A 72,089-nucleotide genomic window follows, 5' to 3' on the forward strand; every position below is an offset into this window, starting at 1 on the left:
AATTCAAGTATCTTAACCTTCCAATACCTTAAACAACATGGTTTAGTCATGAAACTTACCTTAGATGATGGTTGAACAAGCCTTGAATGGAATTACTCCTTTAGCACCAAAACCCTACTTCATTTCTTTTGGGTTTTCTTGAGAAAGATGAACTTTAGTGTGATTCTTACACTTGATTTCGTGGGTTTCATGTAGTTGATTACTAATTTCCTTTGAATTCTTGTAGTTGAAGAGTAGAGAGTATTCTAGAGGTTTCTAGAGAGAAATATCGTGAAGATGAAATGAATTTAATGAGCTTGGGTCTCCTTTTAATGACTTAAAATCTGATCCGGAATGAACAGTAGTCGAAGTGCACAGTGGTCGTTAACCCAGTTTACGGTCCGTATTCCAGTTTACGGGCCGTATATCGTGGTCGTATTTAAGCATATCAAAACCAGAAAGGTATGCTGAGGATCATGGTGATTTACGATCGCAGTTTACGGGCCGTATTCCAATTTACGGTTCGTATTCCAAGTCGTATTTAACCATTTGATCATTTGGCAGAAAGTTGAAGTTTTGTAAGTTGGAATACGACATGGTGGTTTACGGGCCGTATACTACTTTACGGTCCGTATTTCATTTTACGACCAACTGGGCCAAAGTGCAAATCTGTAACTTTCAAGTCTTCAAAACCTATAATTAGTCATTGTGGAGCATAGCCTATCTCTTGTTCCCATTGCCTTTGAAATCTTACTTAGGGTCGTCAAACGTCATTCCCTTCTCATTAAAACACCCTATGACCGTATCCTTCGCTAGTTTATTCGTTGTACGTTCACGGAGAAATTTCCGAGGTGTAACAGTCCTGTCCCGTCCTTATGATTTCAGTTTTCAGTTAGAGGCTCGTAGATACTTATGTGTGGGTTGTAGGTGTTATGTGACTTCTTCATTGTAGATCTTGTACATCATTTTTGTAGCCTTATGGGCCCATGCTTATACATGTTTTGGGGGATGTTTGGAGATTGTTTCATGATAAGTTTGTGTTGAGAATGATATGTGCCCGGGATGAGTATGATAGTCAGTATAATAAGCGGTGCTCGGTAGTCACCTCCGGGTACCTATCATGGCCCCTGGTTGGGTCGTGACAATTTCGATAAGTAAAAGGATCCTTTTAATTCTTCACCACAAATTCTTGTATTATTTTCTTAAAAAGATATCATATTGATATCCGTAAAAGCCTAGGTTTAGCTAAACTAAAATGGTTTAAGAGCTAGAAAAGATAAATAACAAAACTAAACTTCAAAAGTTACAAAATAATTAAAAAGGTTAAAAGTTATTAAAAATAGATTAAGGAACCGATCACTTAGTAGACACAATTACATCTCTCTCCATTTTACTCTCCTCCGAAATCCCCCCCCCCCCCCCCCCCCTCTCTTTCCTCCACTTAATTAAGAACATTGAATAATCCTTAAAAATTCTTTTTTAATTTTTTTAATTTCAATGATCCTAATATATTAATTCTTGAAAAGCTTTGATACCATAATATACTACAAGCTATTACACCAGAAAAAACTAAGATTCAATGCAAAATCTCAATAAAAACAAAAATTGCTAGAATATGCACGATTAGTAAAACCCATGTTTTATGAACTATAAACTACTTTTTACAAAACAAAGAATAATAATATATAATTTGGTTCGAGAAAAAAATTTCAAGCCATACATTTTACATTTATTCTTCTGTTGAGAAATTGGTGAATTTACTTGTAAATAAAGATAAAATTTAAAGTTTTAAAAATTGAAACTTTAAAATGATATTAACACATGCTAATTCTAATTAAATCATACAAAATATGAAAAACTGTTACTTTTCTTAATTTAAACTTTCCTTTTCTTTTCAAAAGATGCATGTGAGGAAATGACATTTCTTTTCCATTTTTTTTTAAAGTCTAAGTGGAATATTATTTTGATAATTCACGTCATAATAATATTATAACTATGCTATTTGTCCAAGAATGTTAGGATTAGCTAAATTTTAATAAGTAAATCATGTCTCAATGCAACGACGTACCTAATAATTTTGTTCCTTCTCGCTTTTATTTTTCTGAAGGATCAATTTTGATTTTCTTTACTATACAAAATTATGTTAAAAGATCATACCTAATTTATATTTTAAAAATAAAAAGATTATTACGAGATAAGATCGGGATAAATCTAACTATATCCTAAAATTTACAAAGTGAAAATATCATTTACAGAGTTCTCTCTCAATACCAAATGAGCTCTTCAAAGTTACTATTCCCTATGTACAATTTATGTGGCACACTTTTCTTTTTAGTCTTTCCAAAAAAGAATGTGACTTCTCTACATTTAGAAACAATTTAATTTTATGAAATGAATTACATCTAAAATTTGTTTTGGACCACAAATTTCAAAAGTCTCAAACTCCCTGCTCACAAATGTGTTAAACTCCGTGTCTAGTCAAACGGTGCCACATAAATTGGGACAGAGAGAGTACTATTATTTATTTATTTATTTTTATGGATAGTTGGTTCTTTTAGATTACATCATTACTATTCACAACTTTTTAAGCATTTTAAAGGGTCTCAAACTTTATATATTTACCAAATTGAATGTGACAATCCGAGTAATAAAGGAATAAAGTAGGGCTAAATATATGACAAAAAAGTTATGGTACATATTTCACTTACAAAAAGTTGAACAAAGGGGCCATGTACAATATTACCAAAAAAGGTTTGGAAGTATTTTGATTTATTTAGAACATACTTTGGTATATCATGCAATAAATAACAAGTACAAGGGTAGATTTGAAAGATAAAATCCTTTTAGTTAGCAAGCACACAACTAGATGATTGAGATCCAACTAAGGACTACAAAATTTTTGCATTGTCCCTTATTATATAAAGTAAAATGTTTTCCTTTATTTACTTTAGAAACCTTATTTTTTTGAACTGATTTTAGAACAGTTCAAAGAATTCATTTTCAAAATGTTCTCCGGAAAAACTAATAAAAGGTTTCATTGTGTAGTAAGAGAAAGATATTTTTTTTTGGTTAAAAAGAAAGAAAAAATCAGTAAGAGAAAGAGGGACAATTTCGGCACCTACTCACTGCCGCTAACTGTTAGCTCCCATTTGGCCATAGAATTTGAAACATATTTTGAAGATTTATTTTTAAATTTTGACAGATTTTAAAAATAAATCTTCAAATCTTAAATTCTAGCTTAATCCTGTTTTTGGGCCAAGATTTATGTTTTGGCATTTTCAAAACTTTTAAAAACTACCCAAACTTTTAAATTTTATAAAAAACTTCATTTATTTTTGACCCAATTAATTTTATCTACCATGTTCCTACATTAAATTCGTATCTATCATGTTTCCACAATTAAAGCAGTCTCTTCTATAAAGTGAACGAGCTAAACTGTGCCCAAACAGAAGAAGAAGAAACGCTAGGAAAAATTGATCTGCCAACTATAAAAATCCGTTGCAAAGATAAAAATGAATCTTTGTATTGTAATTTGAATTTTAGTAGCTAGTAAGTGTGTTATTAGTAGTTGTTATTAAAATATCATGTTCTGCATAATTTGGAATTAGTAAGTAAATGTGTTTTGTATGGTTAGATATTCTTGATAGTATTTAGAACTTATGGATATAAGTAATGTTTCATGTTTTTCAAAATAAAAAGTGAAATATGTTTTGAAAAATTATGACCAAACACATTTTCAGAACTTGAAAAACTTCACCCAAATCAAGTTTTTCAAAAAATATTTGGGAATCTATGGCCAAACGCTCGGATGTTTTGCGGGGACAAGAAACAAAGATTTTGCACCTGAAATCTCCACTATAACATTATCGTTAACTTTGACTGATGTTTTGAGACTTGCCGTTAGTTTTAGGGGTACGGACTAAACATGTCCACTTTCTGCATATATCAAGGGACTGCTTTTATCAACAGGCATACATCAAGGACCCAAATAGTCTATCCCCTATACATAAAGTACCAATAAGATAATATTGTCCTGGTAATTCACAAACTATAGAAAAACCCTTTCCTTAACCCCTAGCTTGGCCTTTGCAAGGGACACCATGACTGCAAATTATTATACTAGTGAAAATTAGTGAGGATGATTCTTCTTCTTCCTTATCGGAGAATAGTAGTAAATAACTCTAACAACATAGTGATGGGCTCCAAATATTTTCTCCATAGGCCTTCCAATACTTTTCCAACAATACACAAGACAATTCCAGTTATTTTTCAAACCCAAAGACTCCTATTTTCGACATTTGCTTCAAAACCCAATATATCTACAAATAGAGGCCTCTCATACAGGCCCCAACGAATTCCTCCACCAGGTACGTTTTTTCCAATTTTATTCTATTTGTTTGTGGAGGGATTAATTTGTAAATCTCTCATACAGGCAAGTATGCTTTTATTAACTTTGCAATGTTATAGAATCTGTTATTTAGGAGCCATTTGCACAACAGTTTGAAATAAAAGAACACCTAATGTTAAAACAAGTTTGTGGAGAAAGAAATGTGTTTGGATATTTGTAGTTTGTTTCTGCATTGCTGGAACACGAAACCCTTTTCCATACAACCACTTCAAAAAAACTTACTTATATATATATATATATATATATATATATATATATATATATATATATTTGCAAAAAGCTTCCTGGATAAACTTAAATAAACACAAAAGCCTGGTTTGTTATTGTAAATTATTTTTTAAATAATTTCAGTTTCTGGAGTAATGGTGGAAGACCCAACGGAGGAAATTGCGGAGTCAGAACACGTGATGGCACTGAAGCAGAAATTGAGCCAGATTGGAATAGATATTGGTTCTTGTGGACCAGGCCAATACTCCGGTTTGCTTTGTCCAATGGTGAGTGAGTTCCTAAGAGCTCTTTTGCTAGCCTTTTTTTAAACAACATTTTGTATGTGTCTTTATTGTTTAACTAGAAATAAAGTAAGAGAATGTTACTTTGATCAGGGAACTGAGTTGGAAAACTGACCTGCTAGAATTTGTCTTGCCCTGGTCTTCTGGGATGACAAAATATTGAAATCATATTAATTTATATCTTCGCACTCTTATGGTAAATAAGAAGTAAGAACTGAGTTCATTAAGAAATTGCCAAGTCAACATATCGTTTAGAAATGAAAAAAGAAGATGAACAAGGATCAATTTGGGATCCAATTTATGCAAGTTTATAATGATTATACACATCATTAGTTAATTTTACTCATCTTTTGTTTAAATAAAGCCAAATCGCGTTATTCACTTTAATTGTAGAGTTTCATAGAATTAATCAGGGAAACTCTAGGGAAACTCTACGGTATCTGATATCATTGTAGGATCTAACCAAAAACCTGTTAGATATATCCAGACAAGAGGATGAAGTGTTAAATAAACTTAGTCTTCATATCGGAAAATGCACCTTTACAACTATATTTTCTATGACTATGTTGTTGATTGTAATTCAAGCTATGATGACTTGAATTTCTTACAGCAGGTTGACTTTGCAGAAAAAATTGAGATTTCAATGCATGCATGATCACCTTGTTGGAGTGACAAATTTTTCCTGATTTGATTTGGAACTGAAATAGAGTTAGGGAGGTGAATGGTTGGATGTAAAATTGTAAATTATAAATGCTTACAACCCTTTCAATGATTAAAAGTGAATGGAGCTATTGCATTCTTAAGTAGAATGATAAAAGAAATGAAGTTAAAAAAGGAAAAACACTTACTGTACGAACTACGAAATAGAAGAAAAGAGTTTCAAAAAAAAAAAAGAAAATTTCAGTTTCAAAAAAATGATAGTTACAGATGCTCCTTCTGGTAGTTGAATTTTTTCTTAGAAAATTTTGATTCATTTTTGATCAGGGCTGAGAAATAAATTAAACGTGGTACTATGGTTATATGAGTTTAAACTTTTACAAATTGTTTAGTATTATTGCATCTAGAAGGCGCTTAGAATGTCCTATATTGACATTTAGTGCAATGTTTTTGTTTTGTAGTGCAAAGGTGGGGACTCAAATGAAAAGAGCTTATCTCTCTTTATTACTCAGGATGGGTACCTAACTTCTTACTTTGCATCTCGTTTTTGAGGTATACTTTCTTTCCTCTCTAGCAATATATTGCTAAAGCATGTGAGTGATATATAGGCATGCAGCTACATGGACATGCTTTCGGGCTAAATGTGGATGGAGAGGTGGTACGCGGGTATAACATGGTTTCGATAAGCTCATTAATCCTTTTATGTATCATTTACTTTGACAACTTTTAAATTTGTTTTGCCTTTTTTATGCACTTTCAGGCCTTTGCAGATGTGAGGACAGCTTATGCGGATATGAAAAAGATTGGAAAAGTGAATAAGAAGCACAGACAAATAACTGAGGAGAGTTTGGGGCTGGAACCTTTATGTGATGTGGTATGCTGATCTTTCTTTTTGCTGTTATTTACATTACCCGAAGTGAAATTGAATAATATTTGTATGTGCATGTAGTAGTTGTTTGCTTATGACCTGTGAGTCTGCATCATTTTACTAGCTGTTGGCCATGGGTTGTATTGAGATAAAGTTGTGGTCAAACTTTATTCTCGATTACTACAAGTCGTTTATTATTGATTCATGTATCCTACAAAACTTGGTTAGTCTCCAAGATGCTTGATTTTCCCTTCACCACGTTTTGAGTTGTGCATAGCTTTATTGAACGAAATATAGATAAAAAGCTTTTGAGTCTTTAACTCTTGTGAAGTGGTGACTCTCTTTGTTCTTCTTTTTCTCTTTCTTTATTTTCTACCTCTACTGCTCTCTTGCTTCCTCTCTGTTGCTGTTTGCTATTCCTCTTCATCTTTGCTAGCATTGCTGTTAACAGTGAATAATCCTACACTCGACCCTTCTTTTTTATGATGAATGTTTCATTTGAGACAGTACTAATGCCCTGAACCTATTCTCGGTCTAGCCCAACAGAAGTGTGCTACAGTGCACAGAGTTCATTCCGCTGGATTTCTATTTCAATTTAGGGGTTTTCAAGATAAACAGAAAACCAAACCGAGTTGAAAGATTGAATCAAACCCACTTAAAAAACTGACATACGGTTAATTTGGTGCAGTTTGGTGTTAAATCTAAAAGACTGACATTAACCATACAAAGCTGAAACAAGACCGACCAAACTGACTATATTTATAAAAATTTGGGAAAAGGCACAAATATACCCCTCAACTTTGCGATTTAGAGCATATGTATCCCTCGATAAAAAAATGGTGCATATATACTCCTGCCGTTTCACAAATGGCGCAAATATTCCTTTTTCTCTTGCCAAATTTTTTTAAAAATCATTTAGCTTGTTTTTTAGTTAAAAAATGCCACTTGGCTTTAAAAAAATTAAGTCTACCCAGTCTTTAGTAGACTTATTTTTTTAAAGCCAGTAATTTTTTTTCTGGTGGGTCGGGTTTGGTTCGTTTAAAAAAATGGGTAGACATTTTTTATTTATGAAGCCACAAATATTTTTTAAACGAACCAGACAACCCACTAGAAAAAAATTGCCACGTGGCTTTAAGAAAATAGTCTACAAAAAAAAATGGGCAGACTTAATTTTTTTAAAGCCGCGTGACATTTTTTTGATCAAAAAATAAGCTAAATTTTTTTCGTAAAAAATTCCGTCAACGAAAAGGGTATATTTGCACCATTTGTGTAATGGTAGGGGTATATATGCACCACTTTTTTAATGAGGGATATATTTGCTCTAACGGCAAAGTTGAGGGGTATATTTGCACCTTTGCTCTAAAAAATTTAGTTTATACATATAAATATTTGTTATTTTAAAATTTGTGAATATTTTGTATACATTTTCATAGTTTATAATATTTTATGACTTTGGAATGTGGTTTCAGTGTTTCAAATTTAGGCCTGTTTGTATTCTAATCTCACATGGCGCCCCCTGCCACTCCCAATCTAGTTTAAACAAATGCTCGAATTTTGAAGTTCCTTTCTTGAACGCCTGCTTTGGTTTTTTGGACTTTAAAATTATAGTTGATTTTATGAATTTGTTAAAAGGCTTCTACAGTAGTCATGGAGTAAAACCTTGTACAATTTTTATATGGTGAAATATTAACAAAATAAACTCAAAAGACTAAAGTGTATTCTGTTGCTTCATCATTTGGGTCTTAATATTTTTTTCTTTTGGTTGAAATCTGAAGGATGCCCGGTTTGTCCTGTCTGGTATTAGCAGTGTTCTTGTCTGTTTAAGCAAGCTTTGTAGCGTTCTGTAGACTGCCCTTTTGCTATCTTTGTCTCCAGTTGCAAGGCTATCCTCCACTTTGTTGCCCTCCCTGTGATGGTGCTGCATTTCAAACTTTTCCTTGCCCATATTTTCCTTCTGCATATACCTCCAATTTCCGAGGCAGAACTGTTGTATCTTCACTATGTTGAGAAGCAACAGAGTGAAGTACAAGTTTATAACGTAGTAGCATCTAGAATAGAATCCAGAGCAGCTAAGAAAAATAATCTGGGAACCCTACCTTCCTTGATCCATTCGATACATGCAATTGCTTTTCCTATTCTTCCTGTTGGTTTTACAGAACTTCCTTCTTGTATCAATAAATCATCGCCCATCAATACAAACAGTAGAATTTGTGCCTCTGCGATGTTATTGCTACATTTTCCAAAATGGATAGAAAATGTCTTGGAAAATGCCATTGTGAGGTCTCCAATGTAAATTGCAGGTGCTTTATATTGTTGTCTTCTTTGTCCTCAATATATTGCTTCTTGATTATGTTTTATTTGGACGTGAATTAATGAGCTTTTGATTAGTTGATTTTCTTCTTGCTGCTCTTCAGTTACTCACATACTTTTCTGAGCGAATAATATCGAGAGAAACATTGCGGAGAAATGCTGTTATGCAACGAAGATATGGTGATCAGGTCTGACATCCTGTCATTTTCTTACATTTGCTTATCAGTTTCTGTTGGTGGCTACCATAGGCCCATAGGCATGATCACCTTTTGCCTGCATGCTAGCGCCTTTAAGACAAAGATATACCTCTAAATTATATTCAGTTAAGTGTTCTATCAGATGGTGACGACCGTGACGTACTGACCAGATGAGTATATGTGATTCCACTTGGTACTACGGAAATTGATTAAATCCCTGCCCTTGCATTTGGTTTACGATGGAATATCTCAGAATAATACATCCTTGGATGAGACATCTAGAACGATTTATCCTTAGGTAACAGAATATGATGAGATTCAATATTCTGCTTGGTTAATTGGATTAAACATTTGGAAAATTCCTCGACCTGTCATAATTTTATCTTGTGCTTGGTTAACATAATTTAAACCCTCTCGTAATTTCTGTCCAAAATGTCGTGCATTTTGGATTCGTAACTTAGACCATGAATCTCAGTATCACTTGATGTTTAAGAGGGTGTTTTGGATAAGGTTAAAAGCTAGTCAAATTTGAACCGCTTTTAATCACTTTTTGGCTTATTTTGGTGTTTGGTAACCAAGGGCTTTTACAACCAAAACAAGCCAAAAGGCATAGGTTGGGTGCCCTTATTGCTTTTCAGCTTAAAAGTTGACTCAAGTATTTTACTTTGTTACCCCTTAATTTTTTAATAGTTCCTCAGATTACCTCACTTTACATACACTGAACTCTAGGGTGCTTATTTTCTAAATTTGATTAAATTTATGGGAAACCAATATAGCTTTTGTAAACCAGAACTTATCCAAACTTATGTTTCTCTAAAACACTTTCATCTTTCAACTTTAATTTTCTTGAGAGGTTTTAGCATATTTTGAGGCTAACTTTATTTTATTTGAATTCTAGCGCTGTTTAACTATTTCTTTTTCAACAACGTGGTTTAATTCATTTCATTTGTTTACTGTGAAGTGTTTCCATTATATTTCACTTGTGAATCATAGTTTAATAAAGGGTTGTCCAACCATTGTAGTTTCCTAATTTCAGAAAAAACATTTAATCTAACACTAATATTTTGGAAGGGCTGGACAGGAACAGGGGATTTCTCTCTTGGGAAGCGTGTATTTCCTTTTATCATCTCTTCTGGCTACGTTTATCATCTGTTTAACATTCTACTAACATCAGGATCATCTCTTCTAGCTCAGTCTTACTAATCATTTGCTCAAATTCTTTCATTCTTTCTTTTTATTTTTTTTGGCAAAATTCTTTACAATCTTCTGCCAAATCAAGTGTATCTAGCTTCTAATACAATTGCGGCGTAACTTAAGCTTAGTGTACGATGATGAGAAAGTAAATGTGGTAAGATTAAGACAATACAATGGCGAGAAGTTCTTTGCTTTTGGCCAGAGATAAATCAATTGAGATCGTATGAACTTATTGAGAGAAGAAGATACACCTTGTTAATAGAATTTCCTTTGATAAGTTCAACATATTGGGAATCTGCAGATCGTACTTATTTTTTTTTGTCTGAGGTACGTAAGCAAAAGATATTATCCTAAAAGCATTTGTATACAATCTAGATAAATACTGTGGGAGGTGGGGGTGGGGGGTAGGCTGCGGGGTTGTGGGGATGGGGCTACAGGGGTGGGGGTGAAGATGAGGTGTGTTGGAGGGTGGAAGGACACAATTAATGTGGAATGCCACCTGTGGAACTTGTTTTCCCTACTCGGGAAGGTCATTTTCCTCATTTTTAAGGAACTTGTTTTCGTAGAAAAATGTTATCCAAAAATTTTGAACAACTGAACATGGGAAAATTGGAAAATCTTCCATACCGAACACACCCGATGTTTGTGGAGATGCTGCTTAGGTCATTCATGGACGGATCTCATTTTCTTATGCGAAATTTAGTCCCCCGGTAGAGCAGAAAACCACGTGTTGTTAGATGCTGAGGCTGATCAGCATTTGATGGCTTTTAGGAGGGTATGTGATATCAGTGGCTCAGAAGAGTTCTCAAGGAGCTTAGAAGAGTTCTTGAGGAGCTTAGAATACCAACCAAACACACAATACTGTTCAACGACAGAACAATTTGAACTTAAGGAGCACTGAAAACGACACCGAAAATTGCAGATATTCTATCGAAGGGACTCTTACAGCAGAAACTAGAGTTTCTGGTTCGTAGGTATGGTATGATAGAAATCTATGCACCGACTTCAAGGGGAGTGTTGATAGCAGGGTTTGGTTGTTGAAGTCTTAAGTAAATAAATGTTTGAAAAGTTAAGAGTATTCAAGATATTAAATCTGTTTCATCATTATCTGGTTAGTTGCTCATCATTTTCCGGTTAGCTCCCATTATCCAGGAAGGTTGATATCTATTCTCACCCTAACGTAATTCCTAAACTTTAAAGCAAGAGAATAACCTCTTTTCTATGAAATTCACTAAAGACTTCCTCACAAGGATGATTTTCCATTAAGTTCCGCAAAACTTGTTAGATTTTCCAAGGAAAGCTGTGACCAACCACTTTTTCTCATTTAACATTTCCTTTTCCATTAAAACAAAATCCGAAGATTTTTTTTTCTCTTGACTATATCTTCTCTTGACATCTAAAAAAGCAAGAAATATAGGCCTGCCTGCCATCCACACACTAGAATATATAGAGTTTTTCCGAGAAACTGCTATTGGAGGAAGATCTCCTGGGGAATTTTTGAAAAGAGAGCGAAATAAAACACTATTGTTCCTTTCTCTGCTCAAGGGGCTGCAATAACTCCTTGTCAGTTCTTGACTGTTCAAACATTAATGTAAATTTGTTTTCAGATTGTCATTGCATTCACGTATCGGAGGGATGGAGCACTTGTAAGCTGCAAGTATCGGGATATGGCCAAAAAGTTTTGGCAGGTTAGTGTCAATGTTCTTCATTTGCTAATTTTAACATATTTATTTCAGTTAAAGGTAAAGATAATATGGAGTACTTGTTTTCAAATCATTTTAGTTGAGGCTTCAATCTCATGTTTAATATTCATGTGCTTAACAGAGGCGAAATTAAGAACCTTATGTAAATTTCCGTGGTAAGAAAGGGTGCGCGAAACTTCAATCTAGAATTGAAATACCAAGGTTTTTCACCATTATTCTTGATTCACTTTTGCTTTCTGTTTTGGATTTTCTGTTGGGCTTTAATAGTTGAAGAGTGCTTGAAATTTGGTTCAGTACTTGGTATATGGAACTACTCAGTTATCTAAAAAACTGAGTCCTTTAATTGATAATGCGTCAATCTCTGAAGCGGCAGTTTGATACTTACTAAATCATTACCTCTCTCCTTCTCTAAGTATTCCCTTCCTACTCCTTTTTCGTTCCTCTTTCATCTTTTTCCCGTTCCCACAGGATGATGCCACTTTGAACTTTGACCCTGTCTGTGTACTTACTACACCTCAAACTCAGCTAGTTGGTTGGTTATATGGATTCTCAATATTCATTTGACTCCATTTGGTAGAATACTCAATAAAATGTCTTTTAGACAAGGTAAGGGTTTGCTTGACACTACAGGTTTGTGACATTTTCAGTGACATACAAATCTTTAAACACACTAAAAAGTCTCTTCGTTCAGAATATCAATTTGCTTATTTTACATGTTAAGGTAGAATACATATTCTCTTTCTGGGCTTATTAGTCGAAATGGTTTCTTCTATCTGAATAGAGATATCCCATGTCTTTCTTTTTATTTCAGATTTTGCATACTAGTCTGGTGTTGGTGTTGCTTAATTGAGCATACTTGAGTTACTTTTCTCTTTTTAGATATAATGACTTCAATGATCAATTTTCAATCAGATTTCAAACCCAAAATAAGAAGAATCCAAAGCCAATTTCAAACTGATCCTTTTTCTTCTATCAGCTTAACAATGGTTATTGTTGGTCTGTTATGAATGCCCATCCCTATGGGGAAAGCTGGAATAGTGACGATGTCCTCTTCGTGATGTAAGGATTTGCTTCTTGCTTAAATCTCATCTTCCTTTTCTGATCTATCCAATGGTTGATCGTCTTCTATCAAGTTTTAGAAGTACAAACAAGATGAAATAAATCAAAATATAGATTTTTGTTCAAGAATGAAATCTTATTGGAACAACAACAACAAACCCAGTGTAATCCCACAAGTGGGGTCTGGGAGGGTAGAGTGTACGCATAGCTTACCCCTACCTTGCGAAGATAGAGAGACTGTTTCTGATAGACCCTCGGCTCAAAGAACAGTGCAAAAGAGGCAGTAGCAATAAGCAGAAACAATAACAAGACAATGAGATAACCAAGGCTAAAGGAATAACAAGCAATAAAGTAAGCTACCAATAAGAAATACAAGAATAAAAGTTAGTCCTCTGAGAATGGGAAAAAACTACTTTCGACTATATACTAACCTTCTGCCCTAATCCTCGACCTCCTCCACACTCTCCTATCAAGAGTCATGTCCTCGGTGAGCTGAAGTAGAGTCATGTCCTGCCTAACCACCTCACCTCAATACTTCTTCGGCCTACCTTTACCCCTCCTCAAGCCCACTACAACCAACCTCTCACCTGGGCATCTGCACATCTCCTCTTCACATGCCTGAACCATCTTAGTCTTGCTTCCCGCATCTTGTCCTCCACGAGTGCCACTCCCACCTTGTCTCGAATATCTTCATTCCTAGTCTTATCTCTCCTGGTATGCCCACACATTCATCTCAACATCCTCATCTCTGCCACTCTCATCTTCTGGACATGGGAGTTCTTGACTGGCCAACACTCTGCCCCATATAACATAGTCGGTCTAACGACCACTCTGTATAACTTTCCTGTAAGTCTTGGTGGCACATTCTTATCACACAAAACACAAGATGCGAGCCTCTATTTTATCTGCCCCGCCCTAATACGATGTGTGACACCCTCATCAATCTCCCAATTCCCTTGGATTATTGCCCCCAAATACTTGAAGCTCCCTCTCTTAGGGATGACCTGAGTGTCAAGCCTCCCTTCCACGTTCGCCTCAGGGGTCATGTCACTGAATTTGCACTCCAAGTATTCAGTTGTGGTCCTGCTCAACTTGAAACCTTTTGACTCCAGAGTCCGTCTCCAAACCTCCAGCCTCGCGTTAACTTCATCTCGCGTCTCATCAATCAGTACAATATCATCTGCAAATATCATGCACCATGACACCTCCCCTTGAATGTGTCGAGTCAGTAGGTCCATCACCAATGCAAATAAAAACGAGCTAAGAGCGGATACCTGGTGCAACCCCATCACGATTGGGAAGTGTTCCGAGTCCCCTCCCATAGTTCTGACCTGGGTCTTAGCACCATCATACCAGTGTTGTCAAAGGCGCGCTTAAAGCGCTTAGGCCCTGAAGCGTGGCTCAAAACATGTTGAGCGCTTCGCCTCGCTTTATGTGCGCTTCAGTGTCATCATCAAGGCTCTAAGACACACTTTTCCTTGCCAGTGAGCCTCTCTTGAAGAGGTGACACTAGATAATTGATATTTCACTTTATTTTAATGTTTTTACAACTTCTTTTTCCATATATTTGTTATTTATGCTTATTAATATTAGTCTTTGTCTAAACATATATATATATATATTTGTATTTTTGCACCATTGCGCCTTTTTTCATTAAAGCCCGCGCTTTATTTGCGCTTTGCGCTTAAAGCCCCAGTTGTTTGCGCTTTTCGCTTTTGATAACACTGCATCATACATGTCCTTAATCGCCCTAGTGTAAACTACAGGAACACCACTAGTCTCTAAACATCTCTATAGAATCAATCTCTTTTATGGCTTTGTCGTATGCTTTTTCTAGGTCTATGAAAACCATATCCTAGTCCCTCTTCTTCTCCCTATATTGCTCCACTAACCTCCTTACAAAGCGAATGGCTTCTGTGGTTGATCGCTCTAGCATGAACCCGAATTGGTTCTCGGAAATAGACACACCCCTCCTCATTCTCGGTTCCACCACTATCTCCCAAACTTTCATCGTGTGGCTTAGCAACTTGATGCCCTTATAATTGTTACAGTTTTGGATATCACCCTTGTTCTTGTACGATTGAATCATCGTATTGAATCTCCATTCTTTGCGGTCCTAAGGATGACATTAAACAGCCCTGTAAGCCACCCCAAGCTTGCCTACCCGCGTTCTTCCAAAATTCCATCAGGATTTCGTTTGGCCTGGCCGCTCTTCCCCTGTGCATCTTACGCATAGCCCCCTCCACCTCTTCAACCATTACACGCCTACAAAACACAAAATCTCGATGGCTCTCGGAGTGCTCCGGCTCGCCCAACACAATGTTCCTATCCCCCTCTTCATTCGAGAGTTTGTGGAAGTAAGTCTGCGATCTGTGCCTAATACGATCCTCATCCGCCAACATTACACCCTCCTCATCTTTGATGCATTTCACTTGGTCTAAGTCCTGAGCCTTCCTCTCTCTCACTTTGGCTAGCTTGTACAGCTTCTTGTCCCCTCCTTTGTCCCAAGTTCTAAATCTTATTGGAACTGTATTACAATTTCATATTTCATGTAAATTGTTATTTTATGTGCTAAAGTTTTGTTCTGTCTTGTTTTGGATATGTTTTTAGTTGAATTATTGGGATTCTGCATTTATTTTTAACCTCATTATTGTACTATTAATTTGTTGAACCTCATTATTATGTTGCTAATTTGCAGGAAGCTGATACATTAAAAATATTTTATGGTCTAGACGATATAAAAGGAGCAAGTGATATCATCATTGTAACTTCTGATTCACTCATCACTCGACTCGTGAAAACTTTAACCTTTTCATTTCTGATAATATCTATTGCCTACTGCTTTTATGTTAGGTTGAGGGTGAGATGGACAAGCTTGCCATGGAAGAAGCTGGCTTTCGGAACTGTGTGAGCGTTCCTGATGGGGCACCTCCATCTATTTCGGATAAAGACTTGCCACCTGTAGATAAGGTTTCTGTTCTATAGTTTGTCCTAAAAATGAATTCTTAAGTAATTCTTTATCATCAAAACTTTTGTATATTTGGATCTGGTATCTAACTTTTGCTAATATGGGTGTCATGTCTTAGCTCACTTCTCATGCATAATAAAACATATGCTCACTTCTCATAGAATTTGTATTTACCATGTATCCTCATCCACATTCTGCTGCTTTTGCTCCATCCTTTATGAGAGTGCAGAGGCAGCACAGCGGAGAAGAGCTGTGCACCTTATTGGTATAATTAGCTAACATCTTAATATATGCTGGACCTAATGCTCCTTTTTGGATATTTTGTGAATCTAGGACACAAAGTATCAGTATCTTTGGAACTGCAAAGAGTATTTAGAAAAGGTTTGCAGACTCCTATTTGCTTTTATGTTTCCTATGTTTATTATGCATCAATCATGCAACAAGAATTTTTTTGTTCTTTCACCATTTATAGGCATCTCGCATAATACTGGCAACTGATGGTGATCCACCTGGCCAAGCATTAGCTGAAGAACTTGCCCGCCGCTTAGGGAGAGAAAGGTGTAGTATAGTTTTATTCCAGTACGGATGATGGTAGTTTAGATAGTATTATAGCTTAATAAAGAGTCCTCTCAACCTTTTCTCTTTGACTATGTAGGTGCTGGCGAGTCACATGGCCGAAAAAGAGGACTATAGACCGTTTCAAAGATGCAAATGAGGTCCTTCATGCATGAAATTTTCTTACCTATTTGTTTGTAGTTGAAAAAAGAAAGAAATTCATGAATCAGATCTTTTGTCATACTCTGTGAGTCTTCTGATTTGTGATTGATAGTTGTGTAGTTCATCGAGGTCTCTTGGTTGGAATTTGTTCTGTTCAATTTTATGTGTTTTGATATTTGATAGTCTGTAAGTCTACAGTTAATATCAGTCTTGTTAAGCTTGCTGTAGTTTCAAGCACTAGTAAAATTGAGAGTTGTTTCAAATGGTGTTTAGCTTGGTTTTCAAAGTTGTATCTGTTTGCAAATATTGTTAGCATAACTGATTTGTGTTCTCTCAATGAAATATTACCAGCAGTTACTGTCACAGTTATGTAATTCTATAGTCGGTTTATCTCATGCCTACTCAATAACGTCCTTCCTGAGGCAAAATGGAAACCTCCTTTTGTATAAATATGGACAGGAGGTGATCTATGCTTATGATTTAGCATGCGTGGGTCTGTGTTTAAACTTCTAGATGCAAATTGTTTTATCATTATCAAAAGAGGCAAATAGTTTTATCAAAAGATGCAAATAGTTTTATATTGTATACTGGATTCCTTGTAACCTATTTCCAGCCGTTATGTGTTTCCGTTTACCAACTGATAATACTTTTCTAGTTGTCTTTACTCATCTTAGTGCATCAAAGATACTCATTTCACCTGTGCTCACTATTACTCTCTAGTACCTCAAGTTAATCTTTCTGCATTTGGGCATTAATAGGTACTTATGTATCTGGGGCCTGGTGCACTGAGGGAGGTTATTGAAGGTGCAGAGCTGTACCCAATACAAGGATTGTTCAACTTTAAAGATTACTTTACTGAGATTGATGCATATTATCACCAAACAATTGGCTACGAGCTTGGGGTTTCAACTGGATGGAGGTCCTTAAATCAACTATACAATGTGAGTAGGTTCTTATTTGGGAACCGAGTGTATATCTCTAGCCTCGCAGTACTGAAATAGGATAGCGATAAATGTGTATTCATGCCAGGTATGCCAGCTACACTGTAGTGGTTTGTGATTTACCAATTAGATTTGACAGTAAGGTAAAGAAAGTTTAATGGAATTATTTTCTTTTTGGGTATACTTTTGGAGCATATATGATATCCCAGTTAGCATAGATGATCTTTTTTATTGAGATTCTCTACATTTTTTTATACACTTTGTATGAGAGGATTTTTGTATAACTTGTAAGATTATTTACTTAAATCAAGTCCCCAAGGAGGTGGTCTAGCGGTTGAAAAGTTGGAGTAGCAACCTAACCAAAGTTTGAACCCAACATAGGAGACACTAGGTTAGTTCTTCTCATCTGCTTAATCCTTAGTCGGCTGAATTACCTGGTACTCCTGTTGGTCGGAAGTAATAGGTACCTGGTGGAGATTAGTGGAGGTGCACAAGCTAACCTGAACACCAGCGTTATCCAAAGTTACTTAATCAAAAGGCAAAAAGGTAATGTAGGGAACAGAAAAAAAGACGAGGAGGGATTCTGGGGAATGGAAAGGAATGGCACGGTGTTTACTGGCCTTGTGACACTAGTATATTACCTAACAAAGGTACTGAAGTAAAGAACCAAAATGACAAAACTGTCCCTGAGATATGATACATAATCCAATTCTTCAGCATAACATTCTGAATAAGTATATACTTTAGATTGCGACTTATTATTGGCATATCGGCATGATAACAAAACATGAATTTCTGCAGAGTGGCTGATTTTTATTTCTTTCTTCTTGATTCTTTACAGGTTGTGCCTGGAGAGTTGACTATTGTTACAGGAGTCCCGAACTCTGGGAAGAGTGAATGGATTGATGCTCTTTTGTGCAATCTCAATCACAGTGTTGGCTGGAAATTTGCACTTTGCTCTATGGAAAATAGGGTAGGCACTTTTGCAGCTGTTTCTCATCATATCGAACTGGGATAAATGAGAGATTGAATTCATAAACATTAGATGCAGAATTGTTTTTGCCGCCACGGTTTCCTAGATGAGGCTTGTCATAAATGGATCCTAAGAAGCTTCTTAACTGTTACTTCCCTCTAGAAAGATTTATTGGTAGTATAGTGTTGCAGGATGTCATGCAATGGATAACATATTTCTGCATCATCTGGCTCCTCTATTTTACTTCAAAATTGGAGTTCCAAGATATATAACCTGCACAAGCATTAAATTCCTCTAAGTTTTATGGGGTGCTTCTGAAAAAAAAAACAAAAATAACAAGTGATTTGTTTTTGTGCCCTGGTTCTTGGTTGAAGATCGCCTAGATCCCTAAATCATTCTGCTATTTTGATAAGCATAACTAATGTTTTACTCATATTGTACTAGCTAGGTGTTTAGAGAATGATTAAGTCAAACCATTATCAGTCCTACTTGTGTTTACAAGCTTGTTTGGTTTGTATAATTGGCCTGTTTTGGTAAGGTGCTTTAGTGATAGTTTTATCAACACCGTTAATCAACTATTCATGTGTGAGTTTTACAATCACATGTGGATTTATATTACCGGTATGAAGCCTAAGAAAGTTCATCCTCCCCATATGCTGGGTGGCGTTAGATACGAAAGGGTTCCCGCATCTTAATGGATGATGATAGTAAAGAAGCTAGTACAAGAGAATCACATTCAGATAGGTAGTTGAGCATTGACTCGCTCAAAGACAAGTCAATACAACTAGTGCATACTACAAAGAGGACCTGAGTTGATATTGCGTCATTGTGTGTCTACAAGAGATTAAATAGACGAGAAAAGGCTAGTGAATTGGAACATTGAGTTGTCGATAAAGAAGCCAACAGAGTTACTGGATACCTTAGAGAGGGCAGAGTTGATATTCACCCAAGTTGATCAGACATTTGTTATTAAAATATCATGGTCTTATGGCATATGTAAAAATATGAAGAGAGAATTATCTTAGAGCTAGTATTTATGGTTAAAGTTGAAGTAAAACGAATTGGTGATAGGGGCGAGGATTTGACCACTACGGTTCAACATATCTACTAGATGTATATCGTCGAAATATGGATATTAAGTCGTGCAGCACTAGAGAAGATTGTAAATAGTTACATTGGACAAAAGGTACAAGTATCACAAACAGGGATAAACTGAAAGAAGATTGTCCGAGATGGTTTGACCATGTCTTGCATTGATATCCAAAAGCATTGGTTTATAGGTGGTGACATTTGGTGATGGACGGTATTAAAAGGATACGAATCACATGAAAGAAAATTGTCTCAAAAGAATTTCAATCTCTCAAAAAGTTAGCAGATCACCATTGGGTTTTGTCTTATATTAGTGCAGTTGGGTGTTATATGAAAGGGTTCCCGCATCTTAAAAGGACGATGGTAGTAAAAAAAAAAAACTAGTGCAAGAGAGTCAAATTTTGATATTATTCTCGAAAAAGAGTCAAATTTAGATAGGTGGTTGGAGCGTTGACTCAGTGAAAGAGAAGTCAATACAATTAGTGGATACCATAAAGAGCAGGTACTTTAGATATTGTGTCATTGCATGTCTGTCACGCCCCAAACCTTGGTGGAACAGATTGGCACCCGGTGCCTTAACCTTGACTGATGGACCAATTTTACATGTGTTCATAAACGTGACTAATGCGTATTTGTGGAAAAGGAACATTTCATAAAACATTTTATCTTCTAAAAAAAATATAAGTATTCATATAAGCCATGTGAGTCTGCATTTGAAATCACAAAATGAAACGTGATATCTTTCACATTTTGCGGTATCTGAAGTCGGCTCCAGGGAAAGGTTTGCTTTTCTCTAAATATGGTCACCTCCAGATAGAAGCTTTTACAGATGCGGATTGGGTTGGATCTTTAGATGACATAAGATCTTCGTCCGGTTACTGTACACTCGTAGGAGGGAACCTAGTTACTTGGAGAAGTAAGAAGCAAAGTGTAGTAGCAAGATCAAGTGCAGAAGCACAATATAGATTGTGAGCTTCTTTGGCTACAAAGTTACGGGAAGAACTGAGATTGTCTGAAAAGGGAAACTTCCCCTGTACTGCTAAAACAAAGCTGCAATCAGTATAGCTCAGAATCCTGTTCAACATGTCCTAACAAGACATATTTAAATTGATTGATTCCTCATCAAAGAGGAAGTTACTAGTGGCACCTTGAGTTTATGCACCGTTAGAAAAACAGCTAGCGGATGTGCGTAAAAAAGGCCTTAACAACTTGATCAAAACACAAAAGGCCTCAACAAAAGGAATTTTCATACTCTGGTTTGCAAGTTGGGCATGTTCGACATCTTTGCTCCAATTTGAGGGGGAGTGTATATTTATTTTTTTGTTACCTTGTCAAAAAAAACTTAAAAGAAGACTTTATTTTTTCTTTTCCTAGCGTAATTATAGGAATAGAATATTTTCTTTTATTGTAATTGATTGTCTTTCTCTAATCAGTTAGGATTCGCTTGTATAAATACCCCATCTTATGGGATGTAAAGACATACTGATATACAAAGAAGCCTTTTCTTCTTTCTCAAATTCTACAGATCCACTTATGTTAGGTGGGTTGTTTGGAAGGAGTTGTTTTAGCATGTTTAGAGATTTGTATGTCAATGTTGAAAACTTGAAATAAATGTGAGATGTAGAGAATCTTCTGTGTTAGAGAACATTTGATTTGTCTTAAAAAGACAAATTATTGAGGACTGTAATTGTTAGACATCCCACATCTCCTTATATCGTCTTGAGCAATCCTCGCCTCATGAGCTACCTTTTGGGGTTGAGTTAGGCCCAAAATCCATTTTTATCATGGTATCAAAACCATACCCATCCCAATTTCGGTTTACCCACTATTGGGCCTCCATATTGTGGTGTTCACGCTTCAGTTGGCAAGCCTGGATGTGCAAGGAGGTGTTACAAGTCCGACATCAGTTGGGGGATGACAATTTTGTCTCCTTATATGGTCTTGGAAACTCCTCACCTTGAACTAGCTTTTGGGATAGAGTTAGGCCTATAGTCGATTTCTTATAGTAATGAACGAGTTAAGGTGGACTATAATCGATTTTGAGAATTCATATAGCCGAACCCAACCCGCTTGTGATTGTGGCATATGTAGTGTTGTATCGACCATGTTAATTTTTATTGTTTGATTATTATGTGACAAAGTCAAGCTTTGGGCTAATAATGACAGGTATACCAATGAAAGTTAATTAATTTCAAGTAGATTATTCAATAGCCACTTATTAGAATAATCAGATTCGATTTTTACTGTCAAACCAAGTACATCCTACATCCAGAATTCTAGTGAAAAAAGATAAAAATATAGTTAAAACAAATATTTCAACTCGTATAATTTCGTTTTGGACCAATGTTAACTCTTGCGTTATTATGTTGCCACCCCAAATGCCTCAAAGGTGAACTGTAGTTACAACAGTTCCCCAATCATTTTCTTGAGTTTTATCACACAATCTGTTTAGTCTTTCTTCAATGCTAAATGCGAGCTTTAAAATCTGCCAGACATCTGTTTTACAGCTCAGCCTTCACCTTCGACTAAATATTGCCTCATAAAATTAGGGCATTCCACTTTTTTCTATTCTGTCAGAGTAAGGAACAATTTACCCTTCAGCGCCTTTACACTTTGCCCATTTGTGTTTGCTCGTTTTGTTTTGTTTTTCTTACTTTCTATCTGTTTTACTGATCTGTAGGTACGAGAGCATGCTAGGAAACTTTTGGAGAAACACATAAAGAAACCTTTCTTTGATGTGAGGCAAGTAGGAAACATCCTATAATTCTTAAGTCTCTTTGTCATTTTCTTTTTACTATTGCTACATGTAGGCAAGATGCCTAGCAACATACTTTTTGCATTACACTTTTTAAATTACATATTCAGTAGCATTGAGAAGACGGAGATGGTGATAAGTTGCATATTTGTATTCTAAATTGTTTAATAGAATGCAGTATCATTCAGGGTATTGATTTTATAAAATTTTTGAATAGACAAAGAATGTAAGTGCTATGTATGTTTAGAAGCTGTTTGACAACTGTATTCATGTGGAATAGGAGAAAACATAAAACTCTCATGTTGTTTTTATATCTTTTGATTATTTAGTAGTTAAATAAAATGGAAGCAACCAAAGAGAAGATGTGGAAGAGTACCTCATTTTATATCTTTTGTTCATTTAGAAGGGTAAGAAATAAGGGGACTTTTTGAAGGAGCAAGAGTCCAACTACGAGTGACGAGTTCTATCTTGTTGCTTTTGTATTCTTCATGTGAAATGGACTATGTGTATTTGAGGAATAACCTCTTATTTCTAGTTCTCTTTGGTGCATCTGTGACATTCCTGGTTTTACAGATCACTCGGTGTTGTTCGTAAGGAATCATGTTGTAGATTCTGTACTTTTTGGTATATTGCTTGTATTCGGTAGGTTTTCCCATTATTAATAAAACTATTTTCCTTGTCAAAAATAATTTCTTTGTGTAAACTGGATTTATCCATATGTTTCCATAGCTAGCTAGTCTTTTGGAACACGTAATGGATTTTGTAACTTTTAGCGTATATAATCATAATACCATGTTGGTGTAGTAATAATGACTAATGAGTTAATGAATTCTTGAAATAAAAAAATTAGATAGTTAATCATAACTTTCACCATGAGAACTGGTTCATGCAACTGGATTTAGCCCAAATATCATCAGCTGGAAGATAGGGTTTGAAATGATTGCCTCATTGATTTATCCTGATAAAAATGTTATACCTGATCCCATTTCCAAAAAATTGTACCTGATTGCAAAGTTAAATGTTTTAAGGGAAAGAAACACATTATTTCAAACTAAATAAACTCTGAGAACAAAAAGTTCAACTTTAAAATGTTATTGGTTAGAACAACTTGTTTCTGATTGGATTCTTCTGCAAAAGCCTCCAGGACTCTCAGTTGAGTGCATTATACCAAGGCCCCTCAAGCGACATAAGAATGACAATATCAGTGGTGATTGAAAGGGTTAGTGCAATGTAGAACCTATCTACAAAATGGGGATAAGTCCTCTGTAGAAAATAATACTACCATTACAATTTTTTTTACTGTTGCAATGGGCAAAACCTACTATAACCGCGTGCTTGTGTTACTTGCATAAAATGGATCATAACTAGCACTGTTGTGCCGTTAGTATCTGGTTGTGATCTATTACAAGCATTCTCTGTATGGTTAGTCCTAATTTAGTAAAGTTACATTTTGTAATTAATAATGGCCGAGAGGTGCACACAATGTTTATATTTGAGAAGTATTTAGGTGTCGGGTTTATCTCTCCTGTGTGGTTTGCGAACTATTGCACAGGAGCTGGGTTTACCCTGTGCGCACCCGAAGGGTAGCGGCTGCGGGTTCCCATGTCATAAAAAAAAAAGTATTTAGGTGTCATAAACAGATTTGGTCCCCATTCTTGCAAATGTGTGGCACAGGTTTGAAGCCTTCATTCTTGGCAAGCATAGCCTGCAGGATGGACAGACAGCCTCTTTTCTAATTTTCTAGTATATCAACCCACTATACCTTCTGTGTGCGCTGGTCCATGAAGGCGGGATAGTCATATCCTGCTACTGTATTTGTTTATAAAGCTTTCGTTATTCTTCTCTTTCAGTTTTTTCCTTTTAGCAGAACCTGACTTCTGTTGCACAAAAGAAATATCTTAATCATACTTGTGCGTTCATTTATATTTTATTTTTTTGTGAATTTGTATGTTAATTTTTCGACCATTCCCAATGCAGATATGGGGAATCTGTTGAACGGATGAGTGCTCAGGAGTTTGGAGAGGGAAAGCAATGGCTTAGTGATACTTTTTTCCTCATAAGGTGATGGTGGCAGTTTCTTGAAATATGAATCTTGACGCTTGCCTAATGATCTGAGTGACCTCTATTTGGAACTGACATATGTTCTCTAAGTTTACTATCCTTGTTTCAAAGTTTGTTTTTAATGACAAATCCTGGATCAACTGATAGTGGATCCACTTTTAAGGATGCCAATCAGTTAGGATTTAGTTGTTAGGAATTCTTTTTCTTAACATGTTTTGAATAGGTAGTATTCGAGATATTAGGAATCCAGTTTTATCTTTTGTGTCCCACATCAGTTGAGAGAATGGTAATTGTCTCCTTGTTTGGTATTGAGCAATCCTCACCTCGTGAGCTAGCTAGCTATTGAGGCTGAGTTAGGCATAAGGTGCATTTTCTTAACATGGTACAAGAGCTAGACCCATTGCCATTTCTTGTTTTGCCCAATATTAGCGCCCCATCTTATGTTGCCATGCAATAGATATCCAACCTAGGCATGCGACAGGGTATTAGATCCCGTATTGGCTTGAGTGTATGGGCTGTTGTCTCCTTATATGGTCTTGAGGAACCCTTTTAAAAATAATGTTCTTGGCAATTCTTACCTCATGAGTTAAGTCTTTAGGGTTGAGTTAGGTTCAAAATCCATATTTCTTTACGGTGATCAAGCAACAAAATGATGTGAACGAGGGGTTATTGCTTTTAATGGGTGAGGCAGTGCAATTTGGAAGAAGAGCACATTTCAAATAGTGAGGTCCTAAGACTCAAGTGAGAAAGGGTCTCTTCTTTGCATCTAACTTTAAAACTAGAAAAAGAAAGAGAGAGAGAGAGAGTGGAAAATATGGCCTTTTTCTATCTGACTGTTCTCCATGCATCTTCAATAATCTCTTCGTTGTTTTCTTCTTGTTCTCCTGGTGTGCAAGTCATCATGTTGTTGCTACTGTACTTCTCTTCTACTTCTTAAATCTCTCAATGATTCCTTTATTAACTTTTCTTGTCCATTCTTTACGGAGTAGGTAAAAGCGAAAAGCAAAAAAATAAGTCATAGTCTACTGGGGCTGTAAGTGCAAAGAAAAATTTAAGCGTGAGCTTTAACAAACAAAGGCATTTATCAGGAAAAAGTTAGGTGTGCGCGTGGCAAGCAGAAATCACTACAAATACTAACAATAAAAAATATACTTTAATGAAATATATGAATTGAAACTCACGTAAATCAAGTTTAAAAATATTTTAAATCTCTAATTTGGATGAAAAGATGTAAGTTTATGCTTTCTCGAGCTAGCTTTCTTATACTAAAATTATTATTCATAATCACTAAAATTTCGCACCCAAGGGTGTGGCCTAGTTGTCAATGAAGTGGGAGGTTCTCCTCAAGTTCAAATCTCAAGTGCACCCAGTATTTTATGCTTTTTAATCATATCAATGTAGAAATGAGTATGTTGGTAAGGCAGTGTCGGATTCCTCATTTGTAATGTGTAGGATACAAGCAATCTTTTGTTCCGTGCAATAGCCTTTCTCATCTTTTTTTCTTTGCATGGAGAAGGTAACAAAATTGGTTTCTTATGTTTGGGGGTAGGTCTAAAATAGTCCCTAATATACTTCTGACTAGTTTAGGTCTCTCAAGTTTGTCAAAATTGAGCACTTTTAATCTCAGCCAAATATTTAACAAAATCCGGTTAGATTTAACGGGAACAGTGAAGAAAAAGATTTGCCTCTCTACCTTTCAAAGTAGGGGTAAGGGCTGCGTACACTCTACCCTCCCCAGTTGTCGTAGTGAAGAAAAAGATTTAATTAGAAACACCAGGAAAGTCATGTCAAACTCAGAAACTTCAACACCAAAAACTGCACCAAGACACTAGACAAAATAGCAGAAACTGAATCTCAAGAAACTTCACTAGACGCCGAAAATAAACCAAAAGTAGCAGAAACCTTCAAATGTGAGTTCACGGGTAAATCTTTTTTTTTTTTTTTCCAAGTTCCCATTAAATCTAAAAATCAAAAAGTTGGTTAAATATTTGACGGAGACGAACAGTGCTAACTTTTGGCAAGCTTAAAGGACCAAAATTGCTCAGGGATATATTGAAGGGACTATTTTTTTTGAAAAGGTAATTAAACATTTTGTTAACCATTTTACAAAAACCTATTCCTGAAAAGTTTCTATAAGATTTAGAATGTGCTGTTCATCCTTTACATACTGAAGATTACACCAAAAAGCCAACGACCACAAACATTTGTATTTGAGCTTCTGCACAGTATCTGTTATCCCTTTCAACATTTGCCATTCCTTTCTTTCCATATGACCCAACAAACACAAGCAGGTATTGTATTCCAATTCTTCTTTAATGATTTACTGATTCCTTTAAGTCCCAAGCAGTTTAATAGCTGAGTATGGCATAACAGAATGTACCCTAAATAAGGTGAGGAATGAGGACCAGATATGGCCGGTCACTGGAAAATGCAAAAGAGATGGCTGTAGCTTTCCACCTCTCTATTACGGATAAAACACCAACTGTGAATTGTGAGGCAAGCTTCATGAGTGGCCAACCACATAAAATAACTATGACTTTGTTAGGGTGCTTTTGATTTCCACGACTGCTTCCATGACCAATATGTTGTGTTGTCACTCACACTTCTTGATCGCCTTATAGTATGATTTAACAGTTGCTGCTTTGTCCATACGATGCAATTGTCAGCGTTTGCATTTATACACACACACTATAAATCTTTTAACATAAGAACTATTCTGGGAATTTCCCAATCAAAAACAATTCTTCTAAAACTTATGCACCAAGAGCTTCTACTCCAAGATTGTGAGACAAAGCAACCTGCATTATTCATGAGTCCATAAAAATCCTAATACCTAATCTTTAATTGTGAGGTCCTATCCAAGCATCATGCTAAAATCTTGTGTTTCTAATCCTGCCATAGCCAATCTTGACCTTTGTGTAAGCTTGAAAAAGTGGCCAAAAGCTGCTTATACGCTTCCAATAAACCTAAACCATGCGAAGTGCATACAGGATCCACTTTCAAGTTACTAATGCACACCCCCCCCCCCCCCCCCCCCCCCCCACCCCTCTCTGTTTTTTTTTTTTTTTTAATCCATCAAGAGTCAAGACCCTATCCCATTTTACCAAGTGATTAGATTTCTTATCTCACACTCATCGGTAAAAGAAATAAGGACACAAGAAAGGTTGGTATCGAGTCAAGGACACTATTGTCAAAACTGCACTGCCTCCCCGGAGAAAGCTATTGCCTTTCCCGTCTAGCAAGTTTCTTTGGACCTCTCTTCAATTTTTTCCCACGCCTACTTTTACTCGTATCTGGAACCTAAAAGCATACAGGAATTTTTCTCTGATTTGACAGCCAAGTGCCTCTCCAGATGTATCCCCAAATATAGGGACCATTTTTGTCATTTTCTCTGTGTGCATGCATGGTTCTCCTTTATTTGCCTTGACAAATTGTTTCAAGATGACTTCTTATTTCTTTAAGCGATTTAGTGGCTTTGGTGATTCCTTAATTAAGCTACGTGCTGGTTTCTTGCTAGTACAATCAGCTTGCTGCATGCAGTATTATTGCGTCAATATTGTTCAACTTCCTGAAATCTTCATAGATAGGTTTGAGTTAATCACATTGGTTTGATATTCTGAAGAAGCTTTTACTTCTTTCGCCATCTTTTTCTTTTTTACTTCGTATTTGTTGAATCTCGTATTCTGAAGTTTTACTTCTTGAGCCATCTTTATCTTTTTCATTTGTTGAAAAAAGAATCTCTTTTTTTTTTCACTAACCAGAAAAGTAGGACAATTGAACAGGTGTGAGAAAGATGGCCTACCAAATATTGATTGGGTTCTGTCACTTGCAAAAGCTGCAGTTTTAAGACATGGGGTGAACGGACTGGTAATTGATCCATACAATGAGCTTGATCATCAACGTCCTTCAAGCCAGTGAGTGACCTTTATTGCATTTCTCATAGTTGGTGAATCCATATTAACTTGTAATCTCAATATAAATCCAGGACGACAAAATGTGTGGCTCAATTTTAAAATGCATTTGCTGACTGTTCTTGGTATAAAGAATTAATATCTAGTTGAGGATATACTGTGCTGATACCTTGTATAGGGTGAATTCCTATCTTCTCTCTGCATTTCTCCTGCTTTATTCTTTTTCTACTATTCATTTTCTCGTACTGCTGCCATCTGATGCTCCATTTAAAAGCAATCTTTTAGTAGTCCTCCATTCTGCTTAAGGGTCTCGACAGGCAAACATAGTTCCAAGAACTTGAGCAAGGAAAGATGAAATCCCAAAAAATCATGGATCATTGTCTTCTTGTGCTTTAAAATCAGATGATGCGTTCTTTGAATTTTGAAATGCAGGAGAGAATGATATGTCTGCAAGTAGAAGAAGTGTAATCTTTCCTTTCCTATTGTTGAGAGTGTAAATAATGCAGATTCTTATATTTTAAATCTAAAAATATTAATCCCTGTAACTTTGTGATTAGCAGAACTATAGTATGCAGGGTTTTTGTACACTTTATTTCATAAGAATCGAGTTACTTGAAAAAAACCAAGAAAATAATGCGGAAGTGAGAAATAGAAAGACTAAAGACTAGAAACATAAGATAGGCAATATTCGAGATATAAATCTCCAAAATAATTACTAAGGGTGTGTTCGGACTTTGGTATGGAGGAAAACTTTTTCTTTTTTCATGTTCCGTTGGACAAAAATTTTGGAAAATATTTTCTCAAGGTAAGCAAGTTCCTCAAAAATGGGGAAAATGACTTCTCTATTGGAAGTAGGGAAAACACGTTCCACAAGTGGCATTCCACATTGATTGTGTCCCCCCCACCCTCCAACTCACCTATTCTTCATCCCCACCCCCGTAGGCCCCATCCCCCCCACCCCCAAGCTCACCTCCCATAGAATTTGTCTAGATTATATACAAATGCTTTTAAGATAATAACTTTTGCTTATGTACCGAACACAAGAAAATTAGTAAGAACCCACTTATTTTTCTGGAAATATTTTCCAAGATTTTTTTTTTCCATGGAAAACAATTTCCTTCATATCGAACACACCCTAAGAGCCCTAATCAATTGTAGTAGACTGTAAACCTAATTAGCAAATTAGGGCTAATCATGTTTACTAGCAGATTCAATTCAAGAACTTTGATAAAAGTAATCTAGACCCTAAATTGAATAATTAAAGACAACAATTAGTATAAGACTAATTACATTCTTCAATTAATTGAGTAAGAACTACAGATATCAAGCATAAAAATTAATCTTACCTCTTAAAGAATCATTCTTGTAAGGTTGTAAGATAAATCTCAAGTAGTCAATACACAAAGGGGTAAAGAACTCTCAATAGTATTGATAATAATGTTGCCAAAAATAACAAATCCAACCCAATATATAGGGGTATTTTGAGCACCCCTAGCCCACATAACATGAGATTTGAGTTCTACTTTTATCGAAATAATAAATAAGTGAATATTAACGTCAAACTTCCCAAAACCATTTAACAAAAAAGGAAAGAAGTGACTTTGTTTTGCTCCAAAAACACACACCCAATTCAGCATGTTTGGCGCGTGAATTTCAGCCTATTTTATGTTTGATTTTCAGCCCCTTGACTCCATGGGAGCTTGATTTTCAGCCCCCTTGGGGCTCCATGTGGTCCCAATCTTCCTTCTCTTGGGCTTGGACCATGAAATATGGGTAACACTTGGCCCACTCTTCGCCACAATTCTTGGGCTCATTCTCGGGCTCTTCTTCCACGATAAGCATCTTTTTGATTTCTATTGAAGCCCAACAACCCTGGCTTGCAACTCTTTAGCTTGAGACCTTGACGACAGTCTTCTTGGGGCTTTTGTAGCTTCATCCTTGCCCATGGAGCTATCACTATTTAAAACCCAACGCCTTGAGGGAACAATCAAGCTGTGCAATTCATAGAAGACATAAAGGGCAGCCCGGTGCACTAAGCTCCCGCTATGCGCGGGGTCCGGGGAAGGGCCGGACCACAAGGGTCTATTGTACGCAGCCTTACCTTGCATTTCTGCAAGAGGCTGTTTTCACGGCTCGAACCCGTGACCTCCTGGTCACATGGCAGCAACTTTACCAGTTACGCCAAGGCTCCCCTTCAATTCATAGAAGACCTATTCTCCCATTTTTCTTTCTCAACACCTATTACCAAAGTTAAGGCTTATCTAATAGCTTATAGACTTAATCAAGGAAAGTAATAAGGTGCTATAAGAGTTCTTTTTCTTTGCTCCCAGGCACATTCCCCAAGAAATTTTCTCTTTCCTACTTCCTAGGAAGGAGGAACACCCCTTTCCCGGCAGCTTTTCAGTCGGAAATAGCCCTTTCTTTCCTTTGCCTTCCCTGAGCTAACACCTTCTGTGATAGTTTTATTCCTTTTCTTTTTTATCCTACAGTCAGATCAACTTTCTTTGTCCAATGGAGGAAAATAGGATTTATTTCAATGCAGGCTTCAAATCCTTTGACATCACCAGATGGTCAGTTGGTTGTCTCTGGTTTGAATGGATTGAGAGAAGTTGTAACATGATGAGAAGATCAACTATGAGTATGACGGGTATGAGATGGGTATGCTCTATTCTAAAAGAAGGCTCCAAAGATGGCAAAAATGTGATTAGAAGGTGGAAATCCAAGGAGAACTTATCTGAAATCTTTTGTACGAGGAAAGCAAATGAGCATGGAAGATATATGAGCATTCTCTTGCTGCATGGAATGGGGAGATCAATCATTATAATCCCAGAACTGGCTTTAAATGCAGGTTGGACAGAGATAGCATTGAAGATAGAAAGGTTCATTCAATGCCCCAACCAACTGAAGATTGCAGAACCACTAAGATTCACCAACAAAGAATACCCTTATGTCAGAGCAGTAAGGGAGAGTAAATGGCATTCTAATACTCTTCGAGAATCGACAGTCACTTCCAACAAAGGAGAAATATGTATCTCACAGTCTCCTGGGGTTAGGGACACCGAAATCTTTAAGAGATGCATCGTCAGATCTTTTTCTGAAGGAGAAACAGAGGTTCCCACTCTATCGGACATCAGGAGGTGGGTTGTGGTTACATGGAAAGCGGTTTTTGGGATAAATATCCACGAGATGGCCAACAATATGTTCCTATTTGAGTTCCTCAATAGGAAAATGGCTGAACAAGTCATTCAGAAAGAATGGAGGTGGGAAGGAGACTAAATTGAAGCTCCAGTGGTGGAACCCAACAGTTGGATGCGCACCATCGAATCAAGTCCCAAAAACCACATGGATCAGAGCACTTGGGGTACCTCTCCAACTATGGTCCCAAAGGGTTTTCACTGAAATTGGGAATAACTACGGTGGATGGGTCTCTACTGAAGAAGAGTGATCTGAAAAATCATATGAAGTGGGCGAGAATTCAAATTTCAGGTGACGGTCGGAATTGCCCTAGCGAAGTTACTATAGAAAGAGATGGCATCAAAATCTATATTCCGATATGGGTGGAGCAGAGTGTTCGATTTGAAATTGCTTCGCCGGCGAATGGAAAGAGGTAGCTGGAATCTGACAAGCCCATCGAAGAGAAGAAGGACTCGGACCAGCAGTTAAAAGCAAAGTCCAATTCAGACAAAGGACAGAAGAGCAGGCCTATCACTGCTGATACACAGTGGGATCACATGGGGTATGCAGATACAGCTGTAATATTTTTAAATAAAGGTCTAGGGCCACGTGACAGGGAGATGGCCTTTCCTTTACACTCTTCTTATTATTATTTGGGCCACCACAGAACTAGGCCCAAACATAATAAATGGTCTGGGCTTGATGGTGCAGCACATGTTATTTTTAATGACATTAATGGGCTGTAGACTGAAAACAAGTTTGATCCTTTATCTATAGAAACTACAATCTCCCAGTCGATTTCTTCAGAACCAGTAGCACCGACACTTGAAGCTATTTCAATTCATGAAGAAACAGTAAGCTATGGGGGAAAAGACTCAGACATAGGCGTAGAAGACTTGCAGATGAAGAAAACTATTGAGAACATGGTGGTGAACCTTATTGCAGATAATTCTGAGATAGAGAAGCAAGCACAAAAAGATCAACTTGCCACAGTGATCAGGCAAGTTAATTCAGAAATTGAAGAATGGGTATTAGAAGATGCAGAACCTATTCAACCAGACATGAGTTTAATGTTGCATAAGGAGGAGATGAATACTACATGGGTGAAGCAAAACATGATTAAACTGGGGAAATTTTTTGGGGCTGATTTCAAGGGGCATGAGGAGGAAGCAGTGGAACTACTGATGCAAATAGACAGCAGTAGACAGGCCAGAAAATTGGAGGCAATGTCCGTGTCAAAGAGGACTAGATTCAAGGGGACTCAGGAGCTCAAGGGACTTATTTCTTTTGATGTAAAGTACAAGAGTGATGGGAAGAGAGATAAGGGGGAAGGAGGAAACCGATCTAAATGAAGTTAAAACTGGTGTCATGGAATGTAAGGGGGCTGAACAATGGGGACAAGAGAAGATTTGTGAAGAGCCTTATACAAGACTAGTATGCTGATATCATATGTTTACAAGAATCTAAACTGGAAGGGGAGGTTAAAGAGATTATCAAAGATCTTTGGGGAGGTAGATGGGTAAAATTTGCTTGTCTAGAGGCTAGTGGCACTAGAGGGGGAATTTTGATGTTATGGGACAGTAGAGTGTGGAAAGGGGAGATTTTGGAGATTGGTGCATATACTTTATCTTGCAAGTTTTTGGCACTCCTTCAAGATTTTGAGTGTTATATAACTGGAGTATATGCCCCAAACAGCAGAGCAGAGAGGGAACATGTGTGGGATGAAATTGGGGCAGTTCGGGGTCTAATGGAGGGGCCTTGGGCTGTCTGTGGTGATTTTAATGTTACAAGATTTCCTTCTGAAAAAATGAATTGCAGAAGAAGAATCCCTGCCATGGAAGAATTCTCAGATTTTATAGAAGATATGAAATTGTTAGATCCCCAGTTGAAGGAGGGTGTTACACATGGTACAAGGGTGACAATTGTAGAATAGCATCCAGAATTGATAGGGTATTAATTTCTAAAGAATGGGATGACAAGTTCAGAAATATCAAGCAGTCACTGTTGCAAAGACTGGAATCTGATCACTTTCTAGTCTCACTTCAGTGTGGAGTGTGGGAATACAACAAGTCTTACTTCAAATTTGAAAACTGGTGGTTAAACACTGAAGGGTTTGTGGAAAGAATTAGGGATTGGTGGAATTCTTTTGTCTTCGAAGGCAAACCTGATTACATTATGGCTTGCAAGTTCAAAGCTTTAAAAGCCAAGCTGAAAGAATGGAGTAGAACAAGCCAGGGAAACTTGGGATCACAAAAAACACAGATTTTGAGTCGACTAGCAACTCTAGATGTTGTCCTGGAGAATAGGGTGTTGACAGAAGATGAATCAATACTGAAAGCATCGCTGTTGATGGATTATGAGGAGTATTTAAAAAATGAGGAAATAGCTTGGAGGCAAAGATCAAGGGCTCTGGCTCAAAGAAGGGGATAGGAACACCAACTTCTTTCATAAGGTGGCCAATGCACATAAGAGAAGCAACAACATTGATCAATTGATGATTCAAGAAGAAACTGTGGAGGATCCAGCAAAAATTAAAGGGGAAATTATTGATTTCTATGAGAGATTGTACACTGAATCAATTGGCTGGAGACCTTCATGCAATCTTATCAACTATCCAGTGATCAATGAGGAAGAAAAAGTTGCTTTACAGGGAGAAGTTGATGAACAAGAGGTTTTTTCATGTCTGAAAATGTGTGCCATGGACAAAGCTCCTGGCCCTGATGGGTACACAATGGGTTTTTTGATCAAATGTTGGGAAATTCTGAAGCTAGATATCATGGCCACTTTTAACAACTTTCACTCTCAGGGAGTTTTTGAGAAGAGCTACAATGCAACTTACATAGCCCTAATCCCAAAGAAAACAGGTGCCAAGGAGCTGAGAGATTTCAGACCCATCAGTCTTATAGGTAGTGTCTATAAGCTAATTTCTAAGGTGTTAACAGAAAGATTGAAAAGAGTTATAGGCAAGCTGGTGGATGTTCAACAGATGACATTCATTAACGATAGACAAATAATGGATGCAATTCTAATTGCCAATGAAGCAGTGGACTCAAGAATCAAACAAGGCAAGCCAGGAATCTTATGCAAATTAGACATTGAAAAGGCATATGATCATGTCAATTGGGAATTTTTGCTGAAAGTGCTCTCATGTATGGGTTGTGGAGAAAAATGGATCAAGTGGATTAGATTCTGCATTTCAACTGTCAGATTCTCAGTTCTTATCAATGGCTCTCCTAAAGGTTTTTTCCCCGCACATAGAGGGTTGAGACAGGGGGATCCTTTGTCCCCTTTTTTGTTTATACTGGTCATGGAGGGCTTGAATAACATGATCAAAGTGGCAAGAACAAATGACTGGATCAAAGGTTTTGAGAACATGGAAATCACTCATCTACAGTATGCAGATGACACCCTAATCTTTTGTGATGCTGATAAAGAGCAACTGAAGATTTTGAGAGTAATTCTGGTACTGTTTGAAGGGATTTCTGGGTTACACATTAATTGGAGAAAGAGTCACATATATCCAATTAATGGTGTGAATAATATGGAGGAATTGACCAGGATTTTAGGTGGAGAAGTAGGGGAACTGCCAACTACTTGGGTATGCCTTTAGGAGCCAAATCAAAGTCCTTGAATATCTGGAACCCTGTGATTGAAAAATGTGAGAAGAAGCTATCCAGGTGGAAGTCACAATATATATCTCTAGGGGGCAGAGTCATACTTATAAATTCAGTTCTGGATGCACTCCCTACCTATATGATGTCTGTTTTTCCCATCCCTGTTGGAGTGATTGAAAGACTAGACAAGATCAGGAGGGACTTTCTCTGGAAGGGTGATCAAGATAAAAAGGTTTTCCATTTAGTCAAGTGGGCTAATGTTCTACTGGGGAAGAAGCAGGGAGGACTAGGTATCAGGAATTTAAAGCTGCAGAGCAAAGCTTTAAGACTTAAATGGTTATGGAGGTACTCACATACACCTCAACCATACTGGGGAAGAATGATCAAAGCAAAATATGAGGAAGAAAACAAGTGGATGACCAAGGAGGCGCACACTCCTTATGGTGTCGGTCTGTGGAGATCCATCAGAGCTCTTTGGCCTTTCTTGTGGAACCATTCCACCATTAAGGTGAGTAATGGTCACAAAACTTCTTTTTGGGAGGACAAATGGTTGGGAAACACTAGTCTAAAGGAATTATTTCCTGTCATTCATGGGCTGGCAGTAAACCAACACAAGAAAGTAGCTAATATATGGGACAATCATGGATGGAACCTTCAGTTCAGGAGAAACTTCAATGACTGGGAAATCAACACATTGACAGAGTTGTTTAGGCTACTAGAAGAGTTTAAAGGCACACAAGAAGGTGCAGATAAATTGTGGTGGAAAGAAGACAGCAAAGGCATTTACAAAGTGAGCACAGCATACAAATTTTTGAACCAGAGTAACCAGCAGGTGCAACTTTGGCCTTGGAAGCACATTTGGAAAGTGAAGGTACCATTCAAAGTTGCATGTTTCACATGGTTGTTGGCAAGGGAAGCAGTACTGACTCAAGAAAACCTAAAAAAGAGAAAATTCTCTCTTTGTTCCAGATGTTACTTGTGTGGTGAAGAGGGTGAGACAGTCAGCCATCTATTTTTACATTGTCGGATCACAATACAGCTTTGGAGGATCTTTGTGAATCTTAGGGGCATTGTCTGGGTAATGCCAAATAGGATTACTAATCTACTCCATATTTGGGAGGAGGCAGGAATAGGAGCCTCAGACAGAGATAGATGGAGGATTGTCCCAGCTTGCATTTGGTGGACAATATGGAAAGAGAGAAATTCATGGTGCTTTGAAGATAGTAGTAGTGATGTACAAAAGATCAAGCTAAATTGCGTCAAACTTTTTTGTTTTTTGGTGCAAACAGATTTACCTTGAGGAGACTGAATCCATAATTGAAATCCTAGGCTCTTGTTAGATTTTCAGAGTTTTGGATCAGCTTTCTCACTTTTGCTGTAAATATGGTTCCAGTGCAAACTATGCACTGATCAAGTCAATACATACCAATGTTACATTTTCAAAAAAAAAAAAAAAAAGACTTAGATTTTAGGCGGTTATCGAATCGAGGGGGATGAATGAAGTGAATTAAATTGAAGGGATTGCTAGTGAGGGCTGGAGTGACTGGAGTTTGAATCACTCTCTTGCATCCTGATTTTGCTTCATGAATTTAAGGGCAAGAATGGAGTTGGATGTGAATCTTTTATGTCCCAAAATTTAAGAATTATAGTCAATAATTGGGTGTGTAGTATAACTTGTAAATCAATAATCAAAGTTTTCTCTGCATAAATGAAACAAAATGAGTATAAAAGATTCTAAACGTGAATTAAGCAGGAAATTTATTGGAGGTGGTGGTGGGGAGGTAAGAAGGGCCGGGGGGGGGGGGGGGGGGGTGGGTGGGAGGGGGAGATGAGTGGCAATTCCCCCATCCACATTTGATTGGCTAATCCCATCCGGTGGCTTCATTTCGTAACCAAAAAGAGAATGATTTGCAGTACCGTGGGCCTTGATCCTATTGGCTATCAATTCACCCCTTGGCATTTACGACTGTTGGGATACAGTAATTGTATATAATTCTTGCTTCACAAATTTGTTCAATAGATTTTTCCTGCTCTTTTATTGGAATTTTGAATTCCTTGTATCTCAAGCACCAGTGTTTCCTACAATGTATGCTGGTTTGGTCTTTCCTGTTCGAGGTCCTCCTTTTATGGAGAAAATTCCTAACTCCTTGGATCTCGAGCACTCATTTTCCTCCACATAGATTGATTACCCCTGTCAACTTAGATATTACCTACAGAAATGTTTCATTTGACAAACCATCCATTATGTTTTCCTCTTGAAGTCAATATGAGTTTTTTCGGTGCTTGAAACATTGAAATTGAGTTGTAATGGTCCATCTACATTACCAGTTAGTCCAATTTCAAGATCTCTAGGAACGTGTTCTCCTTCCTTGTGCATTATTGGAGTTGGGTCATTTATAACCGTTCATTTAACTTTTCAGGACTGAAACAGAGTATGTCAGCCAGATGCTGACAAAGATCAAACGGTTTGCGCAACACCATTCCTGTCATGTTTGGTTTGTTGCACATCCAAGACAGGTTGGTTGACTTAAATTACTGTGTTACTACTAGATTGCTGCCTTTTTTCTATTCAATATGATCATCAAACATGTTTTGCCAGTTGCATCATTGGGTAGGAGGTCCTCCAAATCTGTACGATATTAGCGGAAGTGCACACTTCATAAACAAATGTGATAATGGTATTGTTATTCACCGAAACAGAGACCCTTCGGTTGGCCCTGTGGATCAAGTGCAGGTTTGATTTTGCTTAGTTAAGATCATTAGTTGTTTATCTTAGATGTTGAACATCACTAAAAGTTTTCTATATAACTCTAGGTCTGTGTAAGAAAGGTACGGAATAAAGTTAGTGGAACAATTGGTGATGCCTTCTTATCGTATGACAGGTACTTTATTTTTTAATGCTAACTCCTACACATATTATTTGGTGTCTTATGTTAATATTTCTCTTGCAACATGCCATGTACTAAGAACTCATAGTGAAACTGGATCTGTTTATATTTTTAATGTGATCTCACAGCTAATTTACTTCTGAGGAATATTTGGTTTCGCTGTTTTTCACTACAAAATGAAGGATGTTTCTGAGAGTGCCGGAATTGGTGTAAATCAACACCCTTTTGGTTTCAAATAAAAAGAAACTTTGCTTTGATCTTTGGGACTTCGTGCCTTATACTGTAACACTCTGGAAACTCAGTTCCTCATTGCCCCTCAGATGGAATGAAAGAGAAATTTATTCAAAATATCAACTTCTTGAAGTGCGAAATGTTGTGATTTGAGGTGCTTGCTTCTCTATTTTGCAGGGCTACTGGTGAATTCAATGACATTGATGAGGACCCAAGGAAAGGGTAGCAAATTCTGGATATTCCTCCATTCTGGTACATAATGTGTACGATACTTGACTTGCGATGAGAGAGCACAGCTCCTACAAGCAGTTAAAGCCATGTGTGGAAAATCAGGCAGAAAAAACTCAAAAGTAATTACCCATTGGTTGACATACATATATGTATCGGAGCATTGTGGCTAGTGATGTTCTTCTCTTTAGTGGCTCTTGTAAGATAAGGTAACAAGCAACATACTAAGCTGTTGCACCTTAGAGCATCCTAATACCCTTGCAGGGCGGCGCGAGATAGAGATGTTAAGGTTTTGGAAGTCTCAATTTTTTCCCCAGGTTCAGCTTTTGTAAATTATTCAGTAGTGACTTATGTACGCGGGCTTGATTCCTAGAGTCTGTGTTTAGGTGAGCAGATGTCGTATTCTCAACTTACAAATGTATCAGTGTTTAGGTGAGCAGATGTTGTATTCTCAACTTACAAATGTACGTGTTACCATAAAAAGAATTATTGTTTGTATTCTGGAGGAGGCTTATTTCTGACAATCGTTTGTGTTGAGGCGGTTTATTGGTTCTGTTATGTTACTCCATCTGACCATCTCTTTGTAAAATTAATTGGGTTGATGTACAAATTGAGAAGAAGAAAATGTTCAAAACAAGAGAGATTGTAATGTGGTACCGTGTTCACTTTTACAATTCGATCCTATGGAAATATTAAAGTAAATTTGTTATCCTTCTTTCACGGGTATTATGGGACCAAAACTCTTTGCCCATTCAATCTTATGAAATAAGAAAACATATATCCACATAATATTGTATGAGTTTGGCTAGCCAACTACACCGTTGCAGGTTAACATTGTCCTGTTTTTGCTTTTCCTTAAATGCCCTAACATTCACAGTAGCAACGCATGAACAAAAGGGTGGGCTTTTCGTCCTTTTACTCATCCGATTCTCTTCCTTCCCCATCCCCCGGGCGTAACTCTTCTGGAAGAGAATATCAAATGTCGCTTTTACTGGGAAGAGAACTCACTAATACTACACAAAAACGAAACCCACTTTCAGAGGGGATTAATGATGTATATTTTTTAATATTTAAACTAGAATATATACTGAAAGCTTTAATTTTTAAATGGACACCACAGTGTAAAAAGGAAAAAGTAATGCAATAAGTTTGGTACTTAAATTTGGTTACTACTCAAATCTGCCTATTCTAGGGTTCTTGTTTTAGGCTTCATTTGTTTTCATTAAGATTAATATGCCTTAATATGAATGATTAAGATGTTGTCTCTAATTTGAATAATGTCTTGAAAGAAAGTAAAAGAGAGGAATGAGATAGAGGGAGATCTAGGGTTGCTAATAGAATCTGATGGCTGACCCTGAAACTCGGATGAAAACGCCTCGGGATTAAATGCGAGGCCCAGAACTGGAACACGGAGTGGTATCTGCACCCAAAAAGATACAGTAAGTGTAGTATGAGTACAACCACTAGTACTTGTAGGCATCATAGGCCGACAACAAAGGAAAAAAACGCATATATAGAATATAAAGGTTGAAGCTAAACACTCGTCACAACAATTCAACTTAACTTCACAACTATTCCCAATAGTATACTATCACAACGAGACATGTAAGCACATAGCACACGAGACATATATAGAATGATGATTGTATGAAGGTATGAATGCAATGCAATGGGTGTAACACCTCAGACCTTTAACTTAAGCTTTGATCATGTTTCCTGACTTAGAAAATCAGATAAAGAATGTGGGAATTGGAAATTTCTCTTCAACTGTCAGATGGGGATTTACGCCCCAGAATATGGACCATATTTCAGTATACGGGCCCGTATTTCAAGTCGTAAAGTGACACCCAAAATCACTACGCATTCTGGAATTTGGCTTGTGGAATTTTATATTGTTAAATACGGATCGTATTTCGAAATACGGCTCGTAAACTGTGATCGTATTTAAGAAGGAAACATAAAGCTGTGTTTCTGTTTGAAACATGTTGAATTACGATCCAGGTTTACGGACCGTATTTTGGTCCGTATTTCCCAACCCGCACCAGAACCTATAAATACCAGCCTTCAGTTATTTTATTTCGTTTTGCATAATTCCAAGCCCTAGAAGCGAAGTGTTCTTCTCCCAACAAACCAAACAACAAGGTAAGTCATTCCAAGCTCTTCCAAATCAATTCTATCATATATGCTCTTAATCTAACCATGAAACCATGTTCTTAACATAGGGTTTTCAAGAAAATCCAATTAAAGAGCATAAAGAGCAAAACCTTGGAACTCTTTTCCAAGACCAGATTATTATTCAAGTTGGGAGCAATCCCAGGTATGTTAAGCATACTATATATATGAGGAACATTGTTTAATCATCCTCATACCTCAATAATCATAATTCCCAGTAATCCAGCAAGTTCATGATTTTGCCCTAGTTCTTGATTTTCATAACTTAGGGTTAGAGTTCAGTTTTCTGATTACTTGTTATTGCATGCTATGGATCCTAGATTAATCTAAAAGACTCGTAATTCAATCTACGAGTCTCAGAATGCAGTCTAAGTCATCAGTCATGATAAAGAGTCAGTAGTCAGTTTTACTCCTGTTGCTTCATGTTTGATTGGGCCCAAGGCCATAGTTATGATTCATATGCATATGTAATTATTTTGGGCCTAAGGCCATATCATTGAGATCTCATTATTTATTGGGGCAAAGGCCATAGTTACATGATATTTGCACAGGTGGTTTCTATACAGATCAACTTATGATATGAGTATTCAGTTTCATTATACTTTATTGTTTATGTATCCCTTATCATTGCTTCAGTTGCTTATCATACTTGTACAATTAAAATGTACTAATGTCCTTATGCATGGGCTTGCATTTCACGGTGCAGAGTCTGACTTTCAGGAGAATACAACAGTCGCTTAGCTTCCAGCACCTTGAGTGCATCAGCTAGTTGGTGATCCCCTCTTATTCAGGGTTTCCCGTCTATTTCAAGCATTCGAGTATTAGTTAGTTCATTAATATTTGAGGCATGTCAGGGTCTTGTCTTGACCTAGTTATTCTTATAGTATTTTGATCATAGAGGTTTCATAGACACAGTCTTTAGTCAATTATGTTGGTTTTGCCTCACAACATTTATTTCTGCATCCTCTATTTTATTTGAGTTGGAGTATTCTCTTGGTTCATTTTATATCTTGCATGTTTTCATGATACAACTGTTAGATTCAATAGCCATGGGTTCGCTCGGTCATAGACAGTCAGGCACCGAGTGCCGTGTCACACCCAGGCCATGGTTCGGGGCGTGACAAAGCTTGGTATCAGAGCAGCAAGGTTCAGTGTCATAGGGAGTCTATGAAACAGTGTCCAGTGGGATCTCCGTTATATGTATGACGGCCGCATATGCATATAAATAGCTGACCACCAGGACATATTAAGGAAGTCTCACTTCTTTGTATTCTATATCGTGCAACTGGAGCTATAACTCCAGGATGTCTTCTTAATTCTTGCGTTTATGTAATTTCAGACGATTATGGCTCCAAAGAGAAAGACTACCAACAGTTTAAGGGCAGCTTCCAATGCTACTCGTCGTAAGGCTATTCGAGCCAATTCTGATCAGACGCCTACGCCAGAGACTACTCCTACTGCTCTAGCTCCGACAGAGATTCCGGCTCCTCAGACTGGAACAACTAATGTGGATGTTGGGAGTGCTATTAAAATGCTTACACAGTTAGCAGCATCTCAGGCCCAACGTCAGGAAGCAGGGTCTAACTCTGGAAATCATGGAGAATCCTCCAGGGCTAAAGAGTTCTTGAGAATGAAGCCCCCAGTCTTCTCAGAGACAAAGAAGGAAGAGGACCCTCAAGATTTCATTGATGGTCTTCACAAGATTTATAGAATGATGACTGTGACGGAGACATAAGCAGCTACGTTTGGAGCTCACCAGCTGCAAGGAGTAGCAAATGCCTGGTACGAGACTTGGGAATTATCCCGAGGTGATGATGCTTCTGATGCCACATGAGATGAGTTCGTAGAGGCTTTTCTGGACCATTTTATGCCTATTGAGATTCGAGAAGCTAGAGCTGAGCAGTTCTTGAAGCTCAAACAAAATGGGAGGACTGTTCAGGATTACTACTTGGAGTTTACGAGTTTGGCAAAATATGCTACTGAGCTTTTTCCTAACATGAGGGCCAGAGTAAAGAGGTTTGTCACTGGTCTTGATTCTCACTTATATGATGGGGCGAATATTGCAGCCCAAAATGGAGGTATGCCTATCGCCAAGATATTGGCATTTGTTCAAGGAAATGAAACAAGGCTCAAGGAGGAGGAAACTGTGCAGAAAGAGAAAGACAAAGAGTTTAACAAGAGGGTTAAGTCAAACGGACAGTTCAGTGGGAATAGTGGAAAGAACAGAAAATTCTTCAACAACAGGTCATCTGGACCCGTTCCTTCATCAGGCAGTGCTCCAGCTCCTAAGTTCATAGAGGAGAAGAGAGGAAGCTTTCGAGCGTCAGACTCACAATCTAAAGGAAATTCGAGCAGTCATGGCTTCCACCCAGTTTGTACTACTTATGGGAAGAGACATTCAGGGACATGCCATTCGGGCAATGGATGGTTGCTTTGGATGTGGCTAGTCAGGTCACTTTTTGAGAGATTGTCCATTTGCTAAGCAGGGTACAAGTGGGACCATAGCTCAATCCCCCAATTCGGTTGCAAACAAGTACATTCAGGCCTAGTCAGGTAGAGCCCTAGTGAGATCAGGGAATGCAAGTGGAGGTCCAAACCACCTGTATGCTTTAGGTGCTCGACAGGATACTGAGGGTTGTACCGATGTTGTCACAGGTACTATCACCGTTTTCAGTTACGATGTTTTTGCACTTATGGACCCAGGATCCACCCTTTCTTATGTAACCCCTTTTAATGCTAAAACGTTTGGAGTCAAACCAGAACCATTGTCCAAACCTTTTGAATTGTCTAACCCTGTTGGTGAGGCAATTCTAGCCAGATATGTGTATAGGGGTTGCCCAATGAGAGTGTACCATAGTTGACAATAGCAGACCTTCACGAGTTAGAAATGGTAGACTTTGATGTGATCATGGGGATGGATTGGATATATTCTTGTTATGCGTCAGTTTGTTGTCGAACAAAAACAGTCAAATTTAAATTCCCAAATGAGTCAGCCTTAGTTTGGTCTGGTGATTCAGTAGCACCCAGAGGTCAGTTTATCTCTTATTTGAAAGCCCAAAAAATGATTTCTAAGGGCTATATCTACCATCTAGTTCAGGTTAGGGATGCAGATACCTAGACCTCGACCCTTCAGTCAATTCCAGTAGTCAGTGAGTTTTCAGAAGTCTTTCCAGAGGACCTTCCAGGAATCCTTCCAGATAGGGAAATAGAGTTCGGAATTAATTTACTCCCTGGTACTAAGCCTATCTCTATTCCGTCATATAGAATGACTCTAGAAGAACTCAAAGAACTTAAGGCTCAGTTAAAAGACCTCCTAGATAAGGGATTCATCCGCCCCAGTGTTTCCCCATGGGACGCGACAGTTTTATTCGTGCGAAAGAAAGATGGTTCCATGCGTATGTGTATAGACTATCGCCAGCTCAATAAAGTCACTATCAAGAACAGATATCCCCTTCCTTGAATAGATGACTTATTTGACCAACTTTAGGGTGCCCAGTTTTATTCTAAGATATACCTCAGATCTAGTTACCATCAGCTTAAGGTCTAGGAAAAAGATATTCCTAAGACAGCTTTCAGGACCAGATATGGGCACTATGAGTTTTGTGTCATGTCTTTCGGGTTGACGAATGCGCCAACAACCTTCATGGATCTTATGAACAGAGTGTTTAAGCTGTATCTCGATCTCTTCATGATTGTCTTCATCGATGATATTTTAGTATACTCCCGCAGTGAGTCAGATCATGCTCAACACCTCAGAGTAATATTGCAGACACTTAAAGACCGTGAGCTATTCGCAAAATTTTCCAAGTGTGAATTTTTGCTCAAGTCCGTGGCATTCTTAGGCCATGATATTTCTGGAGAGGGTATTCAAGTTGATAACACTAAGATTGAGGCTGCCAAGAGTTGGCCCAGACCTATCTCTGTTTCAGATATTCATAATTCCTTGGGTCTGGTTGGTTACTACAAGCGTTTCGTAGACGGATTTTCCTCCATCTCAGCTCCGTTGACTAGATTGACTCAGAAAAAGTCTAAGTTTCGGTGGTCCGATGCTTGTGAGCGCAATTTTGAGGAGTTGAAAACAAGGTTGACTTCACCTCCGATTTTGACCTTGCCGGAAGGGACCAAGAGGTTCGTAGTTTATTGTGATGCTTCGGGAGTGGGTCTCGAATGTGTCTTAATGTAGCATGGTAAGGTTTTAGCTTATGCATCTCATCAGCTCAAGGTTCACGAGAAGAATTATCCGACTCATGACCTAGAGTTGCCAGCTGTAGTTTTTGCACTTAAGATATGGCGTCATTATTTGTATGGAGTGCATGTTGATATTTCACAGATCATAAAAGCCTGCAGTATATTTTCAAGCAAAGAGAGTTGAATCTTAGGCAGAGAAGATGGCTCGAATTGCTTAAGGACTATGACGTGGATATTCTCTATCATCCAGGGAAGGCGAATGTTGTAGCCGATGCTCTCAGTCGGCGTTCCATGGGAAGTTTATCTCATGTTGATGCAGATAAGAAAATTCTGACCAAGGAAGTCCACCGTTTGGCCAGTCTTGGGGTTCGACTATTGGACTCCGAGGATGGCAGTGTGGTTGTTCAAAATAGAGCCCTTTCCTCCTTAGTCGTTGAGGTTAAAGAGAAGAAGTATAAAGATCCCTACTTGCTGTAGCTGAAAGAGGGGATTCACAAGCATAAGACGATGATTTTCGAACAAGGGGGAGATGACGGAACCTTGAGATATCGAGGCAGATTATGTGTTCCAGATGTAGATGGGCTCAGAGAGTGAATTATGTCTGAAGCTCACCACTCCAGACATTCCATTCACCCAGGTTCCACAAAGATATGTCACGATCTTAGGGAGATTTATTGGTGGAATGACATGAAGAATAATGTAGCAGATTTTATGGCTAAGTGTCCAAATTGTCAGCAAGTGAAAGCCTAACACCAGAGGCCTGGTGGCATGGCTCAGAATATTGATATTTCCGTTTGGAAGTGGGAGATAATAAATATGGATTTCGTAGCAGGTTTACCTCGTTCAACTAGGAGGCATGATTCAATTTGGGTGATTGTGGACAGACTTACGAAGTCAGCGCACTTCTTACCAGTTAAGACCACAGATGCAGCGGAGGACTATGCCAAGTTGTATCTTCACGAAATTGTCAGACTTCCTGGGACTCCAGTGTCCATTATTTCAGATCGTGGTGCTCAGTTCACAGCAAAATTTTGGAAATCCTTTCAGAAAGGATTGGGTTCAAAGGTTAACCTCAGTACAACTTTTCACCCTCAGACAGATGGCTTGGCAGAGCGCACCATTTAGACCCTTGAGGATATGTTGAGGGCATGTGTCCTTGATTTAAAAGATAATTGGGATGATCATCTACCTCTTATTGAATTTGCTTACAATAACAATTACCATGCTAGTATTGGGATGACACCGTTTGAAGCTCTTTATGGGCAGAGGTGTAGATCACCGATTGGTTGGTTCGAAGTTGGTGAAGCAGAGTTATTGGGACCAGATTTGGTATATCAGGCTATCAAAAAGGTCAAGTTAATTCAAGAGCATTTGAAGATGGCTCAGAGTCTCCAGAAGTCTTACACAAATGTGAGAAGGAGAGATTTAGAGTTTGAAGTTAATGATTGGGTACTTCTTAAAATCTCGCCTATGAAGGGTGTCATGAGGTTTGGTAAGAAGGGGAAACTTACTCCCCGCTATATTGGACCATATAGAATTCTACGAAAAGTTGGTCTAGTAGCTTATGAGCTTGAATTGCCACAAGACTTGGTTGCCGTACACCTAATATTTCATGTGTCCATGTTGAGGAAGTGTGTAAAATGGTTATTGGTTGCTTTCCAAGTAAGAATGTTTCTATGGATCATGAGGCTTCTGCTCAAGATCTAATTCTGAAGGATAATTCTAATGTTGTACCTACACAGAAGAAATCTTCTCCTAACAAAGAATTACATGATCTGGTGTCACATAATCTGCAGGATTTGGAGAATAAATGTTGTTTTACTGATTTGCAAGATGCAATCAGTTCAGATGTCAAGCAAGCTGAGAGTAATCTAATATTAGAGGAGTCTGTAGGATCACATGAGAATTATAAAGGTAATAAGAAAGGGAGGAAGGGAAAGCCTGATGCTGAATTAGTGGTTACTAGATCAGCTTCTAAGAGAAACACAGGTGCAAGTAAGAAAACTGGAGAACAACCATCCAGGATTCTGCCAAAGAGGGGTGCAAGTTCTAAGTTAAGTTCCTAATGATGAAGGCATTCTTTTGGAACATAAGATCTGTGAATATTCAGAAGGATTTTCATAGAGTTCAGATGTTGCATAGACATCATAAATTCTTTCTGATAGCATTCATGGAGCCTTTTCAAGATTCTAGACACATTGACAAATATAAAAGGAGATTGGGTATGCAGGTGGCTGGGTTTAACTGCAATGGTAAAATCTTGTTTTTTTTGTTAAAGATGGCACTGAGGTGGAAGTATTGATGAACTCTGATCAGCAGGTTACTCTCAAGCTTACTTTCCTTGACAGTGGCAAAATGTTAATCACTACCTTAGTGTATGCAAAGTGTGATGCTGTGGATAGATTGGAACTGTGGGATAATATCTATTTTTTATCAAGAAGCATGAATGCTCCATGGTTGACAGGTGGAGACTTCAATGTCATTTTACATGAAGAAGAGAAGATAGGTGGTTTGCATGTTCACCAAACTAAGGTTGAGGATTTTGCATATTGCAAAAACTCTTGTGACCTGCAGGATGTTGACTTTAGGGGCGGTCATTTTACTTGGTGGAATGGTAGAGCTGGGGAAGATTGCATATTCAAAAGATTGGACAGGATTTTAGTCAATAATCAGTTGCAAGAATGGTTTGGTAATCTACCAATGGAGCACCTATCCAGAACTGGATCAGATCATGCACCTCTTTTGCTTACAGCAGGAGAACAAGTTCAGCAATTCTCCAAGCCTTTCAGATTTCTAAAATTTTGGGTAGATCATGAGTCTTTCTTGCATACAGTGGAGCAACATTGGAGTACTGAGTTTGGGGGAGATGCTTTTATTACTTTCAAGTTGAAAATGAAGAAGATGAAATTTGCTCTATCAGTATGGAGTAAAAAGACTTTTGGTGATATCTTTAAGCAATTAACTATTACAGGGGATATTGTTAAGATCAAAGAGCAGTTGTTTGAACAGGATCCCTCTGAAGTTAATAGAATGGTTTTGCAATAAGCTCAAGCTGAATTCAAAAGATATATGCATTTTGAAGAAGAGTTTTGGAAACAAAAGGCTGGTGTTAAATGGAAATCAGAAGGAGATAGAAATACAAGGTTTTTTCACAGCTTGGTAAATGGAAGAAGGAAGAGAATGCAACTTAATAGAATACAAAATGATGAAGCTGCATGGTTGGAAGATAGGGATTAGATTTCAGCAGCAGCTATAGATTTCTTCTGAGCCAACATCATCAGACTACAACATCTTAGAGCATGTGCAGGAAGCTGTTACTCAGGATCAAAATGATTTATTATGTTCTATGCCATCTTTGGAGAAAGTGCATAAAGCTGTATTTGAGTTAGCAGGTGATAGTGCATGTGGCCCTGATGGTTTATCAAGAATCTTCTATCAGAAATGTTGGGACATTGTTGGTGCAGATGTATACAATGTAGTTAAGGCTTTCTTTGATGGTCAAACTCTTCCAAAATCTATCACTCACACTAACTTGGTGTTACTACCAAAGAAGGAAATTATTAACAACTTTTCTGATCTCAAGCCTATCAGTTTAAGCAACTTCATCAACAAGATCATTACTAGAGTTATTCATGACAGATTGGAATCTATTCTGCCTTCGTTAATCTCTCAGAACCAATCTGGTTTTGTAAAAGGAAGGAATATTATAGAAAATGTGTTACTTACTCAAGAGGTTGTTGAAGATATTCGAAAGAGGGGAAGGCCAGCAAATGTGATCCTCAAACTAGACATGGCAAAGGCATATGATAGGGTCTCTTGGATGTATTTGATTTAGGTGATGAAGAGGATGGGATTTTCAGATGTGTTTGTGGATATGATTTGGAGAATCCTAGATAATAACTGGTATTCAATCCTCATTAATGGTCAGGCTACTGGTTTTTTTCATTCTACAAGAAGAGTAAAGCAAGGTTATCCACTATTTCCTGCTTTATTCATCTTGGCTCCTGAAGTATTATAAAGAGCTTTAAATAGCTTGTTTGATGAAGGGATGTACAGGGGCTATGGATTGCCTAAATGGAGCTCTAATCTGAATCATTTATCATATGCTGATGACACAATAGTTTTTGCCTCTGCTGACAAATGGTCACTTCAAAGGATTATAAAGATTCTGCATGAGTATGAAGCTGTTTCTGGTCAAAAGATTAATGTTCATAAGAGTGCTTTCTACATGTATAAGAAAATATCTAGTGAACCGGTGCATGAAGTCCAGCAGATCACAGGATTCTCAAGAGGTGAATTTCCTTTTACCTACCTTGGATGTCCAGTGTTTCATGCAAGAAAACAGAAGATGTTCTATAGAGATGTGATGAAGAAAGTTAGAGATAAATTGCAAGCATGGAAAGGAAAATTACTGTCATTTGGTGAAAAAGCTATACTGCTTAACAGTGTGCTGCAAAGCATTCCTGTATATCTGTTATCAGCAATGGTTCCTCCCAAATGTGTCATCAAAGAGTTGCATAAAATGTTTAGTAGATTTTTCTAGCAAACAAAGGAAGATGGTAAATGTAAACATTGGTCTGAATGGAACAAATTGTGTTATCCCAAAGTGGAAGGTGGTTTAGGATTCAGATCATTGAATGATATTTCAAAAGCTCCTTTCTCAAAGCTTTGGTGGAGGTTTAGAACAAGTAACTATTTATGGTCAAACTTTATGTGGAATAAATACTGTAAGAAGGTCAGACCAACTCTTGTTCAATGGAAGGCTGGTACTCAGACATGGAAGTATATGTTAGAAGCTAGGACTGATATGGAGCATCATATCTGGTGGGAGCCTCATCAAGGTTCTACATAAATATGGTATGATAACTGGTTGAAGATAGGTTCTTTGAATGACCAACTTCCGTTTCAAGTTTACAAGGATGATAATGTAGAAGATCTAACAGAAATAATGGAAGGAGATCATTGGGATATGACAAAAGTACAACATTTGTTTTGTGATGAAATGGTGCAGCTTATCAATAGTAAGCTTGGAAATCTGATTGAACCTCAGGAAATTGACAAACCTCATTGGATGCTTACTAGTTCTTGTAAATTCACAGTAAGTAGTGCATGGGAGTACATAAGGCAAAAAAGGTAGGTTTCCTCTTATTGTTCAAGGTTTTGCATCAAAGGTATGCCCTTTAAAATATCTCTTCTCAATTGGAGAGTTTGGTTTTACAAGTTACCTGTTGTTGAGGTATTGCAAAGGATGCATATTTTTGTAGCTACAAGATGCTATTGTTGTTACAATCATCAAGAAACAATGGATCATTTGTTCTTAACTGGTCCATTTGCTATAGAAATATTATTGTGATGTAGCTAGAATTTCAGGACCTCTAATTCAAGTTAAACATGCAATCCTGAAATGGTGGAACACTCATGCTAAAGCTAATTTGAAGACCTTGTATCAAGCAGTTCCAGCTTTCATTTTGTGGCAACTTTGGAAGGGTAGAAATACAAGGAGGCATAAAAGTAATATCACTGTGAACAAGGTTATTTATGAAATCAACAGAGGTATATTGTTATTGGCACAAAGCCTATTTCCTGGCATGAAACAGTTTCCAAAAAGGTGGCCTTTCTTTGTGCAATATTTAGAGAACCTGAGAATGACAGTTATTCACAAGGAAGTAACCTGGTTACCACCAGAAAGGGGGAAATACAAGTGCAATACTGATGGTTCCTCAAGGGGTAATCCAGGCCCAAATTCAGTAGCTTTTTGCATTAGAGATCATAATGGAGATTTAGTGTATGCAGCAGGGAAAAGATTGGAGGATACTACTAATGTCATAGCTGAAGCAGTTGCAATTGAAGATGGAATATAATATTGTGTAGAGCATCAGCTATTACCTTTGATAGTAGAAACTGACTCTTTAATAATGCAGAAGATATTAGATGGAATATGGGAAGTGCCATGGAGGATGTCATTGGTAGTTAAAAGAATTCAAAGGCCGAGAGAAGGAAAGCAGATTGGTGTGGATCATGTGTTAGGAGAAGGAAATAGCCTGGCAGATTGTTTTCACTAACCTTGTTTTTGATTTTGCAGGTACCATGCAGTTTCATAATTTCCAGGAAGTTCCATCAACAGGTAGAAAGATAATTAACATGGAAAAAACTAAAACTCCAAACATTAGAATAAGAATAAAGGATCAGTTTTGAAAATTTAGGGAGGGAATAAACTGAATATAGTGCAGTCTTCAGTGTGTGGTATTAATGTTATGTTCAATCTACTGAAGGATGTACTATATCTAGTTGGTTGTTTATTATACTGATATTGGATTGATTTTGAGTTTGAAGGCTGGATCAGTACTACTACAATGGATACAAGAAGTGCTACAAAGAAGGTGTATCACTAGACAAGGTGTAATCATCTTAATGGATCAGTATGCAGGAGGAATTTTCAGTAGTCTATGCAGACCTGTGCTGATTTGTGAGCTTGGTTTATATGGTGAAGCTGTGTAAGTCCTATAAAAACTTTACTGGAAGAGGCTTATTATAACCAAAAGCCTAAAGTTCTACTTCATGAGTTCTTGATTCATTCCATCTCTGAGGCTTGTAGATGTGAAAAATGGATGCAAGACAAGGCCTTGGAACTAGTTAGTTTTCTTCTTGTGGTGTTATTAGGATTAGCATAGTTTTGGCATTTCTATTTTCTTAGATTTTTTCTTTTTCTTCTTTCCTTGCTTGTATAGTTTGATTTTTTTAATAAATTTCCACCTTTTATGGTGGCTTTAATTAAAAAAACAAGTTAGCATGATGAGTGGTGCTTGGTATCCAGCTCTGGGTATCCGTCATGGCTCAGTAGTTGGGTCGTGACACGAGGTTCGTTCCGGAGAGGATGTTTGTGCTCGGGTCCGAGGAGTGAATCCAGAACGAGTGGTACATGGACACCATGGGTCCCTTGCAGGTCATGACTACTGAGCAATGACATCAGTTATCATGTGTGTATAGTAATAATGGTTATTGTGGTAAACTTATTTCCGTTGTGGCTTCCGTTGATTTTGCCACTTGATATCTTGGTGATTTGATTGTGTTTCTTGATAACTTGGTGATTTGATTGTGATTATCCTTGGTTGACTTGTTATGTTTTATTGATATTCATGTCTCTTGGCTGGCTTGTTTATTCTATTGATTTTATGAGATATGCATGATACTAATCTTAGTCGGCTTATGATATCTACCGGTACATAGTGTTTGTACTGATACTACCTTGCTGCATTCTTTTGAGTGCAGATTGTGACGCAAAGACTGCTATCCGCCCTCACATCTAGCGTTGAGGACATTTGCTGATAGATCTAGGGTGAGCTTCTTCCCATGCCAGGTCGCCTGAAGATCTTCTTCTTATGATGTCTTTTCTTATTCTGGACATTATGCATATTTATTTGTCAGATTTCATTCCTTAGGCATGTTTTAGATTAGTGCCCTATACGATGACTTTCGAATTTTTGGAATTTTGTAATAGTTAGAACTTCCGCACTTACTTCAGTATTTATGGCATGACTTATTTTGTTTTATTTGATTCTTGAATGAGTAATAACTAGTGGACTTGGTTATTATAAGATCAGACTTGAATGAATAGATGACTCGTGTGTTGGTTCACCCACCAGGATTTAGTTGGGTGCCAGTCATGGCGGGTTGGGTCGTGACGGATTTGGTATCAGAGCCTTAGGTTTGTCGATATCGTCGTATAAGGACATGTATAGTAGAGTCTTGTGGATCGGTACGGAGAAATCTGTACTTATCTTCGAGAGGCTACCGGACACTAGGAAAACTCCATTTTCTTTCTTTCTTTCTTTCTTTCTTTCTTTCGTGCTACTATATTCCAATTGGTATCTGTTGATTCAAATTTGTATCTAACCATCCTTCACTGTCTTGCAGATGGCGAGAACACACGCGGCAACAGCTCCAGGTAGAGGTTGGAGGCAGAAGAGCTAGCGGAGGGATGGCCCCAGCTGGGGGCGGTGTCCTAGTGGTTGATCCCATGCCTCCAGTGGCTCCTAACGAGGCAGCGGGAGGTGCTGCCGCACCAGCCCAGCTAACGGCAGTACCAGTTCCGCCAAGAGCTGCAGTTGCTCAGGGTATACCAGATGTTATGGCATAGATGCTAAATTGGTGCACGGGTTAGCACAAGCCTGAGCTATACAAGCCGATCCAACAGGTAGGGGCGCAAGAGTAGCAGCCCCAGGTCCGGGCAGAGCACAGGTGTTACACCTCGGAAAATATTCCGTTGGTACGCAAGTGAATGAACTAGTAAAATATGAGTATCGGGTTAATGATGACTTAAGGGCATTTTGGGAAAGAGTTATAACGTCCCTTAGATTGCTAATCAAGTGTTAAAAAGGTTCCATAAGGATTGGAGATCAACGAAGTGACGAAAACAAGTTCAGTGGACTGGTGAGTTTTACGGCACATTATACGGACCGTATAATGTTTTACGGACCGTATAATGGACCGTAAAACCATCACAGCGAAGGTTGCTCACTGGTGCAATTTTACGGTCAATTATACGGACCGTATAAATTTTTACGGCCCGTATAATGAACCGTCAAATGGTCACAGTGAAGGGTGAAGGAAAGGCACATTTTATGGTCAATTATACGGACCGTATAACGATTATACGGACCGTATAATGGACCCCGACAGATCATTGATGGGTTATTTAATAAGGGACCAAGTTCATGAAATCATTTCCACATTTCATCCTTCTCTCTAAAACATCTTTCTACATTTATCACACAAGTTTTCAAGGATTATAAGCCATCAATAACATAAACCAAATGAATCAAGAGTAAGGAAACCCTTTAAAGGCCATTTAAGTCAAGAAATCCAAATGGAGGAAAACTAGGGTTTTTGCTCAAGTGGAGTATTATCCACTAAGGCTTTTTCCTACAACTTCTAAGGTAAGATTCATGATATTTATATGTTGTTTGAGGTATTTGAGAGTTAAAATGCTTGGACATTAGAAGAGTATAGCAAAATGGGTCATGAATGATGAATAGTGACGTTTTGAGAAATAGTTCGAATTGAATCATGATTGTTGTTGTGTTGTGACATGAATGTGTTATAAATGACGTTAAGACCATGAAATAGACATTGTAAATGAATGGACGAAGTTGGGTGTTGTGACTATGAATATGGATAAATGAAAGTGAATTGAGAAACCTAGATAATGTGGATGATTAATGACCATTGTTATGATATTGTGAATGTATTGTTGACGTTTGGAAGTTGAATTACAATATGGAGGAATGTCGTATAAATAAAGGAAATGCTGTCCGATTTTCTCTTGCTTTAGCCATGTGTGCTAATTGTCGATTCTAATGATAGTACGACTTTAATGAAGGTAGAAACGTGAGCATCCGAGGAGTACGTGCAAGTGTAGAATAGTTCAACGAAAAGGTATGTAAGGCTAACCCTTCTTTCATAAGGCATGGTTCTTTGGCCAAACCTCAAATCCTCTATAATCTTATGATGTCTTCAATGACTTATATTCCGAGCTAGTAAGCTCACGATGCTCGATATGCACTACGATTGTACTAAGTTCCTCACATGACGAATAAGCCTATAATATAGATGTAACGATAATGGTGATGATAGTATGATGATGAGAGCAAAATGATGCCAAAGATTCTTATGAGCTATTATATATGTTTATGTGCCTATGAAGGGCCACAATGGAACCCCGAGCTTATATTGCCGGGTAGAATATATGTATATAAATATGTCTAGAGTATGTATATGATTACGTAACGCGCGCACACATCTGCAGATGGTACGGAAACCCTGAAGCCTTGGTAGGGCCAGGTAGATATAACCTTGAGCCTTGGTTGGCCAAGTATGTATGAAACACCGAACCTCTATGGTCGGGTACGCTATGTATGCCTGTATATATATATATATATATATATATATATATATATATATATATATATATATATATATATATATATATATATATATATATATATATATGTATATGAGATGTAAATGATTATGAGGGCAATTAAGTATGGATATGGATGTATGTATGCGGATACGCAATAGAAACAGAATGTCTCTATGGAAAGCAAGTAAGTGCCATGATGATGATATTATTGTCCCCCCCTCCTATGCTACTTCACATGTGGTTCATTATGCTTCTATATCGATGTTGATCATGCTTTAAATACTCGGTACATTCTTCGTACTGACGTCCTTTTGTTTGTGGACGATGCGTCATGCCCGCAGGTGCACATGGAGACAGACTTGATCCATAGCAGCTTTCTCAGAGATTACATAGCAGAGCTCCATTTCATTCGGAGCCATAACTTTTGGGTACTTATTATTTTGTGTATATAGTTATGGGCATAGCGGGGTCCTGTCCCGCTCATGTGATATGTATACTCTTCTTAGAGGCTCGTAGACATGTGTATGTGGGTAGATACGTTTGGCCTTGTCGGCCTATGTTTTGTATATCATTTTGTTGGCCTCGTCGGCCTTGTTCATTTGATGTGGCATAGATGCCTATGATGTTATCCAAGATGATTGTCGCCCAACGGGACTAATATGATTGATGACTAGAATGCATGACTTGATTTATGAATCGCCTAGATATTATGTGAATGTGTGTTAAGGGGTTCCCGGGTGGGGTAGCACCGGGTGCTCGTCGCGGCTCCCTAGTCGGGTCGTGACAAAAGTGGTATCAGAGCAGTTCAGTCCTAAGGTGTGTCTACGAGCCGTGTCTAGTAGAGTGTTGGTTATGGGTGTGTTGCGCGCCACACTTATAAACAGGAAGCTGCAGACATTTTAGGAATAAATGACCTTCTTTCTTCATAAGAATCGTACGATAGAGCTATGATGTAAGAAATTCTTGTTCCTTAATAGTGTGTTGTGTATTTCAGAGAATGCCTATAAAGAGAAAGGCTACAGCGGCCCAAAAGGGCAAGACGGTGGCAGAAAAGCGGGCTGGAAAAGCACCGCCACCGGTAGTAGAAGAAAATGAGGCCTAGAGTACGGCTCAATCCCAGTCCTCCCAGACAGTGCCTGTTACCAAGGAGCATGAGGGAGCTCCAGCTCCTCCCCCAGATGCTTCAGGCCAAGATGTCAAAGAGGCCATACAATTGCTTACACAGTTGGTTGCTGCTAAGAGTCAGCAGCAAGGTACGAGGCAGGGTGACAGGGCTGTTAGTGCAAGGGCCCGTGATTTCATTACTTTAAACCCTCCGGAGTTCTTTGGGTCAAAGCCGGAGGAGGATCCTCAGGACTTCATTGATGGTATGTTGAGGACGCTTCGATTGATACATGCTTCAGACACCGAGTCGGTGGAGTTAGCGTCATATAGATTGAGAGATGTCTCGGTCCAGTGGTATATAGTCTGGATGGCTTCACGGGGAGCCAATGCACCTCCCCCGGTGTGGCAAAAGTTTGTTGATGCCTTTCTCCATCATTATATGCCTCCAGAAGTTCAGCGAGCTAGGGCCGATAAATTCTTAAATTTGAGGCAGGGTAGCATGAGTGCTCTAGAGTACAGTCTCCGCTTCAATTCCTTGGCCAGGTATGCTTCGGCCATGGTAGCGGATATGGGTGACCGGGTACACCGATTTGTGAAGGGCCTAGGACCACACTTGATGGATAAATGCTTGACTGCGTCCCTTCAGGACGGTATGGATATTGCACGCATTCAGGCACATGCTCAGAACTTAGAAGAAAGCCTACAACAGCGGAGAAGTGAACGCGAGCAGGATAGGGGTCATAGCAAGAGGGCCAGATCTTCAGGCCCGATGAGTGAGTCCAGAGGCGGACACAGGAAGCAGTTCCCTAGACATTCAGGCTATTCTATGACCAGTGCATCTCCACGGTTTCCAGGCTAGAGCCTTGATAGATCTGCTAATTCAGGGCCGAGTCCCAGTTATTCAGGACCTCAGTTCAGAGATGATTCAGGCCAGTCAAGGCCACCTGTACCACGATGTTCCCAGTGTGGGAAATTGTATTGGGGTCGATGCCGATTGGGCTCAGATGGTTGCTATTCATGTGGTCAACCAGGCCATATCGTGCGTGATTGCCCCTCAGTACATGGTAGAGGTAGGACCCAGCCATCAGGGTCGGCAGTCGGATCATCAGCATCTGTACGCCCTACGGGGGCCAGGTTCACATGCGCCAGTCGGCCATGGTAGAGGTAGAGGGAGAGCTCCCACTTCTAGCGGACCTCAGCACCGTATTTATGCTTTGGCTGGACGCCAAGATCTTGAGTCTTCTCCTGACGTGGTCATAAGTATATTATCGGTATTCTTTCATGATGTATATTGATTGATCCGGGCTCCACATTGTCGTATGTTACTCCCTATATAGCGGGTCGATTTAAAATTGAGCCAGAGTCGATCGAACCTTTTGAGGTGTCTACACCCGTGAGGGAGTCGGTAATAGCTAGCCGAGTATATAGAGATTGTGTAGTTGTGATATGTGACCGCCGTACTATAGTTGACTTGCATGAACTAAAGATGGTAGATTTTGATGTCATTATGGGTATGGATTGGTTGGCTTCTTGTTATGCCAATGTTGATTGCCGGATGAAGATGGTTCGTTTCCAGTTTCTGGGAGAACCAGTTTAGAATGGAAAGGAAATACGGCATCCCCAAAAGGTAGGTTTATTTCCTATCTAAAGGCAAGGAAAATGATCACAAAAGGGTGTATTTATCATCTAGTATGAGTTCAAGATGTAGAAGCTGAGTCACCAACTCTTCAGTCAGTTCCCGTAGTGAATGAATTTCTGGATGTATTCCCGGAAGAGCTTCCAGGCCTTCCTCCTGAGCGGGAGATCGATTTTGCTATTGATGTGTTTCCAGACACTAAGCCTATATCTATTCCTCCCTATAGAATGACACCCGCAGAATTGAAAGAGTTGAAGGAGCAATTGAAAGACTTGCTCAAGAAAGGCTTCATTAGGCCTAGTTCATCCCTGTGGGGAGCACCCGTATTATTTGTCCGAAAGAAAGATGGCTCTTTGAGAATGTGCATTGATTATCGGCAATTGAATAAAGTGACGATCAAGAACAAATATCCTCTTCCGAGGATTGATGAATTATTTGATCAATTACAAGGTGCCAAATGGTTTTCAAAGATTGATTTGAGGCCCGGGTATCATCAAGTGAGAGTTAGGGAGAAAGATATCCCTAAGACAGCCTTCAGAACAAGATATGGTCATTGTGAGTTCCGAGTAATGTCGTTTGGGCTAACTAATGCGCCGACAGTATTTATGGATTTGATGAACAATGTATTCAGACCTTTTCTGGATCTATTCGTGATTGTATTCATCGATGATATCTTGGTGTATTCTAGATCCGAGGCCGAGCATGCGGATCATTTGCGTATTGTCCTCGGAGTTCTTCGAACTCGAGAGTTGTTTGCGAAATTTTCTAAATGTGAGTTTTGGTTGAACTCAGTATCATTTCTGGGGCATATTGTTGCAGCCGATGGGATTCGAGTGGATAGTCAAAAGATTAAGGCCGTGAAAACTTGGCCAAGGCCCACAACTCCTATAGAGGTTCGTAGCTTTCTGGGCTTAGCAGGTTATTACAGGAGATTTGTTGAAGGTTTCTCTTCGATTTCAGCACCACTCACAAAGTTGACCCAGAAGTCAGCTAAGTTTCAATGGACAGATGCTTGCGAACGTAGTTTCCAAGAGTTGAAAGACAGATTCTGCTCATGTTTCCGTAATTGTCTAGAAGCATACGCAATCACCTTACCATTTTGCATCAATACACAGCCTAGCCCGACGCCTGAAGCATCACAATAAATAACATATCCTTCCAATCCCTCTGGAAGTGTCAAGACTGGGGCTGAAGTCAGTCGGTCTTTCAACTCTTGGAAACTACACTCGCAAGCATTTGTCCATTGAAGCATAGCTGACATCTGAGTCAACTTGGTGAGCGGTGTAGAAATAGAAAAGAAACCCTCAACAAATCTTCTGTAATAACCGGCTAAGCCCAAAAAGCTACGAACCTCCATAGGGGTCGTGGGCCTTGGCCATGTCTTCACTGCCTCAATCTTTTGTCTATCCACTCGAATACCGTCAGCTGCAACAATGTGGCCCAGAAATGCCACTGAGTTCAACCAAAACTCGCATTTGGAAAACTTCGCGAATAACTCTCGGGTTCGAAGAACTCCAAGGACAATACGCAAGTGATCCGCATGTTCTGCCTCGGATCTAGAATACACTAGGATATCATCGATGAATACAATCACGAATAGATCCAGAAAAGGCCTGAATACATTGTTCATTAAGTCCATAAACACTGCCGGTGCATTAGTTAGCCCAAACGACATTACTCGGAACTCGAAATGGCCATATCTTGTCCTGAAAGCTGTCTTAGGGATATCTTTCTCCCTAACTCTTACTTGGTGATACCCGGACCTCAAATCAATCTTTGAAAACCATTTGGCACCTTGCAATTGATCAAATAAATCATCAATCCTCGGGAGGGGATACTTGTTCTTAATTGTCACTTTATTCAATTGCCGATAATCAATGCACATTCTCAAGGAGCCATCCTTCTTCCGGACGAACAATACGGGTGATCCCCACGGGGATGAACTAGGCCTAATGAAGCCTTTTTCAAGCAAGTCTTTTAATTGCTCCTTCAACTCTTTCAACTCTGCGGGTGCCATCCTATAGGGAGGAATAGATATGGGTTTAGTGTCTGGCAACACGTCAATAACAAAATCAATCTCCCGCTCGGGAGGAAGGCCTGGAAGCTCTTTTGGGAACACATCCGGAAATTCATTCACTACCGGAACTGACTGAAGAGTCGGCGACTCAGCTTCTACATCTTGAACTCGCACTAGGTGATAAATGCACCCTTTCATGATCATCTTCCTTGCCTTTAGATAAGAAATAAACCTACCTTTTGGTGACGCCATATTTCCTTTCCATTCTAAGACTGGTTCTCCCGGAATCTGGAAGCGAACCATTTTCATTCTACAATCAACATTGGCGTAGCAAGAAGCCAACCAATCCATGCCCATAATGACTTCAAAATCTACCATCTTTAGTTCATGCAAGTCAGCTATAGTACGGTGGTCACATATCACGACTACACAATCTCTATACACTCGGCTAGCTATCACCGATTCACCCACGGGTGTAGACACCTCAAAAAGCTTGATAGACTCCGGCTCAATTATAAATCGACCCACAATATATGGAGTAACATATGATAATGTGGAGCCCGGATCAATCAAAGCATATACATCATGAGAGAATACCGATAATATACCTGTGACTACGTCAGGAGAAGACTCAAGATCTTGGCGTCCAGCCAAAGCATAAATACGGTGCTGAGAACCGCTAGTACTGGTAGCTCTCCCTCTGCCTCTACCATGGCCAGCTGGCGCATGTGAACCTGGCCCCGTAGGGCATACAGATGCCGAAGATCCGGCTACCGACCCTGATGGCTGGGTCCTACCTCTACCATGTACTGAGGGGCAATCACGCATAATATGGCCTGGCCGACCACATGAATAGCAATCATCTGAACCAAATCGGCATCGACCCCAATGCATCTTCCCACACTGAGAACACGGTGGTACGGGTGGCCTTGACTGGCCCAAATCACCTCTGAACTGAGGTCCTGTATAACTCGGACTCGGCCCTGAACGAGCAGATCTATCAAGGCCCTGGCCTGAAAACCGTGGAGGTGGACTGGTCATAGAATAACCTGAATGGCTGGGAAGCTGCTGTCTGTGTCCACCCCTGGACTCGCTCCTCGAACCTGAAAGTCTAGCTCTCTTGCTATGTCCCCTATCTTGCTCACGTTCATTTCTCCGCTGCTGTAGGTGTTCCTCTAATTCCTGAGCATGTTCCTGAATGCGTGCAATATCCATGCCATACTGAAGGGACGCAGTTAAGCATTTATCCATCAAGTGTGGCCCTAGGCCTTTCACAAACCGGTGCACCCGATCACCCAAATCTGTTACCATGGCCGAAGCATACCTGGCCAAGGAGTTAAAGCGGAGACTATACTCTGTAGCACTCATGTTATCTTGCCTCAGATTCAAGAATTTATCGACCCTAGCTCGCCGAACTTCTGGGGGCATATAATGACGGAGAAAAGCGTCAACAAACTCTTGCCATACCGGTGGAGGTGCATTGGCTCCCCGCGAAGCCATCCAAACCGTATACCACTGGATTGAGACATCCCTCAATCTATATGACGCTAGCTCCACCGATTCGGTGTTCGAAGCATGTATCAACCGGAGCGTCCTTAGCATACCATCAATGAAGTCCTGGGGATCTTCCTCCGGTTTCGACCCAAAGAATTCCGGGGGTTTCAAAGCAATGAAGTCACGGGCCCTTGCACTAACAGCCCTGTCACCTTGCCCAGCGCTTGGCCTCTGAGTCTGGGCCGCAACCAACTGAGTCAACAAATTAATGGCCTCTCTCACGTCTTAGCCCGAGGCGTTCGGTGGAGGAGCTGGAGCTGGGGCTGAGGCTCCCACGTGCTCCTCAGTAATAGGCACTGTCTGGGAGGACTGAGATTGAGCCGCACTCTGGGACTCATCTTCCTCTACTACCGGTGGCGGTGCTCTTTCAGCCCGCTTTTCTGCCACCGTCTTGCCCTTTTGGGCTGCTGTAGCCTTTTTCTTTTTAGGCATCTCTGAAATACACAACACATGATTTAGGAACAAGAATTTCTTACATCATAGCTCTATCGCACGATTCTTATGAAGAAAGAAGGTCACATATTCCTAAAATATCTGCAGCTTCTCGTTTATAAGTGTGGCGCGCAACACACCAATAACCAAGACTCTACTAGACACGACTCGTAGACACATCCTAGGACTGAACTGCTCTGATACCACTTTTGTCACGACCCGGCTAGGGGGCCGCGACGAGCACCCGGTGCTACCCCACCCGAGCACCCCCTTATCGTACATAACATAACATCTAGGTGAACCATAAGTCAATCCATGCTTTTCTTATCGTTAATCATATTGAACCCATTAGACGACCATCATCATTTAACATATCATAGGCATCCGTGCCACATCATAAGTACAAGGCCGACGTGGCTAACAAAAGATATACAAAACATGGGCCGGCATGGCCGAACATCTCTACCCACATACACATGACTACGAGCCTCTAAGAGTATGACATATCGTATGAGCGGGACAGGACCCCGCTATGCCCATAATTATATACACAAAAGAATAAGTACCCAAAAGTTACGGCTCCGAAAGAAATGGAGCTCTGCTATGCAATCTCTGAATAAGCAGCTATGGATCAAGTCTGTCTCTCTGTGCACCTGCGGGTATGACGCAGCGTCCACAAACAAAATGACGTCAGTACGAAGAATGTACTGAGTATGTAAAGCATGATCAACATCAATATAGAAGCATAATAGATATCATATGAAAATAGCATAGGAGGGGAGACAGTAATATCATCATAATCATGTCGCTTACTTGCATACATCGTCGTTCGTATCCCATAATAATACTCGTACCATACTTGTGCTCATATTCGTATACATGTCCTTATTCGTATCGTTATACATAGTCTTACCACATTCATATTCATATTATATACATAGTCATTTCATATACATAGCATTTACATAGCATACCCGACCTTATAGGATCGGTGTTTTATATATATACTTGGCCAACCAAGGCTCAAGATCATACATACCTGGCCCTACCAAGGCATCAGGGTTATCCGTACCATCTGCAGAGGTGTGCGCGCGTTTCGTAATCGTATACATACTTTATACATAGTCATATACATATAGTCTTACCCGACATCATAAGCTCAGGGTCTTATCATATCCCTTCATAGGCATACATATACATATATCATAGCTCGTAAGCATCTCTAATCTTATTTTACTCTCTTCATCATTACTATCCTCATCATTATCGTTACATCTACATTATGGACTTACTCGTCATACGAGGAACATAGTATAATCATAGTACATATCAAGGGTCGTGAGCTTATGAGTTCGGAATGTCAATCATGTGAAGACAACATACTCATATAGAGGAATTAGGAGTTTGGCCAAGAACCATGCCTTATGAAAGAAGGGTTAGCCTTACTTACCTTTTCGTCGGACTATTCTACACTTGCACATTTCCTTCCAATGCTAGCGTTTATACCTTCATTAATATCATAACAATGGTCATTAGTCATTCACATTATCCACATTATCTAGATTCCTCAATTTGCCTCTAATTCACCCACATTCATGGTCACAACACCCATCTTCGTCCATTCGTCTAAAGTGTTTAGTTCATGATCTTAATACCATTTATAACACATTCATATCACAACACAACAACATTCATAACTCAATTCAAACTATTCCTCAAAATGTCACTATTCATCATTCATGACCTAGTTGACCACATTTTTCTACAATCCATGTATTTTAATTCTCCAATACCTTAAACATCTTGTAAAAATCATGAATCTTACCTTAGAAGTTGTAGGAACAAGCTTTGGTTGATAATACTCTTCTTTGAGCAAAACCCTAGTTTTTCTCCATTTGGATTTCTTGACTTGGATGATCCTTGATGATTCCCTTACCCTTGATTCACTTGTCTTAATGTTATTGATGGCTTATAATCCTTGAAAACTCATATAATAAATGAAGAGAGAAGTTCTAGAGAGAAGTGGTGTAATGTTGTAATGAAATAAAATAAGTCTTGATCCTCATATTTAATGAATTGGAAAATCTGTGCTGGGTGAACAGTGGTCGTCCATGGAGGTTTACGGTCCGTATTCCACTTTACGGACCGTCCCTCATGGTCGTCTTTAAGCTTAAGCAGGACCAGAGACTTTGGCCTGCATGCATGGTGATTTACGACCATGGTTTACGGGCCGTAAATCACTTTACGGTCCGTCCACCAGGTCGTATTATACCTCTTCTTCAGCTGGCAGAAAGTTGAAGTTGGACATGCCAGTTTACGACTTCAAGTTTACGGACCGTATTGCACTTTACGGTCCGTATTTTGCACTATACGACCACTGGGCAGAAAGCTGAAGCTTTGCATGGCAGTTTACGACTGCCAGTTTACGGACCGTATTGCACTTTACGGTCCGTAATTTGCAATATACGACCACTGGGCAGTTTTGCCAACTTTCAATTTTTCTCATTTCTCGACTTCTCATTCTAATCATCCACATCCCTTCACATACATTTCCCATGAAACATTATACACTCGCACTCCTCGCACACATCATTAGTCCATTTACTTGCGTACCAACGGAAAATTTCCGAGGTGTAACACAGAGGGATTGGAAGGATATGTTGTTTATTGTGATGCTTCAGGTGTCGGGCTAGGCTGTGTATTGATGCAACACGGTAAAGTGGTTGCATATGCTTCAAGGCAACTGCGGAAACATGAGCAGAATTATCCGACCCATGATTTAGAATTGGCTACAGTGGTTCATGCATTAAAGATATGGAGACATTATTTATATGGTGTCCATGTGGATATTTATACCGATCATAAGAGTCTCCAGTATTTCTTCAAGCAGAAAGAGTTGAATTTGCGGCAACGACGATGGCTAGAGTTGCTAAAAGACTATGATGTTGATATCTTATATCACCCCGGAAAGGAAAATGTTGTGGCTGATGCTCTTAGCCGTAGATCGATGGGAAGTCTAAGTGACGTACGACCAGAGAAGAGAGAAATGACCCGTGAGCTCCAACAGTTAGCCAACCTAGGAGTCCGAGTAGTGGACTCAGGTAGCAGCGGAGCTACTATTCAGAATTCTGCAGTCTCGTCGCTAGTAGCAGAGGTGAAGGAGCGTCAATATGAGGATCCCATGCTAATGCAGTACAGAGATACACTCCCTCAGAAAGAGGAGTCATCATTTGATGTTTCAGGAGACGGAGTCCTTCGATGTCGAGGCAGATTATGTGTTCCCGATGTGGCGGGGCTACGCCACTAAATATTGAGAGAAGCTCATTGTTTCCGTTATTCTGTCCACCCCGGAGCGACGAAAATGTATCATGATCTCAAGTCTGTATATTGGTGGAATGGGATGAAGAGAGATGTCACGGAATTTGTGGCTCAATGTCCTAATTACCAACAAGTAAAAATCGAGCACCAAAAGCCGGGCGGATTGTTGCAAGCTATAGAAATCCCAACTTGGAAGTGGGAAGTGATTAACATGGATTTCATTACAGGCATACCCCGTACTCGACGTAAGTATGATTCCATATGGGTGATTGTGGATAGAATCACTAAATCAGCTCATTTCTTACCAGTCAGAATGACGACGTACCAGTGAGACTCCATAGTGTTCCAGTATCGATTATCTCAGACAGAGGAACTCAGTTTACAGCTAATTTTTGGACGCCTTTCCAAGAGGGTCTAGGGACCAAAGTGAGCCTTAGCACGGCATTTCACCCACAGACCGATGGGCAAGCCGAACGTACTATTCAGACTCTTGAAGATATGTTACGGACATGTATGATAGATTTTGGAGGTAGTTGGGATGATCATTTGCCACTCATTGAATTTGCTTACAATAATAGTTATCATTCTAGCATTCAAATGGCACCGTATGAGGCTTTATATAGGCGAAAATGTAAATCCCCAATTGGGTGGTTCGAGGTAGGCGAGACTAAATTGGTCGGGCCAGACTTGGTCCAGCAAGCCATAGAGAAAGTCAAGCTCATACAAGATCGGTTGCTAGCGGCTTAAAGTCGCCAAAAGTCCTATGCGGATAATCGTCGAAGGGACTTAGAGTTCCAAATTAAAGATTGGGTATTCTTGAAAGTGTCGCCAATGAAGGGCGTTATGAGATTTGGCAGAAAGGGGAAGCTTAGTCCCCGGTATATAGGGCCTTATGAGATTGTGCGCAAAATAGGCAAAATGGCCTATGAGTTAGATCTACCTCCAGACTTGGAGTCAGTCCATCCAGTTTTCCATGTCTCGATGCTTCAGAAATGTGTTGGAGTTCCTACGAGGATCGTCCGAGTAAATGATGTTCAAGTGACAGAAAAGTTAACTTATGATGAAATACCCATTTCCATATTAGATAGGCAAGTACGGAGGCTTAGAAACAAAGAAGTGGCCTCAGTTAAGGTTTTGTGGAGAAATAACAATCGAGAGGAAATGACATGGGAAGCGGAAGAAAATATGCGATCCAAATACCCACATTTATTTCAGCCTTTGGACGAGGGCCAAGATGAGACGTCAAAATCATAAGGTATGTATGATTTCCTTTTTATGCTTTTCGGTCGTGTGTGGCCAAATTTTAAATGCTATTGTGTTGTGGCCCTGCGAGGCATCGATATTATGGGTTGTTGTGACAGGTTGGTAGTGCCATATTATAAGGGAAATTCTGGCGAAATTTCTTTAGAATCCCCGAATGCTTAACATTCGAGGACGAATGTTCTTAAGGGGGGAAGAATGTTACACCTCGGAAAATCTTCCGTTGGTACGCAAGTGAATGAACTAGTGAAATACGAGTATCGGGCTAATGATGACTTAAGGGAATTTTGGGAAAGAGTTTTAACGTCCCTTAGGTTGCTAATGATGTGTTAAACAAGTGTTAAAAAGGTTCCATAAGTGTTAAGAAGGTTCCATAAGTGTTAAGAAGGAGTTATAATGAAGACTTAGTGCCCTATACGATGACTTTCGAATTTTAGGAATTTTGTAATAGTTAGAACTTCCGCACTTACTTCAGTATTTATGGCATGACTTATTTTGTTTTATTTGATTCTTGAATGAGTAATAACTAGTGGACTTGGTTATTATAAGATCAGACTTGAATGAATAGATGACTCGTGTGTTGGTTCACCCACCAAGATTTAGTTGGGTGCCAGTTGTCACACCCCGACCTCGCTGGGGTGTGATGGGCACCCAACCCTTACTTAGGGCCGAGCGAACCCTCAGACTCTCGCTGCACATAAAATCACGTCAACTTTTTTTTTCTTTAAAACAAATAATAAAGTACATAGGAAAACTTTTCTTTCAGAAATATTCTTTCTCGTGACTTTCAAGCCGAAAAAATTTGTGATCATACAAAATTCATTACGTACACAGACCGACAACCAATACCCACGACACTGTCTGCAAAGTCTATAATAAGATCCCAAAAGCATAACATACAGAATCTGACTCGGCAGCACTCCGGGAACAAATGGAGCTTGCCAGCTGCACTGGAACATCTTCCATCTGTGCTCAACTCAACTGCGAGTACCTGCGCGGCATGAAACGCAGCCCCCGAAGAACAAGGGGTTAGTACGGAAATGTACCGAGTATGTAAAGCGGAAATATAACAATATAAGCAAAACCGAGCCAGAAGTATAAAAATAGAACAGGTAGTATCGGATCCAAGTCCGAAACGGAAATACAGAGTGTGTGGCTAGGACCACGATATATATCATAAGCACGGGGTGTAGCCGTCTGAATCGTGATATGAAACAGAGGTACAAAGCCTAACTGGCAGGATCATCGTGCGGATCGGGGCACAGAGTGCGACTGACATACCCGCAACCGAAGCTAGGGGTGTAGAACTATAGCCGACTGAAGCATAGTCCAGCTCAATCATGCAGAAGCAACACCAACAGAATCATTCTCCGAATCCGCTGTCCAGAAATGTAACAGGCAGAACCATGCATGTAGAATTATAAACTTACACAAGCACAGGTAGTATACATTTACCTCAGGTTTTGGCCCTTTAGTGACGGGCGCAATGGACAGTGCACTGGGGTGTGCAGGAATAACCAGGTCGCCACAGGGTCGCCTCTAGTGCACAAGTCATACCGAAGAGGTTCCAACAGGCAAATACGACAGTTAGAATGTCAAAATGCTTTACTTTCTTTTGAAAAACATTTTTGTTTCACACATATAAAAGAATCAACGCACAATTTCCGCGGCCATAAGTCCAGCGGTCGCTACCACGCATACCGCGGCCAAGTACCCAGCGGTCACTATCACACGTACCGCGGCCAAGTGTCCAGCGGTTATAATCACACATACCGCGGTCGAGGGTCCAGCGGTCACAATCACACATTTGACACACCGCGGTCAAGGGTCCAGCGGTCTATGTCAGGCACAATCACAAGTGCGGAAGACGCGGTCAAGGGTCCAGCAGTCAATGCCACACGTCCGGCATGACGCGGTCAAGGGTCCAGCTGTCAATGTCGGACACGCCGCGGTCGAGGGTCCAGCGGCCAATATTACATATGCGCATATTCACATAACCGGCCCGGGACTCGGTAAAACAGAAAACAACCATACAGAATGCCAAATTATCACTTTCCCAACATAATCACACACGCCAGGATCATACATCACACAAGATTCAGGTATACCAAAATCGTATATCAGTAAGTACGGGAGGTAAGTAGTTTATCCAAAATATCAGGGTAATATTTTCAAAATGTTTTAGATGTCAAAAAAAATATATTTTATAAAGCTCATAAAGGTGGTCATAGCACCTATCGTATAGTAAACAACATAATAACCAGGAGCTACCTGCGAGCTTCGGACACGAGTACATTGGCTAAAGCCATACAGAATTTATATCAGGGTTTCTGTCCCCGTAATTGTTTCCATGAACATTAAATCAATTCAGGTTCGTTAAAATAACTCCCGTTTAGTAGTCGGAACAATAGCCATAACTTTCCTCGACTTATCGTATGGGAATAAGACAGACAGAACAATAAGAGAGGCATCGGGGAATAGCGGGCCCACCTCGGGCCAAGTCGAGGCGGCGGACAAGAATCACGCCCATTAGACTCTACGGAGTCATCCAGGAAGGTTTCATAGTGATCGGGTTACATTTGTACAAGTTATGGAGGTTTAACCACTTTTCTAGCAAAATGCGCCTTTTGAAATTCAATTGAATTGAATGAATAGTACCAAAAATCAATCTCGAGTTTCTATGAGCAGAATCGCCCCCGAGGATCCGATCTTGACCTAGTACATCTAGGACATGCCAAAGAACAAAGGGAAAGACTTTACATACCTCGATTGCGCCTTACGCTCGCTTGGCTTCAATTCCAATTTCGTCCAGAATCTACAAATGGTCATGTTTACCAATTGTCAATTTCAAGCTTTTCGAGAATCTAAGCTTAATCACATAATTGCCTACCGAAATTTAGGCAGCATTTCCCCTATATATATGACATCCCCGAGACTTAGCTCGGCTTAATATATCAACACAGCAACCCAACAACAACATCACTAACAACAACAAGCATTACAAAACACATAGTATGGCATAACTAGCCTTGTTTTTCCACATGGTCCAACAACTTCCACTTCAACTTCACAAACCCAAACTAGTATCAACATTTCCATATTCATCATTAATCAAGACCATTACAATGTGATTTGGAAGTATTTCATATCATTTCTATACAATATTCACATGATATACAAAATATACAAATTTTCCACCAAACCATAATCCATCCAAAACTTCAAATCTTCAACATACATATTCATAACATATTTCCACCTTCCAATTTCATCAACCATAATCATAATTCACATCTTAACAACTTCATTTCCATAATATCATAAAATCATATTAAAATGACATAATCTTCTACAATCAATTTCAATGCCAACGGACGAATTTATATCTCTATTTTCTCGTTGTATTCCGTTGAAACTTTAAATAAACTTGTTGGCAATGAAAAAGAGCATTAATCATACCTTAAGTGCACAGCTACCACGTCCACCCTCTTATTTTTAGTTGATTTTTAGCTCAAATCGAAGGCAATGCGACGTAGAACACTTTTCTCTTCATGGGCTTCGGGATTCGGGGCTCAGATTTTGATCAAACTTTATTTATCTCTCTAAGTCTTTCCTCCCTCTCTCTCTATAGAATTTTCTGGATCTTTTCTGATCTGAAAATGTGGAGGAGGAGGCTGAAACCTCCCTTAAATAACAAGGAAATGGGCCTGACCCGGATTGGAATCGGGTTGGGCCCATTTCACTGCCCATCTTGACCTTTCCGCCTTAAAATGTTCATATCTCCTTATCCCGATGTCACCTATAGGCCCACGACCTACCGTTGGAAAGCTATTTCAATTTTCTACAACTTTTATTTCTGAGCGTTTTCCCAAATTCCAGACTTATAATGCCATTTTTGCCCTTCCAATTCAGGTTATCCGAAAACGTTTTCTTAAAACATTCGTTTGGAGGGCTTACACTTTGATTTGGCCCCAAGGCCCTTCACAAGTTGTTTTTTACTTTACATATGCGATTCATATAACTTGTCACGTGTCCCAAAAAAATATATTGACGTGTGGGCCCCACCTCAGTTAATAATCTGACGTTCAAAAATACGGGATATAACATCCTCCCCCCCTTTAGAACATTCGTCCTCGAATGTTAAACTGACCTTATGGGGTCTCCTGATACATCCGGGGAGGTACCCGTCTTTCCTTCGAAGATTTCCAAAAGTTGCAATCGCTATCTCTTTTTCCTCCGCTTACCTACTTTTCTCCTTTTCATTAATATTGTCGCATCAGAAACTTCCACTCTTATTGTAACGAGTTCAGTACTCGTTTACTTCATGACATCTCTACATCCCACCTTTTACTTGTCTCCCGAATTTTGTTTAGCTAACATTCTTCAGATATCGTAACACTGGCCGCTGGGGCCCACTACAGATTGGTACAGTCATGAATGAGACATCATATGCATATCTATGCATTTACTGCCATTTTACTCACAAAATATTTCCAAATGCTTTTTCAAACTTACTCTGATCCAAGGGCTGTATTGCGTTTCCTTTCTCTTTCACCAGCCGAGTCTGCCTTGGCCTACTCGACCTATTTAGGGTTTTCAATCGCTCAGTGCCTTCTACTTTCCTTTGGGGTTACCCCAGATTTCCTATCTGTCTTTCACTTCTACATTCATGAAAATTTTGGTATACTTCCCAGGGGGTCACCCATCCCAAAATTGCTCTGGCCCTAGCACACTTAACTTCGTAACCTTCACACATTTTGACACGTTAATGCTGATATAATTGCGTCGACGGTCCCGCACGACCTTTGTCACACAATTTAAGGCAACTCGGGGTCTTAGCAACTTTCAAAACGTTCTCGTAGCGGGTCTCACCCCGATCTAGAGAATATTCTTTTACTTTTCTGGTTACCGGGCCGCCCCCGTAAATCCTCAATGTTTACCTCTATGCATACATATATAATTCTGAGGCGTGAGCGAACTGCTCAATTCTCGATGGCCCGTCATACACTTTGCATTCTTCCAATTAGAGGAAACATGATCGTTAGGCATTTTTTTGCCCTATCGATATCGACCTTCAAGACTTGTTAAGAATTTATATCTCATTTTCCTCCTCGTATTTTTAGAAAAATTTGGGCAGAGGTTCCTCTGTATTTCTCACTATCGCAAAACCTGTACACAGGAAATACCAACCACGCCTCACAGGGCCAACACATATACGTATATATACATCACATCATATCGCATCATAGCCACACAGGGCTAACAATTTCAAATGAAAGTATAAAGAGGTCGAGACTTACCTTACGGCGGCACCGGTGACACATTCCTGTTTACTCTCCTCTTCAATTTTTACCCTTACGTATCAATCATACTTCAAACACCTTGTCCGACATACGTCTTTCACACCGTTGCTTACCGGTATACTGTGTAGCCTCTAATATCATCAGTTGTTGCCTTATGTCGATACTGTTCTCCAGCTGAAATTAAGGGTTAGTAAAAAGGAAATTCCTTTCCTACAGCTGGCTCTATCGCACGGTCCAGGATTCAAAGAAGATCAACAATCCCTAGATGCCCCGTAGTCTCTTGTTTATAGATGTGGCGCGCAACACACCATAAACAGGACTCTACCGGACACGACTTTGCAGACAACCCCTAGGACAGACCTGCTCTGATACCACTCTGTCACACCCCGACCTCGCTGGGGTGTGATGGGCACCCGACCCTTACTTAGGGCCGAGCGAACCCTCAGACTCTCGCTGCACATAAAATCACGTCAACTTTTTTTTTCTTTAAAACAAATAATAAAGTACATAGCAAAACTTTTCTTTCAGAAATATTCTTTCTCGTGGCTTTCAAGCCGAACAAATTTGTGATCATACAAAATTCATTACGTACACAGACAGACAACCAATACCCACGACACTGTTTGCAAAGTCTCTAATAAGATCCCAAAAGCATAACATACAGAATCTGACTCGGCAGCACTCCGGGAACAAATGGAGCTTGCCATCTGCACTGGAAAATCTTCCATCTGTCCTCAACTCAACTGGGA

At 39.0% G+C, this 72,089-nt stretch overlaps 2 protein-coding genes across 2 annotated transcripts; both read left to right on the top strand.

Moving 5' to 3' along the window:
* Nucleotides 1–4,031: 4,031 nt before the first annotated feature.
* LOC132631544 (twinkle homolog protein, chloroplastic/mitochondrial) lies at nt 4,032–39,085 on the top strand. Its single transcript, XM_060347114.1, has 21 exons — nt 4,032–4,346; nt 4,739–4,881; nt 6,015–6,070; nt 6,162–6,219; nt 6,314–6,427; nt 8,836–8,919; nt 11,730–11,810; nt 15,583–15,648; nt 15,738–15,854; nt 16,186–16,233; nt 16,325–16,410; nt 16,508–16,568; nt 17,328–17,510; nt 18,352–18,483; nt 22,253–22,314; nt 24,305–24,388; nt 28,171–28,302; nt 37,508–37,604; nt 37,687–37,821; nt 37,902–37,969; nt 38,384–39,085. Exons 1-21 carry the CDS (start codon nt 4,118–4,120, stop codon nt 38,430–38,432), a joined length of 2,085 nt encoding a protein of 694 aa, XP_060203097.1. The 5' UTR covers nt 4,032–4,117; the 3' UTR covers nt 38,433–39,085.
* A 5,164-nt stretch (nt 39,086–44,249) lies between these two features.
* LOC132630939 (uncharacterized mitochondrial protein AtMg00860-like) lies at nt 44,250–45,271 on the top strand. The gene is made up of 2 exons (XM_060346517.1): nt 44,250–44,734; nt 45,076–45,271. The coding sequence occupies exons 1-2, from the start codon at nt 44,250–44,252 to the stop codon at nt 45,269–45,271; spliced, it is 681 nt and encodes a 226-aa protein (XP_060202500.1).
* The last annotated feature ends 26,818 nt before the right edge of the window (nt 45,272–72,089 follow it).

This window comes from Lycium barbarum, chromosome 3 (assembly GCF_019175385.1).
Source record: "Lycium barbarum isolate Lr01 chromosome 3, ASM1917538v2, whole genome shotgun sequence".
Classification (NCBI taxonomy): Eukaryota; Viridiplantae; Streptophyta; class Magnoliopsida; order Solanales; family Solanaceae; genus Lycium; species Lycium barbarum.

Coding starts and splice junctions, on each gene's coding strand:
- LOC132631544 (XM_060347114.1), top strand. CDS start 4,118: ATGATTCTTCTTCTTCCTTATCGGAGAATAGTAGTAAATAACTCTAAC. Junction 6,071..6,161: donor CTCTTTATTACTCAGGATGG/GTACCTAACTTC, acceptor AGTGATATATAG/GCATGCAGCTACATGGACAT. Junction 6,428..8,835: donor TGGAACCTTTATGTGATGTG/GTATGCTGATCT, acceptor GCTGCTCTTCAG/TTACTCACATACTTTTCTGA.
- LOC132630939 (XM_060346517.1), top strand. CDS start 44,250: ATGGATCTTATGAACAGAGTGTTTAAGCTGTATCTCGATCTCTTCATG. Junction 44,735..45,075: donor TTGCCGGAAGGGACCAAGAG/GTTCGTAGTTTA, acceptor CGATGCTCTCAG/TCGGCGTTCCATGGGAAGTT.